Below are 72089 nucleotides of genomic sequence, written 5' to 3' on the forward strand. Positions count from 1 at the left end.
GTTTATACGTTTATTTATGACCAGACTATCATATTTATTATCTGAGATAGCAAGAACATATTTATTCTGTTATCAAATCATATTCCCATATAAATGGGAATTATTTGTATTGAATATAGACATTATGTAAATGCGTGATTGACTCATGCGGTTACCCAAACCTGTCCATGGAATTCCCCTATAAATACTGGGAATGTTGGACAGGAAAAAAAAAGATTATTATCTAATACCCAAACTCTGCCAAAATAGTGAAAGAAATAGTAATAATAGTGACTCGTGGACTAGGTGGATTTTAACCACTGAACCACGTAAAAGTTCTGTGTTCTTGAGTGAATTCTTGTTATTTTCTTTACGGTTTACCATTAAGCACTAATCTGCCCTTATTATTTCTTAATACATTGTTGGCGAAAAACCGAGTGAACAGTTTGGTGCTTTCATTGAGAGGAAATTAGTGCTTTACCAAAATCCCAGTCAATTCCCATCATGGTGTTCACTCGCTCAATGCATGACAATGAGATAGAACAGCTCGGTGGGCAGGAGGCCCATCATACCGCTGTTCCGAACGCACGTGGCCCTGAGAGTCAGCAACGTCCTAGAAAACAACAGGCGGGTCAAGGCAACACTAGGAGTTTGGCGTCATTACCGCCAAACCCAAACCCAGACTACCTAACTGCCGTCGAGATGGAGAACATGCAATTGAGGAGCCATCTCGCTAGGGCAAACAAGCAGTTTGAGGAGGTTTTGGCTCGGTTACCCCCTCTTGCAACTGACGTTAATGTCAAAAAGAGGCAAAGTGGGTCTCATAAGTCCCACAAGAATAATCGATCCAAACCGAGTCGATCAGTCAGAATCGCCACTCCAAGTTCTGTACTTGCGGGGTGAGATTACCAGAATGCTCAACCCAGCGACCGTCATAGGGTTCATCAACAAGTTTGTCGGTCAGTCAGGACTGCAACCCCAAGTTTGGTGCCTTCTTTACAGGTCCCTGGGAATGCCCATGACAGTCCACGAGGAAGGGATGGAACAAGCTCACGAAGTCAAAATGCTCCAATAAATCCTCCTACACCACGATCGAATCACCAGGCACAAAGAACTAGAGACATTGGAGTAGAACAGAGGCAGGTTAATTTAGTCTGTCCTGATGGAACGAGGATAGCCTCACTAATAAGGCATCTCCCGTCACCTATAAGGCATCCAACACGGCCTCGTCCTTAATGGGATATTCCAGCTCATGGAGACAGTAGGAGAAATCCTCCCCTATCGGCCAATACTTATGTCCCACGAACACGTGTCGAGAACCAAGTCCTCGGCCCCAATCGTGAGCTGTAAGCTTCACAAACGGGAGTTACTGGACCGAAAGCCATCGTAGCGGTAGGTCCGAGAGTGACCTAAGGAATCATTTGAGTTTAACACAGAGCCCTTGGTATGATCCACAACCCGATTTGCGCAATCATCTGAACTCGCAGAGAAGGTATCCAGTTTGGGATGGAGATATTAGCTATACTCGACAAGAGGGAGGTCCGTCCATAGTACGTGATAATGGGAGTGCCCCACAAAACAAAGCTCGAACTTGGAGGGAGAATAACCCATCAAACGTGCATGATAGGACGGGAGTTATTGAACAACCCCCCAGCTAACCTAGGGACTAGGGACTAGGGACCAAACCCTCGAGAGACTAGCTTTGATGGAAGGGCAAATGAAAAAACTCTTGTCCGGAAAGGAAAAGGACAATTGAAACTCAGACGAGGAGCTCAAGCTTTTTGCTCCAAATATTGTGGCGGTGACATATCCTGTGGGTTTTAAGATGCCACACCTATTGAAATTTGATGGAGATGGAGATGCGTCAGATCACCTCAGAATGTTTAACACCATGATGATGGCCCACAATGTCGGGCTTGACCTAAGGTGTATTTTGTTCCCTGCAACCCTGGTCGGGTCAGTTAGGCAGTGGTTTAAGTAATACAAGAGACATTCCATAAGCTCGCGGAAGAAGTTTTCCTCTGAGTTCAAAAAAGCATTCCGAGCTTCACAAGCAGCTCGAGTTGAGGTTGATTCATTGGAAAACGTAAAGCAGCAACCTGGCGAAACGTTGAAGGCATATCTGAGTAGATTTGCCAATGTTGCTGCATGAGCTAGGGATGCTGATGACAACTCCAAACTCATGGCAACGAGGACGGGAATTCTCGTTGGGGGCGACCTATGGCAGGAACTCCAAAGAAAAGGAGTTAAGAGCGTAGATGAATTCTTAGCTTGGGCTCAAGAGTGGATAAATCTCAAGGAGGCACGAGCCTTTATTGCAGGAACCAGCCAGCCCCTTATCCAACCCATTGGAGTGGCAACGAATGTGGCAATTACGACCCAAACCGTTACCCAAAATAACAAAGGGGGGAATAACAAAAGAAAAGGGATTGGTGAACCCGACCAGAGCAGGACGAAGCAAAATAAGCCCATAGAGAAGTTCAAGCCTATCTATGCCACGTATATCGACCTAACGGATACACGTGAGCACATTTTTGGCCAATTCTAGTCGCCTTCCATGGAAGAAGCCAGAACCATTGAAGAACCAGAGGGCAAAGAGGGATCCCTCAAAGTTTGTCGGTTCCACAACGACATTGGTCATAACACTAATGATTGCCGACAGCTGAAGGATGAAATTGAAACCCTCATTAGGGTGGAACCTTTGGCCCAGTACGCCCAAAATCAGGTGAATCCGAGTCAGCCCGTTGGGCAGACCCTACTACCTGTTCCGGAAGCTCCAACAAGCCAACCTGGAGCTCAAGCAAATCAGGTCGACCCTCCTCCGACAGTAGGGGGAGATATAACCACCATTTCGGGAGGACCTCATTTGGTGGGCATGAGCAGTGGGGCTCAAAAGAGGTACATTAAAGAACTTAAGTCCCATAACGGGGTGGAGTTCGTCCCAAAACAACGGTTATCGAAACAGCAGCAATTAGAAAAGCAACCAATCATTTTTATAGAAGAAGATGCTAGCCACGTCCAATTTCCACATAACGATCCACTAGTGTTAACTGTTTAGCTCACCAACCGAAGGGTCCAAAGAACACTAGTGGATAACGGAAGTTCTGTGAATCTAAAAATGGGGTTATCTGTAATTGATTTGAAGGCGACCTCGATGACTCTGTACGAGTTTTCTGGTGAAGGGTCGGCAACCATCGGGATAATCAGATTAGTGGGGACATTGGGAGAAGAGTCGAGAAGTGTTTCCAAGTTGCTCGAGTTCGTGGTAATCAATTGTCTAGCTGCATACAATGTGATTTTGGGCTGACCTGCGCTGATGGCATTTGAAGCCATAACCTCTATCTGCCACCTAGCAATGAAATTCCCCTAAGCTGTGGGAATATGCACCATCAGAGGCGATCAGCTCGCTTCTAGGGAATGCTATAGAATTTTTATGAAGGGACAATCACAACCGGGCAGCAAGCGATGGTCTTAAATGATAAAGGTGAGGGGTCCCAGGAAGTAGGAGTTACTCACTGGACGGAAGAACCTCAGCAAAAAAGGGATAGTGAGGTCGCCCAATGCGACAACATTGACCCACGGGTAGGCGAAGACAGATCAGAGTTCCAAGCCATAGAAGAGCTCGAAGAAGTAAACATCGACCCTAAAGAAGTTTCTAGAGTCGTAAAGATTGGAAAGAATCTTGACGGTAAATGGAAGAAGGAGCTGGTTGATTTCTTACAGGAAAACCTGGATGTCTTCGCTTGGTCGCATGAAGATATGGTGGGAATCAGTCTGAATGTAATCATGCACACCTTAAATTTGGACAAGAATGTGCATGTAAAATCCCAAAAACGGATACGTTTGGGAACAGTCCGAGCTGAAGCCCTTGAGGAAGAAGTAGCTCGGTTATTAAAATGCGAGTTTATCCGGGAGGTAAAATACCCGATCTGGGTTGCCAATCTCGTGCTGGCCCCGAAGCCAAACGGGAAGTGGAGGACCTGTATCGACTTCTCCGATCTAAATACAGCTTGTCCCAAGGATTGTTTCCCACTGCCAACGATTGACCAGTTGGTAGATGCCACGGTAAGTCACGAGCTCATGTTTTTCATGGACGCGAATTCTGGATATAATAGAATCGCGATGAATCCTACGGACCAGGAACATACTACGTTAAAGTGAAAGATCTGATCCAACGAAAATCCCGCATATTGAGCGCAACTGATATGCGGCTAGCTTCTTGACCAAACATAACGTATACTGTTATAAAGTTATGCCCTTCGGGCTGAAAAATGCCAGGGCCACATATTAACGCTTGGTCAACAAAATGTTCGCTAGCCAGATTGGGAGAAATATTGAGGTGTATGTTGATGACATGCTTGTCAAAGCAAAAATTTCCAATAAGCATGTGTCCGATCTAGAAGAAAGTTTTGGAATATTACGGAGGTATGACATGAAACTGAATCCCCAGAAATGTACTTTCAGAGTAGCATCAAGAAAATTCCTGGGGTTCATAGTCAACACAAGGGGAATAGAAGCGAATCCTTAGAAAATTAGGTCATTGTTAGAAGTGCCCTCACCCAGGTCGCGTAAAGAAGTTCAAAGCCTAACTGGAAGGGTGGCTGCTTTGAATCGCTTCATTTCAAAATCCATTGACAAGTGTTTGCCATTCTATAACTTGCTCAGAGAAAACAAGAAATTTGAGTGGACCGAGGAGTGCGAACAGGCATTCCACGACCTAAAAACGCACCTGGACGAGCCCCCAATATTATCTAAACCTATGTTTGGAGAATCGTTGTTCCATTATTTGGCTGTGACAGAGAATAGTGCCGTGTGTTAGGAGTGTGTCCTAAAAGCATGTAAAAGACATTTTTTTTTTCTATAAATAAATAAATACAATGGTTTATTATTATTGTTATATTTAGATTGTTAAATTATTTTTTGAATAATTTTGTAAATATCAGAAAAATTCCATATTTATTATTGAGGATGTGATCTTGTATTAGTACGAGAGAATTAAGATCACATGAATGGATAAAAATAGTCAACAACAACAAATTAAAGTTATGGAATTCTTTAATTGGAGTTGCAAGTATGGTTTACTGAGTATCATAATGATACAAATAATCTAGATTCGGATTATTGATGTGGTAAGACATCTCGGTAAATGTGCTTTATATAATATGATTATATATGACAAGGACCGATATGAATTAAAGTCTTTATCCAAAAACCATTTAATAATAAAGACTTGTAATTCATATCATAACTGATGATCATTTATAGATCAACCTAAATCCTGAGTGTTCATGAACTCCTATTCATGTTTATTAAATCTTTTGATTCATTCGTTAAGGTCTCTTCAAAGAATGAGGCTAATGACTTTTATTTTGGAGATTTAATATCATGGATGGTTGGGAACATGTATCAACAATACGGAATCTAATCTTTCCTAACAGATCGTATATTAGTTCCCTTAAGGGTTAATTCTGGAACTGAATGATTTTGAGCTCAAATCTATAATTAGATTATAGATTAATTATTCACTAGTGAATTAATGGTACTTAAGGAATAAGAAGTAAATTAGAAAGGTAAAATGGTAATTCTTCCATTCTAATTTATGAAATAATTAATTAGAGGGTTGAACTATTGAAAGATGGTTATATCAATGGACGACTTAAGAAAAGATTTATGTAAAAGTATATCTATAACATAAAGAGTGCAATTATGAATTTATAGTGGAGAAATATCAGAATTAATAAATTAACTATTATAATTAAAGAGTTTAATTATTTAGTTTCAATTTATTGGAGCTTAATGTTATAGGTCCATGGTCCACGAAATGGCTCAAACAAACACTGACAAAGGTAAATACAAAAATGGGCAAAAAGGACTTATGTGATAAGTAAAATATTTTTCTATGTATCAAACATAATTATTGTATAATTATGTGTAATTAATTAATTATTTGATTTAACAAAAATATAATTAATTTTGAATTAATTTATTTTTGGGATTTTTGGTATTTAAATAATAATAAAAATTGGGAAAAATCACGTGCCATCACTGGCATGTGGTACGCGTGTAGCATAGTGCACAGTCACTGTGCTACACACATAAGAGACTAAGAACCGTTTCTTGGTTCCACAATTTTAGTTATTTATATATTAAATAAATAATGAGATATTGTAATATGATTAAAATATTATTATTTAAACACAAATCTGATAACTGATTAGTGATTTTCAAATTGTTTAAAATAACTAAGATTTTATTTTAATATATTGGATATATTAAATATAGGATATCAGTTTTTCAGAACGTAACTTTTCAGGGATAGAAAAATATCTAGAAATCTTTCTCAGAGAAAGAGAACAGTGATACATACAAAAGTCACTGTTCTTCACAAAACCTAGGTCTGAACTTTATCAGATCTCATGTGTGAGAACATTTGATAAATAGATTTTGCCTATTATTTTGTATAGTGAGCCCACACTCATTCTTTGTGTGCTGAGAACATTTTGGAAGATCTTGGTGTGAGATCTCAAGGATTTTGCCATACAAAAAGATAACAGCAAGGAAGGACCTGAGGTAATTTTTCTATTCATGTCTTTTATTCAATATATATATGCATGTGAAGAAGTAGATCTAGAAATCTTATGGGATTAAATTAACAATTTGATTGTTGTTCCGCTGCGTATAATCTCTGATTTGATCAATAAAAACCAACACCGTGTTAGTTCGAGAAGAAGACCGTGCTCAGAAACCAGTATATTATGTAAGCAAGAGACTTCTCGGAGCCAAGTCACGATATCCACTGATAGAGAAGTTGGCATTCTGTTTGATATTGGCTTCCAGAAAGCTTCGGCCATATTTCCAGTCCCATTCAATCAACGTCTTGACCGACCAACCTTTAAGGCAGGTCTTGCAAAAACCTGAAATGTTGGGATGTCTCTTAAAATGGGCCATCGAACTTAGCCAGTTCGAGATATTGTACATTCCACGGACCTCAATCAAAAGTTAGGCCCTTGCTAATTTTATGGTTGAATGTACCAGTTTTAAAGAGGAGCTCTTGAGAGAGCTGGTGCAGGAATTATGGAAAATAATCATTGACGGATTATCAAACGAGAGTGAATCAGGAGCTAGGATCATCTTAATCTCCTCAGAAGGGCATCGATTTCATACAGCTCTGAGGTTCAGATTTGAGGCGTCTAACAACGAAGCCGAATATGAGGACTTACTAATAGGACTGAGGGTAGCAAGAGAGCTCAAGGCGAAAGCCATCCAATGCTATAGCGATTCCCAACTCATGGTCAATCAGGTATTAGGAGAGTATCAAGCTCGAGGTACCAAGATGGTGGCCTACCTAGCTAAGGTAAAGGGAGAACTGTCTGAATTTGAGTACGACTCTCTTGAATAGATACCCCGTGAGCATAATTCTAATGCTGGTGCTTTGGCACGACTTGCTACCACAAAAGAGGCTGAGACATTGAATGTAGTGCTAGTGGAATTCTTGGAGAGTCCGAGTGTGAAAGGAGAAATGATGGAGGTCGGAATGAGTGACATAAGATCGACCTGGATGACTCCCATAATGGAGTACCTTGCAATAAGAAAGTTACCTGACGACGGAAAAGACGCGAGAAAAATACTCTATCAAGCTCAACGATATGTAATAGTAAATGGAACCCTATATCGGCGTGGTCATTCGTTACCTCTCTTGCGATGTGTTATGCCCGAGGAAGCCAAAACCATTTTCAAGAAATACACGAAGGATTTTGTGGGGATCATGCTGGGGGGCAAAACCTGGCACTAAAGATACTGAGACAGGGCTATTTTTGGCCCACTTTGACGAAAGACTTGATCTCGTATGTTCAAAAGTGTGCTAAATGTCAGCGTTTCGCTATAGTTTCCCGAGTTACTCCAGTCAAGCTAACGATGATTTCTTCCCCGTGGCCATTTGCAACGTGGGAATCAATCTAATAGGTTCCCTACCTATGGGAAAGGGAGGAGTTCGATATGCGGTGGTGGCGATCGATTACTTCACAAAGTGGGTAGAAGCTGAGCCTCTGGTAGCCATCACATCAAAATGAGTCCTGGACTTCATGGTGAAGAATATTGTGTGTCGATTTTGACTACCTAAGAAAATCGTGTCAGACAACGGGACACAATTCTACAGTGATCTCGTCACTACTCCTGTGAAAAATATGGCATCACGAAGAGTTTCTCGTCGGTAGCATACCCACAAGCCAACTGGCAGGTCGAGGCTGTAAACAAAACCCTTAAGGCAAGCCTAAAGAAGAGGTTAGACGAAGCCAAATGACTATGGCCCGAACAGCTCCTGCAAGTACTTTGGGCCTACCGAACTTCTCACAGAACCTCCATGGGGCATACTCCTTTTTCTTTAACTTTTAGAAGTGAGGCCATGCTTCCAGTCAAATCCATGGTAGCTACTCACATGAAAAGGACATTTAATCAAGAACAAAATGACGAGTTACTTAACGCATCTCTCGATCTGATCGAATAACAACGAAAAGAATTGCAGTTACAACTCGCCCATTATCAACAAAAAATCACTCGCTATTTCAATTCTAAAGTTAAGGGGCGCAGATTTGGATTGGGTGACCTAGTTCTCTGGAGGGTATTTTTGGCAAATAAAGACCCCAAGGATGGTGTATTAGGACCGAACTAGGAGGGACCATACCAGGTCATCGAAATCCTGCGTGAAGGAACTTTCAAGTAGTTCGATTGAATGGGAAAGTAGTCCCACGGACCTGGAATGCTCTGCATTTGAAAAAGTATTATCAATAGTACCACCATCAATGTAAGGCATATTTATAAAAGCCATTTTGATTAAATAATAGATGGATTGTTGAATAACTATTTCTTAGTGTTGTTATTGCAAGCTCGTGTTCTCATATTTGTAAAAGCAACCAATAAATTTTATACATTCTTGTTACTTAGGGGGCACATAACCAAGGTTGGCAAAATTAAGCCTGCTCGGATAAGATTAGAAAACTTAGAAGCTTGGAAAAATTGATTATTCAACAACTTCTTAAAGTTTGAGTTTTCAATAAACCTAGTGTGAACAAAGTTTAAATCATCTAAAACCCTGGATATAACCAGGTCCAAAAACTTAGAAGCTTGGAAAAATTGATTATTCAACGACTTCTTAAAGCTCGAGTTTTCAATAAACCTAGCATGAACTAAGTTTAAATAATCTAAAACCCTGGATGTAACCAGGTCTGAAAACTTAGAAGCTTGGAAAAATTGGTTATTCAAAGGTTTTTTAAAAGCTCGAGCTTTCAATAAACCTGGTGCGAACTAAGTTTAAATCATCTAAAACCTTGGATGTAGCCAGGTTCGAAGCCTAATTCTTAATAGGTGTGATGCAAATAAGCGAACAAAAACTTGGACCAAGTTCGATAAAATCTATCTCGATCTAAAAGACGATTCCTAAAATCTCGAATGTACAAGAGTCTAAGGATTCATAAGCATGAGAAGATAATAAAGGAAAGACAAATGGATCAAAAGTTAGATATATATTAAAAATAAGACAAACAAATATAGTCACATTCAGGAGAAATAACCTCGAACTAAGACCAAAGGCAATTGTTTAATATCAAAAGATGGTTAGACAAATAAAAAGAAAATCATTGGGCCTTGTCAGTTCGCCCTGCCGAAGTGACCTCCTCACCATCTCCCTCCGCTGCTCTGGAAGCCTCACCAGTCTCTGGGGTTCTTGCAAGAACCAAGCCTTGAATTTAGCAAGGTACGTATCCCACATCCTGGGCTCCATAAAAGAGAAGTTCCCATCCTGGTTGAAAGCCCATCAATGGTATAACATCTCCTCCATGGATGTTGATGACGCTGCCTTTTCCTCATTGGCTTTAACTTTGGCCTCAAGTAACTTCGCTTTGAGCTCACCAATCTCGACCTGAATCTGTTAAACACGATGGTTCGTTTCTGCAGTCTGAGCTTGGGAGGCGGATAGTACGGTTTTTGCGGCCTGCTCGCTTTCTTGGGAAGAGGTAAGAGTAGCCTTAGCAGCATGCTCATTCTTCTGAGCAGTAGTCAAGGCAACTTTGGTGGTCTACTCACCTTCCTGAGCAGCATTCAGAGCGGCCTTGGCAGTAGCCAGCTCGGCTCAGATCTCTTCATTTTAAGCCTTAGCACGAGCTATGCTTCGGTATTAGGCAAGGACGGACTACATAATAACAAAACAAGCTCAAATAAAAAAAAAAGAAGAGGAAGAACATATTAAACAAAAAGGAAAAAATCAGTTATGGGAGAAGGACTTGTGGTGAAGTTCATCCCCATGGCAGATTCGAGAATGTCCTCCGGGCTGCGCTCCTCTATGGCCCTCAGGTCCCTCACATTGGATTTGTATGCGTGACCCACCATATGAGTTGCAGTCTCATATACTGTACCCCGAAAGACCTCGAGAATCTTTTCCAATTCTTGTGTTTCCACTGGTATTCGGACAATGGGGGCCTCCGTCTGAATGGCTTGGGGAGGTGGAGGCATGTTTCGAGGAGGAGGAGGAGGAATTTGCTCGACGACGACAGTAGTCACTGGAGCTAGCTCCCATGAGGAGCTCATGTCTTTACCCTTGGAGGGGGATTTTGTAGTATCTCCCGTCTTAGGGGCGATCTTCTTCACCACTTTGGGCCTCTTCACGATGGGGCTCGCTCCAGGTTTCTGAGCCTAAAAGGCAGTCCGTAGGTTGGGAGCTCCGATCAATTTCATCTCTTTGCCTAAAAAAAACAAAGGGAGTTAATTCACAAAAGTTATGTTTCAAAGACATGTAAAGAAAAGGGGGAAATATAGACCCTACCCTCCAGGCTGGGAGAGGAGTCTATTATCACTAGCTCAGGTGTATGAGCCGGATTAATGGAGGGGAAGGAGAATCTAAGGATATAATCTCTAAGATCCTAGGAGGCTCAGGTCCTTCCTCGGGGCTGGATTTGTCAACATATTGCCTAAACCCAGGAGAAAATGCTCCCTGGAGCAGAGAAGGCCAGGTCCTAAGGTTGGTTCCGTACTCTTCAAAAATAGAAGACCTAAAGTTCAGTGTGTTGTCAACTACAATTATGTGAGTGGGATAACTGTGGTTGTAACGTACTACTAAATGATCTACACATTGAAGGAGAGTTACATTTAGGTCCGGGTCAGTGGGGTGGCGACTAACTAGCTGGTTGGGGTTAAAATGTATTAACCTAAAGCTAGCAGCAGCTCGGTCTAACTCCCTAAAAGGGTATGGGTTACCTTGGCCGAAGGGGCCGGCTACTGCCCCAGAAGCAGCCCGGTCAAGATCAGGTCACTGATTAGCTTCGGGAGCCTGTCTTTTCAGAATGAGAGGCACCTCGGCCTCCTCTTCATCAGTGTTCTCGGCGATTGGTAGAGCCTCTTGTGAGGAGGGAACCTTGGGGATCATCGGAAGGGGAGCTCGGATCCTCAGGGCTAGTGTTTGACCCTTACCAATCAGCTGACAGGCCAACATCATGACATCATTCACGACCTGGCGATAATCTTTTTTCCCTGGGGGAAAGTCTGGACAATTTCTCGTACTGACCCCCAAGGGTTACCGATTTTTCCGTCCTAACAAATATGGCTACATGAAAAACAAACTCAACCAGGATGTGTTTAAAAATATATATATATTTCAAGGAATAAAAAAATTCACAAGCTGAATTTGCAAAGGTAGAAGACTTACAAGGTCGGTCGAAGTATCGGTGTTCACAATTCTTGAAGCCATTCGACATAAAGAATAAATCTTTATAGTCATTTGTATGGTTGGGAAGATCGATGATGGAGACGGAGCTGGGAAATTGTGTGAGGTAGTAAAACCCATCACCACATCCTCTCTGGTCGGGGCTTGCTTTGAGATAGAAAAAGAACAAAATATCTGCTAGAAAGGGGACCTCCCACTCGTGCCTCAAGAACAGATATTTCAGCCCCCCCAAAAGTCTATATGAATTTTGGGGGAGCTGGAAATGAGCCAGTTTTACGTAGTTTAAAAAGTCTAAGAAATAATGATCCAGTGGAAGGAAGGTCCCGGCCTTCAGATGCTCATTGCTATAGGCCACGTAGTCGTCTTGGAAAGGAGCACAGCTCCATTCCCTTCGAACGCAGGTCAAGCTAGGAGATCGTCATCTCCCATCTCAATGTTGTGACTCAATAGGATTTTATTCACCTTCCCTTGAGTCTTGATTTTCGAGACTATGTGCTCAGCCTCGAAGAATACGTTGGGGTCGACGAGAACTTCTTTCTCCACAACCGGACTGAAGTGCGGAATAGGAGAGTCAGAGGCGATTTGCTTCCCTTTGTCTTTGCGTTGGGTAGATGAGCTCGCGAATTTCTTCTTGGGAGGTGCCATCAGATCGCCTGACGACAAAGCAGCCTAGTTAGTAGGCGACCTAAGATGATCTATAACTATGTCGCGAAGGTACGAAGGATGAAAGGGGTTATTCTCATTATACGAGCTAAAGTTAGCCGAAACCCATCGCGTGGTGCCACGCGATATCCAAAGCTATGCACCTCGGTTTCTTAACAGTCCCCTGATATTTAGGGATCCGTGTGTCAGAAATGTTGGGTCATTACTTTCCTCTATAAGGTGGTTTAGTGCAAAACCACCTAACGAATCGTAACCCTTAAGCTATCTGGTATTTAACCTAGAGACGTTACTATTTCTATGCCCCAAACAGGTATGCTCTAAACCTATTTTTCATTAGAACTACCCCTGATTAACCCAGAAATTTACCCAGTTTTATGGATATTCTTTTTTTATCAAAACATATTCAATTTTACTTATGGAGCATAAAGCCGAAACCTATTCCCTATTGGCATTCATAAAAAGTCTAACAATATCGAACGATGAACATTGCTAAAAGGAAGAAAAAGAAGTTTCTTTGGATCATGAAGAATAAAGAAATTCGTTCAAAGCAAAGGATGAGATACTTACCAAAAGTGTGTTTGATGATCGGAGAATGTATATTCGGATTACGAAAAGCTCCTGGAAAGCTTCTGAATGACTGGGCATGATGAACAGTTTTGGGGAATCTGGGGAAGAAGAAGGGAAGCTTAAGAGTTTAGAAATGGGAAATTTTCAAGTGCAAATGTGGTGAGGTTTTAAATATAATCACCCTATTTATACGTAAACTACATAAATTAATCTGCGCCATCCAATTGGGGTATCTCAAGATCCAAGGGCCAAGATTAAATAGACCACATGGCAGCAAAAAATTGAAAAAACAATTATTGCAGTCCCAAAACCTGAACAGATGACAATTGCAGCAAACCACGTGTCCAGTACTAGAGTAGTAGGCATGCATGGTTTTATGTACCAGAAGTCTAAAAGCCCCTACTGTGTAGGTCAGAAAATGACGACATCATACATGAGCAGGAGCTTGGGGGTAAAATGTTATACCCTACTTTTAGCACGAGTTCATTCATTCAGCTCAGGTACAGCTAGTATATAAATACACGGAAAAATAACCAAGAAGAATATCTGCTTATTATTCATGTGGCCAGCTCGGGATTCATAAATATCAGACATGGTGTTAGGCGTCCTGAGTTTATCATGAACTAAGAACATGATGGTTGTTAAGCACGAGCTCGGAATCAGATAACTGTCGAAGCACGAGTTTGGAGGAGATATCCAGCTCGTGACGATTCAACTATGATGCATATTCTGGGATCCCCAGAGACTCGGGATATGTCTATACGTTTATTAATGATCAGGCTATCATATTTATTATCTGAGATAGTAGGAACATATTTATTCTGTTATCAAACCATATCCCCATATAAATGAGAATTATTTGTATAGAATATAGACATTATGTAAATGTGTGATTACCCAAACCTGTCCATGGAATTCCCTTATAAATACTGGGAATGTTGGACAGGAAAAAAAAAAAGATTATTCTGTAATACCAAAACTCTGCCAAAATAGTAAGAGAAATAGCAATAATAGTGACTCGTGGACTAGGTGGATTTTAACCACTGAACCACGTAAAAGTTCTGTGTTCTTGAGTGAATTCTTGTTATTTTATTTATGGTTTACCATTAAGCACTAATCTGCCCTTATTATTTCTTAATACACTGTAGGCGAAAAACCGCGTCAACAATTTATATATATGAAATTCGAAATTTACATATTTAAATTAATAGATATATTTTAAAAAAATTAATAATTAATTCCAAATTAATTATTCAACCTCTATTATTATAAAGTTGCATACTTGACCAGAAGAATAAAATTCTTCTCAAATTCTCAAATTACAGTTATACCCTTGTATCAACTCTTACCTTGATATGGTGTTGATAGAGCCACCCTGAGGACCTATGGACCTATAATATCAAGCTCCAATAAATATTACATTATTCATCAAAACTCTTTGATTAAATAATTATATTTATTAATCTCATGATTACTCCACTATAAATATGAGATTGAACTCTTGATAATTGTAGACATATATTTACTGAGTACTTTATTTAAGAATAAAGTGTCCATTGATATAATCATTACATACAACTTTAATCCTCTATTAATGGTTCATAATTAAACGTGAATAAAATTCTCATTTTACCCTTTTAACTATATCTTGCTTCTAGAGTACCGTTGACTTTACTAGTGAAGGTTGTGTCACAACAAGTTTGCGACGTGAGTGCTCATAACCTTTTCATTTCCAAAAGTCAACCCAATAGGGAACCCTTATTCAATCTATTAGAAGGTATAGATTCCATATCTGTTAAACTACGTCCCCAGCCATATATATCATTGAGTCTCCAAAATAATTGTATATGATCATCGTTTGATGTGTTTGATTAATACTATGAAACATTGTTTAAACAAGTATTAACAAATCACATCTAGTCTAGTTCTACAAACTCTCAGCATGCAAAGTACCTCCACTAAAATGTCCTACTATACTAGTAACCCGGATCTAGGTCACATGTATTCATAATACTAGTGGACCGTACTAGTAGTAATTAATCTAAAGATTCCATAACTTTATTTTACTGAGAACTGTTTTATGTTTATTATCTTAATCTCGATCCTCTTATACCAAAACGAGATTAAGAACACATAGATAAACCTTGGAATTTTCTAATATTTACTTAATATTATCAATATAATATCGGACATAGGCTATATATAATAATTCAATTCAATTCAATTATTTATTTCATTTAAAACATTTGTCATCTACCATTGCTTTAAGGGCATTATTCCCAATAGTAGATCCATACGAGATGTTGTATGGAAGGAAGTGTAGATCACCCATTCATTGGGATGGGATGAGGGAAAGGAAGTACATAGGAACGGAGAAGGTTCAGATGAATAATGAAGCTATTGAGAAGATCCGAGCTAAAATGCTCGTTTCGTAGAGCAGACAGAAAAGCTACGCTAACCCTAAGCGTAGGGACTGGGAGTTCCAGGTAGGGGACCACGTGTTTTTGTGAGTTTTGACATTGGGAGGGGTAAGCTGACTTTGGGAAAAAGGGCAAGCTGAGCCCTAGATTCGTAGGACCTTTCGAGATCCTAGAGAGGATTGAGTAGGTAGCCTATAGATTGGCTCTACCCCCGTCGTTATCAGAAGTTCATAATGTGTTCCACATCTCAATGCTTAGGAAGTATGTGTCAAATATGACCCATGTATTGGGATATGAGGATCTAGAGCTATAGACAGATCTGTTGTATGAGGAATGAACAGTTCAGATCATAGATAGAAAGGACAAGGTTCTAAGAAAAAGGATGATTCCTTCTAGTCAACCTTCACCTGCTGATAGGTTAAACACTTAGCCACGTATTCAACTATGTCCTTCTTCATCCTAGGCCACCATTATAAATTCCGTAGATCCTGATACATCTTCGTGGTGCCTGGATGGAGTGAGTAAGGTGTAGTATGGGACTCATCAAGTATCTCTCATCTAATCCCTATATCCATCGGAACAAAAATCTGATCCTTATACCGTAGTAAACCCGTCTCTGAAGTGGAATAATCCTTAGCTACTCCAGCTAGGACATTCCCTTTAACTTCCTGCAACTGCGCATCATCCAATTGACCCTCTCTTATCCTTTCTATGAGGGTAGACTGTAAAGTAATATTGGCCAACCAGCCCACAACCAATTCTATTCTTGCTCTAGCTATCTCTTTTGCTAACTCCTTCAATATCTACTTCGAACTAAAAAAACTGTCCTCGGCCCCTCCAGCTCAATGCGTCTGCCACTACATTGGCTTTTCCAGGTCAAAGGATGTCACAGTCATAGTCCTTCACCAAATCCAGCCAACATCTTTGTCTCATGTTTAAGTCCTTCTGGGTGAAGAAATACTTCAAACTCTTATGATCGGTGTATATCTCGCACTTCTCCCCATACAGATAATGTCGCCATACTTTCAATGCAAACACCACCATTGTTAACTCCAAATCATGGGTAAGATATCGCTGCTCATACTCTTTCATTTGCCACGATGCATAGGCGATAACCTTCTCATTCTGCATCAGCACGCATCCCAATCCTAGTCTTGATGCATCATAATACACCACAAATTTCCCTTCCTCCAAAGGAAGACTCAACACAAGAGTGGTAATCAGTTGTCGCTTCAGTTCTAGGAAGCTAACCTCACACTTGTCTAACCAGGTGGACTTCAAATTCTTCCGTGTCAACTCAGCCAACGGTGTGGCAATCTTTGAGAGCCCTTCCACGAACCGTCTGTAATATCCCACTAACCCAAGGAAGCTCCTAACCTCCGAGGTGTTCCTTGGCCTCGGCCAATCCCTAACTGCCTCAACCTTGGTTGGATCTACCTTAATCCCATCTCCACTAACAATGTGTCCAAGGAATGTCACTTTTGGTAGCCAGAACTCACACATCCTAAATTTAGCATATAACCGATGCTTTCTTAATCTCTGTAATACCCGTCGGAGATGCTGCCCATGCTCTGCCTCTGAATTAGAGTAAACTAAGATGTCATCAATGAAGAAAATCACAAATTGACCCAAGAAATCCTTGAACACCGTGTTCATCAGATCCATAAACGCTGTTGGGGCAATGGTCAAATGAAATGACATGACCAAGAACTCATAATGCCATACCTCGTACGGAAGGCCGTCTTTAGAATATCCTCATCCTTGATCCTCAATTGGTGATAACCAGATCGAAGATAAATCTTCGAGAATACCATCTTACACTGCAGCTAATCAAACAGGTCATATATCCTCGGTAAGGGGTACTTATTCTTGTGCTCAACTTGTTCAACTCCTGTATTCTATACACATTCTTGGAGTCCCATCCTTCTTCTTCACAAATAAAACTGGAGCACCCCATGACGAGAAGCTAGGTCTGATAAACCCCAAGTCCAGAAGCTCCAACAATTGTATCTTCAACTCCTTTAGCTCTGCCGAAGCCATCCTATATAATGCCCTCGACACTGGCTCCACACCTAGCGCTAACTCAATAACAAACTGAATCTCCCTGGGCGGCGACAATCTTGGCAAGTCCTTAGGAAACACGTCGAAGAACTCGCATACCAGTCTAGTCTCCCTCAGCTCCACTGGCGTAACTCTAGTGGTATCCACTACACTAGCTAGGAAACCCACACAACCTCCTTGTAATAGGTCCCTAGTCCTCAACGCCGATATCATAGGAATGTGAGGTTCGTGCATAGTACCCACAAAAACAAAGGGGTCCTCATCCTCAGGCTCAAAAGTCACCATCTTCTTCCTACAATCTATTGTGGCCCCGTATCTGACTAGCCAATCCATCCCAAAAATCGTCCATACCCAACTCAATCAAATCTACTGATAGTTCCCTACTATCCACCATCATTGGCAATTCTCTAATCCATCTCCTAGAAACTACCAACTCCGTTGTAGGCAATATATTCCAAAACCCAACAGTATAATACTGACTAGGCCTACACATTCTACCAATCACTTTACCAGAAACAAATGAATGTGTAGCACCAGAATCAATCAATACAGTATGTGAAGAGCCAGTGCTAGAAAGCTGACCTGTCACTACCGAGGGACTAAACTGAGCCTCTTCTTGTGTCAAGGTGAACACTCGAGTTGGAGTCAAGCTGTCCACCTTCCCTGGTTCCTCCCTCTTCAATGTCGGACAATCTTTCTTGAGGTGTCCTACCACCCCACACAAATAACAAGCCTTGGCCTGACATTTGCATAGGTGGCGCTTCATGCATCTAGTGCATTCTGGATAACTCCTCCATGTCTCATCGCCTTATTGGCAGCCACCCTGAGCACCCCGATCCCTCTTATCAGGACCAGCAGTGGTCAAGGTGTCAAGCGTATTCCTCTTCTAATCACTCAGGCCTCCGCCCCTACCAGACCCTGTATATGGAGGCACTACCCTACAAACATCCCATCTCGCAACGTTCTCCCTCCAAATCTTATTCTCCGCCTCCTCATCAGTGAGGGCCTTCTCAACAACCTAGGCATAAGTCGTTCCCCCAAGTGCTGATGTGATCCTCATATCTCAGGTTATCATAGCATTAAGCCGTGGAATTAACCTGTCCTGGCTAGCTGCATCAGTAGGCACTAAATCTCTGAACCCATCCCAACTCATAGTAGAAACATCTCGAGTCTGTGATGCCACCTCCCACAAAATATGAGCATCCTCTCTAAGCATATAGGTGGCACATGCCACCCTGTCATTACTTTTCACCCTCATAAATTCATGGATGGAGGAGATCGTACTCATCCACTACTCAACCTTCAGTGGATCTGGTCCTCCCTCAATGGTTGGAGGTTGATGTCTTCTGAATCTTTCGTAGAGTGGCTCCCTGACAAAGCCTGTTGCCCCAGAAGGAAAATATGTTATTCCTAACTCTGAAGTCTGATTTGCATATTAACAAGCAACTACTGCCAGTTCTCAGGGGCTGGCAGAGGGTTCTGACCCTACTCATCATCTCTTGCCTCGACCCCAGTGTCGGCTAGTCGTATTAACTGCCTTGGATGCATAACTATCCCAGATGATCTGCTATCAACGACTCGGTAGGTCAGGCCATGATAGCAAGTTAACATTCATTCCATTGTCCAACATCGAAACCCAACCAACAGTATGCAATCAAGATGCAAACAAGCATTTAAACATTTATTCACATACAGTAGCAATGCTAAATAGCAAGCCTTATAATAATCACATAGCAGTTAAGGGCCAAGCCCTATCAGTATATCTCATGCTCTCTATTAAACGTGCAATAAAGCATTTATATTCCATTTAAACATTTAAGCATACAATCACATATATGGTTACCAAAACCTGAGTCAAGCTTGCTTTAGCGACAAGTGTACATGCCCAGCCAGTCTTCAGGAACCCTTAAACCTGGATCGCTCTGATACCAAGCTGTAACGCCTTGGATAACCAAGATCGTTACATTGTGTGTTTAAAATTGTGCAAGACTTGCTAACCAAGTCGTTTGAACATAAATGTGATTCTAACGTCAACTATCAGGTTAGGATTAAAAGATTTTGATCATAAATGGTTAATTTTTATTAAAACAAAGGTTTGATATATGGATCCCAAAAATAGTATTTACATGGCGGAAAACAACCCTAAAAAACTGGTACAACAAAAGCCAGTCTAACGGCAAAATACGGTTTAGAGCTCTAATTCTTGTAAAATCCCTCGGTCGTGGTAGCCGAGCAGCTAACGATGTACACTCTTCCCCCAGAGCTCTCTAACTCATTATTGGTCCAATTTTCCTTTACCCTTATCTGCACCACGTAGCACCCGTGAGCCAAGGCCCAGCAAGAAAACCATAATCAACAAGCATAGACAGCAACAAGAGTATATAATAAACTTCAATCCAATTAATTCAATTAAAGAGTAGAGTACAAGTATTAAGCTAAATGATGGTAAACATATATCTTCAAGCATATGTCTCGATCAGTGATACAAATCTTCAGGTGTCAATGCCCTTAGGCTGAGCCCTCTGTTTATCAAGCTGATCCCGACTTGCTTAGTCCGAGATGCGTTCAGTACGCTTATCATCAACCCCAGCACCCTTAGGGTGTTCTTTCATATTATACATAGCAGTCATATAAGTTACAGAACACACATACGTACAATTACATGGAATCTCAGTCCTGTTCACAACAACATGGGTGCATTTTCCTTACCTCGAGTCCCGAGCGATAGATAAAGAGTGGTCCCGAGCATGATCCTCAGTCCTGAGCCTGAACGGTAATCCTATTCACAAGCAATAGTGGATAATTATCAAATTCCAATCTAATAAATAACTTCAAAATATTAATCTAACCTCCGGGACCATGGATTCTACCAATCCGGGTAGTAGGTTCCTTCTTGAGCCTTAACATTTGGGGTTCTCGAGCTTAAAACACTTAAACAACCTTAACTTTTCATTTGAGCCGCGACCATCCCCTTAAGGCCACATCACGCTTAAGTCAGAGGCAAAATCCCTCACTACTGAAGGACACGGGCGAAGACACACTATACCTTGCGCCGCGGCGCACCTAGATAGAACAGAGGCCTTCCTGCCTCCACAAGCACACGGGCCGCGACACCTGAAGAACAGGGCCGTGACTCGAGCCCCCAAACCCAGAAAACTAGCCTTTTTCCCGCCTTTTCCTCGAGACCAAACCTAAAAAATTCAACCCCAATCATTAGCCAAACTCAGAATTATGCTTAGAATCCTTAACCTTATAGCCTAAACATCATAACCAACCTATAAACCATTCCTTACACTTGTCAAATACCCAAAACCAGTCTTGAAATACCTCTTCATGCAAACTCGAAATTCTAACTATAGTACAAAAAAATTCACCAATTAAAACTTGAAACCTTACCTCAACTTGCAGCTTAGATTCTCAGCAAATTCTTGGTTTCCCAGCTTTAGTTTCCCAGTTCCCTTCAGCTCAATTCCCAGCTTGTTTTCTTAAGTTTCTCCTTCAAAACTCAGAGTTTCCCTTAGGTTCTAGATAGAGGAGGACAGAAAACATGTATGTGAGGGAGTGAGAGAGATCAAGCTTGTTCCTACCAACTCTGGTGGTTTCCTAAACCTTAGTTGATCCTCCACCTTAGCCAAAAAGACTAAAGTACCCCTCAAGACAACTCAACCCTCTAATTGTTCTAAGGGTAACATGGTCTTTTTCCCAATTCCCACTATTTCCTTAAGTCATCCTACCATTTTCCAATTAATCCCATCATGCCCAACTAATTACCAAATATTTCTCGTTACTCAATAAACCCCAAAATATATTCTAAGTTCCCAAAATACCCCTAAGCTCACCCCGAGCCGGGTATTATTCCCCGCTGTGACTATTCCGCTATTTAGCTCACTAGGATCGCCTTGATCCATATACTGCAAATTTATCCACATAATAATGTGGTCTCAACCAGTTAACACATATAATCACATTTATGCCCTTAACGAGCCAAAATTACAGATATGCCCTTATAAACATTAAAGGGCCCGAATGCATATCTAATACTCATAAACATACATATAATATGTTCACATCATCATATATGTCATGTCTGCAACATAGTCACACATTTAAATCATATAATCACATACATATCCAATTATGCCCTCCCGGCATGCTAATCAAGGCACTAATGTAACGACCCAAAATCGCTAATAAGGCTTGAGGGCCTTGATTAGTGTGCCAGGAGGGCATGTTGGGATTTATGTGTGATTTTATGAGTTAAATGCATGGTTATGATTTAAAGCATGTTATATGACTAATTGAACATTCGAGATGCATGACTTCGTGGTTAGTATGCATGTTAAGTGAAATAAATATGCATGTGGACCCCGTTTGCATGATAGGGGTAAATTGGTAATTTTAGCCCGCTGAGGGCATATATGTGATAATTGTATTCTGTGAATTGTACCACGTGAGTGTGGTGTTGTTGTTGTGATGCACGTGCCGAGACAGTCCTAGAGAGCAAGTTAACTTAAGAGTCACAACGAGATTTCTATACCCGGCTCGGGAGGAGCCTAGGGGTACCTTGGGAATTTTATGGTTAAGTAGAGAATTGGCGGTTAATGGTTATTGGAGATTTAGTAACCTGGGTAACCATTAGTTACTACTGAGAGTAACAAGTTTAGGTGAAAGAATTGGTAGAATTGCAATATAGGAGAAAGGACTAGAGTGCCCTTGAGGTGTAGTTAGCAAAGGGTTTTGATGAAGGGGTAAAATGGTCATTTGGCTGGGAATTAGATAGGTTGCAGCTGGGTATTAAGGAGTACACGGTTTGGGGCTTGGTCATTTGTTGCTTTGATGAAAATTGAAGAGAAGAAAAAGAAGAAGGAGGAAAAGCTAGGGCATGAAGAAGAAGAAGATGGGTGGAGGAGCTGAAATTGGAGACTTAGGAGATGAAGGAAGCTTAGGGTTGGATTCTTCATTCAAGGTAAGGATTCTATGTAATTTAAGGCTTGTTTCTGTTATGGTTTGACGAATTTAAGCATGGTTTAAGTTTGGTTTTGGGTTTTATATTTTCTGAAGTTGAAAATCAAAGATGTGGATTTTGGGGATTTGATTGTGTGTTTGGGTTTCTTTGATGATGTTTCTGAGTTGTTTAATGGTTTATGTGGGGTTTTGAATTGATTAGTATTAAAGGATGTTTCATGTGTGTTGTGACTAGGTTATTGGAGAGGCTCGTGCTAGAGGACCGTGCTCGCAGCTTTAGTGCATCAAGAAGCTCGGAGTACAGGTAAGAAAACTATAACACCCGTAGGATAGGGCATGGGCCCATAGTGTGATTGCGGGGCACGGCCCTATATTGCATGATGAGATGATTGCCGGGCACGGCCCTATATTTTGCATTACATGTTAGGGTGTATACTTAAATGAATTGATATTTGTTTGAATGTTGTTTGAGTTATACTATATGTGGTTATAGTGGAATGATGCGGCGCGGAGCCGAGAACGGAAATGGAGCCGAGAACGACGTAAGGCCAAGAACAGCAGTGGGGCCGGAAGTAACACTTAGCACATGGGATGCTTATAGTCAGGGTGGGACCCAGTGGATACATGTGAGATCCTACGGTAAGGACCGAAACCCCAGGCTTTGGTAAGGCTTCTGGGGCGGCATGGCCGTGTTTGCTTAGTCTAATGGTTGACTTGTTTATCTGTGGATTATCTGATATGATTAACTGTATAATTTGCATATGTTATGTTCTGCATGAGTTTTCTTGCTGGGCTTCGGCTCACGGGTGCTCTGTGTTGCAGGTAAGGGCATAGATTGAGTCAACCAACCATGAGTACGGAGAGCGTGAAGCGATGCGTACATGTTTGGCCTGCCCGACTGCTTTGGTTGGGGGTTTATTCGAAAAACGGCTGTAATAATCTATGATTCTTATAACTAATCAACTGTAAACTTATTTCAAGATGTAAATAGTTTTCAAACCTTATTTTGGGATCCCAAATGTTTAATACTAGAAGTTTTAATGAAACAACGCATTTTCAAGGATTACAGCCTTCACTTTTTAATTAGTCACAGTTTTGTTTTAAAAACCTCGGTTAGCGAGTTCATTGCACATTGTTTTGTCTTAAACTCACTTAGTAACGGCTCTAAGGAAGTAGGGCGTTACAACTAAACCCTATTAGAATTTTTGGGTCGTTACAACAATCCCTTTCTACTGAGAATTTTGTCCTCAAAATTTACCTGAATAACTCGGGATACTGATCTCGCATAGTTGACTCAAGCTCCCAGGTTGCTTTCTCGGCCTTTCTATTCCTCCATAATACTTTGACTAAAGGAATTTTCTTATTCCTCATAACCTTATCTTTTCTATAGAGGATCTGAACTGGTCGCTCCTCGTACGATAAATCGGTCTGTAACTCTAGACCCTCATATCCCAATACATGAATCGTATCTGAGACGTACTTCCGAATAGAGATGTGGAATACGTCGTGAACTCTTGGCAATGATGGTGGCAGAGCCAATCCATAGGCTACCTGCCCGATCCTTTCCAAGATCTCATAAGGTCCTATGAATCTAGGGCTCAACTTGCCCTTTTTCCCAAACCTCCTCAACCCTTGTAATTGTGAAACTTGCAGAAACATGTGGTCTCATACCTGGAACTCCATGTCCCTATGATTAATATCAGTGTATCTTTTCTGTCTATTCTGCGAAGCGAGCATTCAAGCTCGGATCTTCTCAATAGCTTCATTAATCTTCTGAACCATCTCCAGTCCCAAATACTTCCTCTCCCCCATCTCATCCCAATGAATGGGCGATCTACATTTTCTTTCGTATAACATCTCGCATGGAGCTACTCCAATCGTTGATTGATAACTGCTGTTGTACAAAAACTCAATCCATGGGAGGTACTTACTCCAAGACCCCTTGAAGTCTAACACACACGCTCTAAGCATATCTTCCAATACATGAATTGTCCTCTCAGACTGTCCGTCTGTTTGAGGATGAAAGACTGTACTAAAATTTGATTGAGTCCCCACAGCTTTCGGTAAATCACCCCAAAATTTAGAGGTAAATATGGGATCCTAGTCAGATACTACAGATTTAGGAACCCCATGGAGATGCACAATCTCCCTGAAATATAAGTCTGCATACTGATCAACAGTAAAGGTCATCCTCACTGGTAAAAAGTGAGCTGACTTTGTGTATCAGTCTACTATCACCCACACCGAGTCGTGTAGCCCCACCGTCCTTGGTAAACCTCCCACAAAATCCATGGTGATGTCTTCCCACTTCCACTCGAAAATACCCAAAGGCTGTAACATTCTCGCTCGTCGCTGATGCTCAGCCTTCACCTGCTCACAGGTTAAACACTTAGCCACGTATTCAACTACGTATTTCTTCATCCTAGGCCACCAACATAAAGTCCGTAGATCATGATACATCTTCGTGGTGCCTGGATGGAGTGAGTACGGTGTAGTATGGGACTCATCAAGTATCTCTCATCTAATCCCCATATCCATCTGATCATAGATCTGATCCTTATACCGAAGTAAACCCATCTTTGAAATGGAATAATCCTTAGCCACTCCAGGTAGGACATTCCCTCTAACTTTCTGCAACTGCGCATCATCCAACTAACCCTCTCTTATTCTCTCTAGGAGGGTAGAATGTAAAGTAATATTGGCCAATCGGCCCACAACCAGTTCTATTCCTGCTCTAGCCATCTCTTTTGCAAACTCCTTTGATATATGCTTCAAACTAAACAACTATCCTGGGCCACTCTGGCTCAACACAGGAGCAGTAATCAGTCATCCCTTCAGTTCTTAGAAGCTACCCTCACACTTGTTTGACCAAGAGAACTCCAGATTCTTTCGTGTCAACTCAGTCAATGATGTGGCAATCTTTGAGAACCCTTCCATGAACCGTCTGTAATGTCCCGCTAACCCTAGGAAGTTCCTAACCTCCGAGGTGTTCCTTGGTCACGGCCAATCCCTAACTGCCTCAACCTTGGTTGGATCTACCTTAATCCCATCTCCACTAACAATGTGTCCAAGGAATGTCACTTCCGGTAGCCAAAACTCACACTTCTTAAATTTAGCATATAACCGATGCTTTCTCAATCTCTGTAATACCCGTCAGAGATGCTGCTCATGCTCTGCCTCTGAATTGGAGTAAACTAAGATGTCGTCAATGAAGACAATCACAAACTTCCAAGAAATCCTTGAACACCATGTTCATCGGATCCATAAATGCTATTGGGGCATTGGTTAAACCAAACGACATGACCAAGAACTCATATAGCCCATACCTCGTACGGAAGGTCATCTTAGGAATATCCACGTCCTTGATCATCAACTGGTGATAACTAGATCGAAGATCAATCATCGAGAATACCGTCTTACCCTACAACTAATCGAAGAGGTCATCTATCCTTGGTAAAGGGAACTTATTCTTGATGGTAAACTTGTTCAACTCCTGTAGTCTATACACATTCTCAGAGTACTATCCTTCTTCTTCATAAATAAAAATGGAGCACCTCATGGCGAGAAGCCAGGTCTGATAATCCCCAAATCTAGAAGCTCCTGCAACTATATCTTCAACACATTTAGCTCTGTTGGAGCCATCCTATATGGTGCCCTCGACACTGGCTTCGTACATGGCGCTAACTCAATAACAAACTGAAGCTCCCTGTGCATCAACACTCTCGGCAAGTCCTCTAGAAACACATCCAAGAACTCGCATACTAGTCTAGTCTCTCCCGACCCCACTGGCGTAACTCTAGTGGTATCCACCACTCTAGCTAGGAAACCTACACAACCTCCTTGTAATAGGTCCCTAGCCCTCAACGCTAATATCATAGGAATGTGGGGTCCGTGCATAGTACCCACAAAAATAAAGGGGTCCTCACCCTCAAGCTCAAAAGTCACCATCTTCTTTCTGCAATCTATTGTGGCCTTGTATCTGACTACCCAATCCATCCCCAAAATCATATCAAAATCGTCCATACCAAACTCAATCAAATCTTCTGATAGTTCCCTATTATCCACCATCACTGGCAATGCTCTAATCCATCTCCAAGAAACTACAAGCTCCCTTGTATGCAATATAGTCCCAAACCCTGCAGTATAATACAGACTAGGCCTGCATAATCTATCTATCACTTTACTAGAAACAAGTGAATGTGCAGCACCAGAGTCAATCAATATAGTATATGAAGAACTAGCGTTAGAAAGTTGACCCCTCACTACCGAGGGCTAGCATTAGCCTCAGCCTCTGCTTGTGTCAAGGTGAACACTCGAGGTAGAGTCAAGCTATCCACCTTCCCTGGTTCCTCCCTCTTCAATGTCGTACAATATTTCTTGAGGTGTCCAACCACCCCGCACAAATAACAAGCCTTGGCCCAACATTTGCCCAGATAGCGCCTTCTGCATCTAGTGCATTCTAGATAACTCCTCCATGTCTCACCACCTCCCTGGCAGCCACCCTGAGCACCCTGTCCCCTTCTATCAGGACCAGCAGTGGTTGAGGTGTCAGGGTCTTCCTCTTCTGATCTTTGGGGCCTCCTCCCCTGCCAGACCCTGTATATGGAGGCACTACCCTGCGAACATCCCGTCTTGTAATGTTCTCCCTCCAAATCTTGTTCTCTGCCTCCTCAGCAGTGAGGGCCTTCTCAATCGCCTGAGCATAAGTCGTTCCCCCAGGTACTGATGTGATCCTCACATCTCGGCCTATCATAGCATTGAACTTATCCTGCCTAGTTGCATCAGTAGACACTAAATCTGGTGTGAACTTTGCTAGCATGTCAAACTTCTGGGCATACTCAATAACCGTCATGCTGCCCTGCACTAACCTAATACACTCATTCGCCTTTTCTGCCCTGAAGGCAACGTTATAATACATCTAGTTGAACAAATCTCTTAACCCATCCCAGCTCATAGTAGAAACATCTCGAGTCTGTGATGCCACCTCCCACCAAATACGAGCATCCTCTCTAAGCCTATAGGTGGCACAGGCCACCCTGTCATTACCTTCCACCATTATAAAGTCTAGGATGGAGGTGATCATACTCATCCACTACTCTTCCCTCAAAGGTTGGAGGGTGCTGTCTCCTGAATCTTTCGTAGAGTGGCTCCCACCTTTTTCCAATCTCATGTGGCTGTATAGTTGGTGCCACAACAGGTGGCAAGTTAGTTTCAACACTCCCTGACGGAGCATGTTGCCTCATAAGGAAAATCTGCTCTTCATGACTCTGAAGTCTGGCTTGCATATCAGCAAGATACTACTACCAGTTTTCAAAGGCTGACGGAAGGTTCTGACCCTGCTCATCATCTCTTGCCTCGACCCCAGTGCCGACTAGTCGTATTGATTGCCTTGGACGCATATGTTAGGAATGTGTTTCCTAATGCGAAGCGGAATAGTGATGGGTTGGCCTTGTATACAACAAACAATTTGTAACATATTTAAACTACCTTTAAATATGCGGTTCCACTAATATACATACATTAATCATAAACAAGAAAAGAATAAAGAGCATACCTCTTGATGCCTATCAAGTGTCCTTGCTATCTTTTCGTAAAATAAACGATCTTCCAATCCAAGCTGCTCCCAAGTACTCACACCAAGATCTTCCACAACATTCTCTACACCTCAAGAAGTGTGTGGGCATTTAAAGAATAAAGGATGATATACATTTGATTCCACTTGATGTACTCAACACATGAGATCAAGAGAATATATCTGAGATTGGTTTTGTATCTTTTTCAGGAAAAGATAGAAAAATATTGTTCGTTTTTTAGAGCGAATAATTTAGTATCTTTTATTATCTAATAAGTCTAACTTAAATAGAAAATATTTAAATTTATAAAATAAATATGTAACAAATTTACAATTTATCTTTTAATTAATTAAATATCTTATAAATGAAAATATCAAAAACTAACTTTGAATTTTCTATTAATTAATTAAATAAATAAATAAAAGTGAAAAATCTATCCTCAATTTTTCATGTAGCTCACACCACACACAGTCTAGGGATTGTGTGTGTCATGTAGCTCCCTATATATTAGGGATATGAGATTTTTCCACAATTATTTAATTATTTATTCAAACTACCTTATCATATAAAATCCAACAACGGGATAATTAATTCAAATTTGAATCTATTATCTTTTTAACTAATTATCACATATAATTAATTATTTGAATAAATATCAATCGGTTAAATTCAAATCCAATTTGAACTTATCAGATTATTATCTCCCACTCAAATAAAGATATCTAATTAATTCTATCAATTAATTAAAACAATTTTAATTAAGTACTAATTTTGAAAATTAAATATTTATTATATTATAATTTCAAAAAATATAATAAATTAATTATTTATATAATTTTGAAAATTATATAATAATTAATTTTGATAATTACAACTAATTTATAATTAATTAATCACTATTATCACATAATTTCATATTTGGCCTGAAGAACGAATTTCTTCTTAAATATATCTTTTTACCATTTTACCCTTTATATCAACTCTTGCCTTGAATAGTGTTGATAGAGCCGCTGTGGGGAGTCAAACCTCTAATAAATTTGAGATTATTAATTAAACTCTTTAATTAAATAATCTTAATTTATTAATCTCATGATTACTCCACTATAAATATGCACTCTTGTAATTATAGACATTTCATTTACTGAGTACTTTATAACAATAAAGTGTCCATTGATATAATCATTGCATACAAATTAACCCTCTAATAATTGTTCATAATTAATCGAGAATAAAATTATTTTTTTACCCTTTTAATTATATATTGTCTCCTTAAGTACCATTGACTTTACTAGTGAAGGTTAATTCATAACTAAATTATGAATTTGAGCTTAATAACATTTCAGTCCCAAAAGTCAGCCCTTAAGAGAACCATTATTCAATCTCTTACAAAAAGGTATAGATTCCATATATGTATACTATGTCCCCAGCCATTTACATTAATGAGTTCCCAAAGCAAAAGTTTTTAGCCTAATCATTCTGACGGACCCTAACGAGTGAATCAAAGAATTCATATAACATAAAAAGGAGTTCATAGTAACTTAAGGATTAAGATCTATTTGTGTATGATCATCAATTGATATATTTAATTAATACTTCAAAATAGTATTTAACTACGTATTAATAAACATATCTGGTCCAGTTCTATATACTCTCTAATATATAAAGTACCTCCACTAAAGTGTCCTACTATACTAGTAATCCGGATCTAGATCACATGTATTCATAATACTAGTGGACCATACTTGCAGTAATTAATCTAAAGATTCCATAACTTTATTTTACTGCGAACTATTCAAGTTCATTTATCTCAAACACAATCCTCCTGTACCAATATGTGGTTGAGATCACATACATGAACTTAGGAATTTTTATGATATTTACTTAATATTATCACAGAATAATATAGTCTATAAAATATATATACATAACAAATTCAATTTATTTATAAATTTCTTAAAACAATGTCTACTACATATGCTTTCAGGGCACAATTCCCAACAATCTCCCACTTTCCCTAAAGCAAATAAGGCATCTCTCTAATTCCCATGTTTCTTACATGCTCCTTAAAAGATTTTATGGATAAAGTCTTTGTGAAAGGATCTGCAAGATTATGCTCTGAAGCTATCTTCATAACTGCAACATCTCCTCGATGAACTATCTCTCTTACCAAGTGATACTTCCTATAGATGTGCTTTCCCCTCTTGTGACTCCTTGGTTCCTTTGAGTTAGCTACTTCCTCACTGTTGTCACAGTATAGGACTAGTGGCTTATCCACACCTGGCACTACTTCCAGATCATAATAGAACTTCTTGAGCCACACAAACTTGTTAGCTGCTTCACAAGCTACTATATACTAGGCTTCCATGGTTGGTCTGCAATGCTGGTTTGTTTAATACTTTTCCAAACTACTGCTCCTCCTCCAAGAGTAAACACTGATCCAGAAGTTGATTTCTGACTATCTCTGTCTGATTGAAAATCAGAAGCAGTGTAACCAGTGGGGTTCAGGTCTCCACTTGAATATACAAGAATATAATCTCTAGTATTTCTAAGATACTTGAAATATTCTTCACTGCAATCAAATGATTCAATCTAGGATTGGATTGATAACGAATGGCTATCCTTACTGCATAACAAATGTCAGGTCTTGTACACAACATGGCTTACATTAGACTGCCTACCGCTGAGGCATAGGGATATTGTCTCATGTCTTCCTCTTCCTGAGGTGTTTTGGGACACTGCTCCTTGGAAAGGATTTCTCCAGAATGGGTTGGCATATCACCATTTTTGGAGTTTTGCATATTAAAGCATTCTAGCACCTTATCAATATAAGTTGCTTGAGACAGTGCCAAAGTCTTGTTCTGTCTATCTCTAAGAATTTTAATGGCTAGAACATACTTGGCTTCTCCCAAATCTTTCATTTGGAATTGTTCAGCTAACCAGTTCTTTTTCTTTGACAATGATGTTACGTCATTGCCAATCAGTAATATATCATCAACGTAAAGAACGAGGAATACTACCACACCATCTTTAATTTGTTTATAGACACAAGGTTCGTCAACGTTTTGTTCAAAACCAAAAGTTTTAATTGTTTCATCAAATCTAAGATTCCAAGATCTAGAAGCTTGTTTGAGTCCATAGATGGAACTAAGAAGCTTGAAAACTTTTGCTCTTGTCCTTTTACTTCGAACCCTTCTGGTTGAGACATGTAAATGGTTTTGTCAAGGTAGCCATTCAGAAAAGTTGTTTTGACATCCATTTTCCAAATCTCATAATCCATGCACACAACAATGGATAAGAGTATATGAATGGATTTTAGCATGGCTACAGGAGAAAAAGTTTCTTCATAATCAACCCCTTCTTTCAATGTGTAGCCTTTGGCTACAAGCCTTGCTTTGAGAGTATCTACTTTTCCATCCGCTCCTCTTTTCTTCTTGAATATCCACTTGCAACCAATGGGTTTGTTATTCTCAGGTGGATCTTCAAGAACCCAGACAGAATTGGAATACATCGATTCCATTTCTTGGTTCATGGCGTCTTGCCATTTGTCCTTGTCAGAATCATTCATTGCATCTTTAAATGTCAATGGATCGTCTTTGTTTGTGTCAGACACAAGCATTTTAACTTCGTGTTCATAGCGTATGGGTTGCTTACTAACCCCCCCACTACGACGAGGGTCTCTACTATTCTAACTAGAACTAGTAGTTTCCTCTTGCTGTTTTTCATTGGTTGTTGCTGGTGACCTTGCAACTTCATTGGAGACCATCTCCTCCAGTACAACCTTACTGCGAGGTTTGTGCTTATTAACATAGTCATGTTCAAGAAAAGCTGCATTTGTCGATACAAATGTTTTATTTTCTTTTGGACTATAGAAATTCCACCTCTAGTCTCTTTGGAATATCCCACAAACATGCACACTTCAGAACACGATTCCAGCTTCCCGGACTTTCCTTTAAGCACATGTGTAGGACACCCCCAAATGCGAAAATGGTGTAAACTAGGTTTACAACCATTCCATAATTCCATGGGTGTCTTCTAGATAGAATTAGATGGAACAACGTTCAATATGTATAGAGCACATTGAATCGCATAGCCCCATAATGATAGTGGTAATGATGAGAAGCTCATCATTGATCTTCTCATCATTGATCTAACCATATCTAGTAATGTTCTGTTCCGCTAATCTGAAACGCTATTTTGCTATGGCATTCCAGGCGCTGTGAGTTGGGATTGAATACCATGCTCATGCAGATGGTCACACTGCACCAAATACCCACTTCCATAACACATCAATATAATACTAATAGAAAAGTATTATGGTAGAGTATTATATTGGGCAACTTTTTATGTAAAAATGGCGGTAATATTTTGCACATCCCGCCACTTACAAATTTTTTTTTTCATTTCTGAGATTGAGAATCCCGAGACACCCATCTCCTTCTCTTCCCCATTTTTGAGACCTGAGACACCCATTTCTGCCCATTTCCTTCAACATATCGATACATCACACAAATTTCTGAGCTTTCCTTCAACATATCTGCCCATTTCCTTCAACATATCGACACAAAGAAGAGACCCATTTCTTCGGCTTGGTCGTAGGTCTCCGAACTCCTCATCAGCTCTCATTGAGCCCTAAGATACCCGAAACCAAACCAGAGCCGTCGCCCCCTCCGCCTCTCTCTCTATCACGCACTTCGAACTCAACTTTCTCCTCCTCACGCCCTAAGGCCTTCTGTTGAGCTACTGAACCACACCATAACCTTGCAATCGTCGTCGTTGTTGTTCTCCCTCTCTGTATCTATTATGCCGGCTAGAAGAAAGAACCCAGGCAAGGGCACTCTGTGAGTTGTATATATATATATTTCAGATTTCAATTCAGTATCATATAATCAATGTATATATATATATATATTTGTAAGTTTTATATTCTGTGTGAGTTATTCCACTGTGTAGCTATATATATATATCATATGGTCTCATTCATTTAGATGTAACACGTTTTTAGTAGAGGGATTTTGTGAGAAGATGGATTTTGTATGGAGTAAACACAACTGTTTGGGGAAAGTGTTTAGCTCAGTTGTGAGACTGAGAGAATTTGTAAGATTGTGCTTCCACTCTACTGTTCTATACTCATTGTGTGACTTTAAGCAAACATTTTACAGATTCAGTCATTAGCCTCCCAATAAGCAAGTGAATTGTTAATCTTTGACTATATTTGGATAACTCATGTTAATTCTGTTTCGTATTTTGCAACTTCATGGTTTCAGTTCATTGGGATTAACCTTTTATAATCTTTGTTTTCTCCAATCACAGTCCTTTCGCGCCAGAACAGGAAAGGCCTTGGCTCTGAATCAAGAAGATGCTGATTCCAAAGTGGTTATCAAGTAAGTATATGGGTAGCTATTCTTTTATTGGTAGTATTTTTTTTTCACCATTGATTGTTTTTATACTTGGGTAGCTAGTATGAATGGAATCTATTTATATATATATATATGTATGTATATAAATGAGGTTTTATTTTTTCAAATATATTTTTTTATTGCTCTAAATTTTTGCTGAATTTCTGTAAATTTTTGTTTTTCCCTTCTGATTATCCCAGTCCAGTCCACCTTCTCCAGAGTCATTAATATGTAACTATTGGTAAATGCTCTACAGGTGTTCGATTAAATAATTCTAAGAAAATATAGAATCTACAATGCTTTGTTTTATTCTTTATAAGCCTTAAAATCTTCCAGATTGTTTTGATAACCAAAGAATCAACTTGTTTCTTAAATTGAATTTATTGTTTCTACACCTTATAGAATCTATTTTGGTAGCTAGGTTGTACTACTCTAGACCAATTATATGCGGGAACAACAATCAGACCTCTATTCATGATATTCCTTTTATTATTCATCCTCATTATTGTTTACAAGGTTTATCTTCAATTCCCATTTATCTTATCATATATTTTTTTAAAAAGAAAAATTAAATTAGTACTTGCATCATGGAATCATTTTCTTAAGCTTTGCTAAATTTGATCTCTAAGCTTGGCATGATGAGCATTAGCAAATGAAAAGTTCCAATAACTCTTATTGATCTTGATTTTGTTAACACTTTTTTAGAGTTATCAGAAAGTTTTTTTTTTTTGAAGTATACAATCACAGGTGAAAATAATTAGAGGCGCAATCTCAGTAGAATGTAAGAATGAGCAATATGAATGTATGCTACTTCATGGAAACTTGGAGTAAACTTATTACTTTTTATTTCTATTTTCATTTTGCTCTTTATTTTTATTATAGTTATTGGTTCGGTGCCTTGGCTCACAAACAGATGAACTCTATGTTGTGGTAGTTTTTACTTCAGTTGTTTTTCAGGTAGTCTAGATTAAAGGTGCTTTGTTAATAAGCCTTCTCAGTTTTTTCCAGGTAGTCAGGTTTAGGTCATCTGGTTTTCTAGTTTTTTCCAGCTTGGTTTCAGTTTATTGTCTTGCCAGTTTTCTAGTATTTTAGCGGTTTTAGGTTCAGGCAAGACTTGGTGTACTTGTCATCACCTTTCAGTTCACAAGGCTACAATCTTGGATTTGATACGGTAAGAGCTCTGTTTTAGTTTAATGGGATTGTTGTTACTGGGAAAATGCATCAATTAAAGGCAATGATAAAATTAAGGCATGGGTTTATCTTTTTTCTTCATAATTTGAAATTAGAAAGCTTTTATGTTAATTACTCTGCTGTTAGAGATCACATGTTGCTAGAGTTTCTTGACCAAAATTTATTGTTCGAGACTGTTTTATAAAATAGATTCAAAGAACTTCTATTCTTGTTTTGATGCATTTATAACAAATGAATACTTTGTTCCGTGGCTATGTATTGCAATTGAAATTTTTCTCAGTTTTTTGTTTTGTATGCAAATGTTGATGATTATTTATTTTATTAATACTTTAATGGTATTCTCTCTAGTATTCTCATATTGTAAAACCTGTAAAAAAAATTTCAATTCTATTCTCATAATTATAAATATACAAACTTAAGGATATTAATTGGCATTTACAATATATATATATATATATATATATATGAGTCACCACTTTTATTGCCAACCAACAAGATGATTTGCTTCTGCGAATAACTTTTTTTTTTTAACGATCTGCTAAGATAAATTATGAGCAATTTGCAACAGGTATTTAATGTTTGGCTCTTACTATTATTGCTATTATTATTAATATTTTCTTTAAAAATGTTTTTAAGTAGAACTCAAATTAAGAAAATATGATATTTGTGATCTTTCTCTTTCTGCATTCTTTAGTTTAATATGTTAGCCTTCCAATATATGGATATGGTGATAGTTGGTGCTCCATTTCTAGAGACATGGAGAGTTGTTTGTTATTAGTATTAAAATTGTTTATTTAGTTGTGTATTTGGCCTCGTTCTTTTGTCAGAGCAAGCGCTTTCGACTATTACAAGGTACTAATTCTTTTCTTCATTAATAATTTTATATATTTCATTTTACAGTTCCCAAAGTTTGTATTTGTCAACTTGGTCAATTTTGTAAGGACGTAGAATCTACATTGTAGATTGTATAATATTTTTATGTTATATATGTTTGGAATCTGATCACTCCTCTCTCATTAAGTTAGTTTCATGGGCTTGTACACATATGACTTAAATAGTTTAATATCTTCTTGTAAAAGGATATTGGAAATGCTAGTTGTAGTTTGTGATAATAGTTAAGATTTTTTTTATTCACACAGGCAAGGTTCAGGCAGTGCTTGTCGAAGCTTATATGGTGGATTTGTGAAGTTGATGATCATGGGAAAAGTATGTTTGATTTCTCACACTAACCTTTTATTCTCAATTACTGTAAACCGATTCACACTTCTGAATATTTATAGTGATTTTTTTTCAATATTTAAGGAAGAGAATGGAAGTGACAGTGTTGCAGTTCAGCTAGCAGATGAGAAACATTGGGATGATCTAGTCATAATCGTTGCATTGGTACACATCTTCTCCTTTTAAGTGTTTCTATTATTTGATTCAGTTTTGTGTTTTTCCAATTGTGGTTTTTATTACTGTGTTGCTCATGGCATGACTATGAACTGGTTACTTTTGACATTAGTTGTTAGGGTAAACTATCTCATTAGTGTCCTGGAATTCTTGTTGAGAGTTACTTGGTATCTTCTGCTTTGATCCTAGGTGCTGATATTACTTACAATTTCCATCAAAAGTGCACCCATGTACTTGTTGATGAGCTGACTCCTCTTAGAGAAGAGTTACTAGATGTTATTGTGGCAAAGAAAGCTTGTGTTCAGATTAGCTGGGTTGAGGTAAACAAATATTTTTTTATATTCAGTTTGAAATGTTATTTAACTACATAAGTTTATAAGTACATTAAAAAATGTTACTATAGTTTATTTAACTTTTTCTTATTTTTGTATTGATTTTTCTGTAGAGAGTTGCAGAAGAAAAGATTTGCAATGAAATCCCTAGCTGCAGCAAGTAAGTTTTTATTATAGATATTGACTATTCTGTGTAGATTTGCAATGATCACTCTAATCAAAGTATCACTTCGGGTCTTTATCAGCCATACTCCAACTCTCTCAGCGGAAGGTGTATCAGTCAAACTTGCAGACCAGGGAACTCGTGAAAACTGTATGGAAGGATACACGTTTGTGTTGGACTCGATAAACAGTGTAAACTTTTGGCCCTCCCTTTAATCTCTAAGAAGACTATATATATAATGTGCATACATTATAACTTTTGTGTTAATAACAGGAATCAAAGCATGAAGAGAACAGTTATGTTGTTTGTGTCATCCCTGGAGGGTCACCCTACAAATTTGATTGCTTCAATAAACTCAAAGTATCTAGTGTGAAGGAAATAGACTTGATGCGTGTCGTTTTAACTGGGACATTGGATCGATCCATTTTGATATCACCTTGTGGTGAGTTTGTTTTGCTTGTGTTTATATAAATTACAGCTTTGCATATTGTCTCTCTTTCCAACAATATTCTGTTTCTTACAAAAAGTAAATTCTCTGCTCATTTGGTTAATTGTTGCCCAAATTATTGCTGTAGCTGATCAAATGCTTCCAAAATTCAATGGCCTGGGGTTTCTTGTTGGTAGAGAGTAGAATGCTCTCAAACTAAGCTAAATCTGATGTGTCTAATTTAATGCGGTATAGAAAGTGGTAAAATTAGAATAAACTGTTCTCTGATGTGTCTAATATTGTTCTCTGATGTGTCTAATTTAATGTCTATGAAAAGGTTAGAATAAACTGGTAAAATTAGTATAATTGCAGTTACATATAGGCACTGTTGTTGATACCCAAATCTGCCACCCAACTGAGTTTGACTTCTACCTTAACAGCTGGAATTTAGGTTCAATTTTTTTGCTTTGGTCATGTTTAATGTCTTTATTAATTAATATAGAGTATTAATGAAAGTTATGTCTTGTAATATATACTCTTGCAGGGAACCAGTCGGCTTACTCACTACCATGTCTTGTTTGATGAGAACAATTTCCCTGGTGATGCCTTGCAAGTTCTCACCAACAATCTCTGCTACACGTAAATACTATTCATTTTCATTTTTTGTTCTCCGATTCCAACATTCTATTGTGAACTACTTTTGTTGTTCCTGTTCTTGACCTGATACAGGCATTTAAGAGGCATAATGTTATGTTTTTTTTTTTTTTTTGTAGGATGGAAGGAGCAATGTGCCAAGTACTCTACTTACTCCACATACTTTGAGGGCAGACTCAGCTCTGCCATGCCCAACTCTGTGTACAACCAAAGTAACAACTCAGAAAATTGAAACCATTCGGTAGTTGGACAAACTACAAAATCTCTTGCATCAAACGGTAAGCTCGAGGCATTTAAAGATCTTACCATTTGACTATGATGTTGAGGTTGGTGTGATTATATGCTGAATTTCATTCCTTGTATTTCTCCTGTGTGAATTGATTTTTTTATTAATTTTTAAATTCTATACAAGTGTAACTTAAATAAGTATGTGAATATTTCAGCATGATCTAGAATATGATATTTTAGTCATAAATTTACGAATTTGATATTGTTGTTAGAAAGTTACTTAGTAGACTTTGTCTGTTTTCAATTGGTGAACACAGGAAAGGAAAAGGCAAAAGTCAGCCTTCTTTTTACATGGGCGGTAAGCATCTCTTTTCCTAACATAATTGTGTATAATTACTCCTAGATGTTGAAATTCTTGATTTCAGGTATTGACTTGCACGAAACTTATATAAATTTTTCTTCATTTTGTTTGAGACAACTGTGACAAAGTTCAAAGTGGGGTTTTCCTGATTATCACATATATGGCTGTCATGAAACATCTAATATCTAACAATATTTGAACTAAATGTATGCTCTGGTGTATTGAGCAAAACTCATATTGCAGTTTTGAGAGCAAAATATGGTTCTTTTGTTTTCTAGTTATTTTTAGTTTTCTGGTTTTGCCTTGTGGTGTTCATTCCATATGTATTGTGATGTGATTGGTTTGAATAGATGCTTTGAAATATACACAAGTTAGCTAATCTCTGCCTCTATTTTGGGCAGTGAATGCTTTTTCTTATGAGACTAAATTTTTTTTGTTGTATTTTAAGTTGTGGATAACAATTGGTTTTTATTTTTTAAGATAACAATTTGTTTTTGTGCTGTGGATCATTAGATCTGTTTTATTAACATAAGGATGTAATATTTGCTTCTACATTTACTATCATTCTAGTCATAGAAATTTAGTATAGTTTAGTTACAAGTAATTTAGTTGCTGCTGTTGACAATTTGTGGTATCTAAAAGATGGAATACATACTGTAGTCTTGAAAAAACTTTCAGAAAATGGTAAGAGCTATGTGGGTTTTACAGTTTTATTTTTGTATGATACTTCAAGCACTGATCTGTAGACTTATCTCAGTTTTTGGTGGATCCTACTCCATTTTCTAGGATCTTGCAGGCAAAGGACACCAAGTGAATTAGATAGAGAGGTTAAGAACTTGAGGGTGGCATTTACTGACCTGTTTTTGAAGCATAACACTTTCAAAGAAACTGCAAAGCCATCGAGATATTGATGCAAAGAATGGAAGAATGTATTTCACTAATTTTTGTATATATTTCTTGTTTTGTATTTAGTGATAAAGGAATTTGAATTGGGCATTTATGTTGTAATATGATTTCTTAAGCCTAGACTAGTAGACTAAATATTGTAATTACATTTGAGTAATTAATAAAAATCTATTTATGTTACCTTATTTGGCTTCAACGTTCATATTTGTTTTCCTAGTTTTGTGTAAGTAAAAAAAGATTATGTTTCTCTAAGCTAATATAACACATGTGTTATACTAAAGTGTAGTATAACACAAAAAAAGTGTTATATAATCGACTATAAATAACATAATTCAACACTTATCTATATATTAAAATAACACAGAAATTGTGTTATCGTTGACAATACAATAACACATCTGTATAACACTGATAAAGTGTTATGTAAAGTACCCTGACCTACGATAACATAGTCGGTCTTAACACATCAGAAAGTGTTATCGTATGTTTTGATAACACATTTTCGGTGTTATTAAAAGCATTTTTTCTTGTAGTGTCATTGAATTAAAAATCCAAGTACTCTCCTCCTCGATCAAATCGAAGAACTTTTAGTGATTTACCTAATTGCTTTTCAGCCTCTACTTGAAATTCTTTGAACTTTCCAAAAGTTTCAGATTTTCTTTGTATTAAGTATAGGTAACCATATCTTGAATAATCGTCAACGAAAGTGACAAAGTATTCATAACCTCCTCTTGCTTGTACATTAAGTGGACCACAAACATCCGTATGTACCAGCTGAAGTGGTTCTGTAGCTCTTGAACCTTTAGCAGGGAAAGGTCTCTTGGTCATCTTGCCTTCTAGACACGATTCACAAACAGGGAGAGATCCAATAGATAGGTCTTTTAAATGACCATCCTTTACAAGCCTATTAATTCTATCTAGACCAATATGGCCCAATCTCAAGTGCCACAGATATGTTTCACTATCAGAATCAGTCTTTTCTCGTTTAATAGATCTAGGATTAGCTGTTTTAAATAATTCAGAATTATAAGCAGATTTCTCTTTAGCTTGCAATTTAGAAAGCCCATCAATATATTTTGCAGAACATATCTTAAAACCATATCTCAAAATAATAATCAAATTATCATTAAAAGAAATTTTAAAACCTTGTTCATGCAACATGGAAACAGAAATTAAGTTTCTAGAAAATCCAGGAATATAATAAACGTTCTCTAAAATAAGAAATTTATTCTTCTCAAATTCCAGACGGGTTGTTCCAACTGCTGCTGCAGAGACAATCTAACCACTGCCTACCCTCATAGTCACCTCTCCATCAGCAAGCTTCCTCGTCGAACTAAGAATCTGTAGAGAAAAACAAACATGATTAGTGGCTTCTAAATCTACAATCCAAGATGAGGAATTGTCTTCCACTAAAAAAGCTTCTAACACAAGTAAATCAAATTTATATTTCTTTTTCTCTTTCAGGTCAGTGAGATACTTTGGACAGTTTCTCTTCCAGTGAACATCTACTCCACAGTGAAAACAAGTCCCTTTAAGAGTCTTCTTTTTGGAGCTCTTGGTGTTCTTATTCTCTTTGCTTTTAGATGACTTGTTAGGCTTCTTTGAATTCTTGTCTTTTTCTTTCTCCTTGTCCTTTCCATATTCATTTTTCCTTTCTTTGCTTTTAGCCTTTGAAGAGGATGGGTTAGAATCATCAACATTTGTTTCTCTTTCTTTATTAGAACCTTAGTTAAGAGATTCATAAGTTTGCAACTCATTCAACAACTGTGTTATGTTATATGTTAATTTGTTCATGACATAGTTGGTTGTGAAACCTTTAAAACTTGGAGAAAGTGATTCAAGTATAATGCTCACTTGAGTCCTTTCATCAATGATTGCCCCATGGATAATGGCATTGTGCATTATATTGATCATGTCTAATACATGTTCTCTGACATAAACTCCTTTCTTCATTTTCTTGGTCATGTAGGATCTGGTGGCCTCATGCCTGCACTGATCTGACTGCTGCCCAAACATATCTTGAAGGGTATCCCAGATCTCATAAGCAGTCTCAGTGTTCTCTAACTTCTTTCTGAGCACATCGCTCATACTTGCAAGCATATAACACTTCGCGTTGTTGTTTGATAAGATCCAATTATCAAACTTTTCCCTTGCAGTTTTGGCAGCAGTAGCGGGAGGGACTTCAGGACATTCCTCAGTCAAGAAAAATTTGTGGTTCCACATATTAATACAATGTTCAAGTTTTATTTCCATTTCATGTAGTTTTCACCAGTCAACTTTTCATTTGCAAGTAAAGAAGATACAGGATTTGAGCTAGACATGATTGCTGAAAATAAATAAATAAACAAAAATGAATTTATGCATATAGTAAATATCAATAATTTTCATAATAGTAAACGTGATGCATGAATGCAACAATTAAAGAACACATAAAAAATAATTACAAATTCCACGATTAATTAATTTGAACATTAATGGACCAGCCTTAGGGTAGGTCAGACTAATTCAAAATTAATTTTGAGACAAATTCTCAAATTTATAAGTGAAAACTCAAATCAACATTTCTCTTTTGACTTATAAACAACCGCTTGTTTGGTTAAGGATACACTAGTCCGCTCGAAAGCCTAATGCACATTGTGCGTGTAATCCATTATTTTAGATCAATGACTTAACTCAAGAGTGTGCCTTAGGGTCAGTCAAACTTGAAATACATCATTAAATCATATTCTTAAAAAAGAAGTTTGCCTTGAGAATAACACAGTGGGAAGCCTTCCTTAGGGGGACACAAGCAATGGTGTTGCGAGGCCCTCTCCATGTCACCTCGGTGCCAACTAATAATGGAGACCATGGGACTTACTGTCATAACTCCTCCCACTCACTATTTTAAAATATATGTTTTCTCAAAACATCCTATGCTTTTTAATTAGTTTGAAAAAAATAAAGTGATCTATTTTTACCAAATGATATTCTAATAATTACTAATCCAATTAAGCAAAATTAAAATTATAGAACTATGCCCTAATTAGTTCAATTTTAATTTGCTATAATTACTAGGAATATCATTTATTATTTAATAAAATAATTTTATTAAATACTAGAAATTAAAAACTTTTAAAAATCTATTTCCGCTCTTGAACTAGTTAAAACTAGATTTATTATTATATAGTCCATCACATAAAGCATATAATCACAAAGAACAATCCTAAGGCATTTTTCTACTCATATGAGATGCATGCTAATTTTAAATAATGTGTGGGTAATATGTATGGCATGTCAAATATGCATGGTAAAGTATTAAATAATTTAATCACATTCAAATATTTAAATAAATAAGTACTAATTAAATAAATAAATAAATGCAGGCCGAGTGTCTTGGGTATTTCTAGAAAAATTACAACACTTGCAAAATTATACACAAAAATGTAAGAAACTAAATAAAACCTAAAGAGAACTATATCTTCAACTTTGGGCCTTCACAAGTAGTCTTGATCCATTAAGCCACTTATCCATTTAATTTTGAATTAAAATAACTTTTAATTATCTTAAACAAATTTTAAGAATAATTAACTTGGGCTTTAATGCCTAGCAAGTTATTAGGCCCACCTTTGAATTTGGGCTTAAACAATTAATTCAAAACAAAATAATTTTTAATTATTGGCTAAAATTAATTAGGCCCACAATTTAAATAGATAACAATTTGCAAGGAGGAATGGCGGCACAAGGAGGCTCACCGTGGGGCACGGTAGCAGCTAGGTGGCTCGGCGGTGTGGGCGGCTGCAACCGCAGGGGCACGCATGTGAGGCAGGCATAGGGGTGCTTTGTGCGTGCGGCAGGCAGCGTAGAGGCTCGCGTGCATGGGAGCCTTAGGCCACGGAGCCGTAGGCAGCCTTGGGCTCTGGCTTCAGGGCATGGAACTAGGGTCTCGGGCCTTACAGAATTTTTTCAAATAATGTAATGCAGAAAATTAAATTACAAAAACTTTCTATGCCCCAAAATGACTTACATTTTTCATCTAGAAATTTAAGAACAATTCCTAAACTCAATACACCATATAATTAACGACCCTAAAGATTAATTTTTAAACATGCATACATCCATCCATTCACACATATTACGATAATATAAGAATGCATATTATGCCCACACAGCAATTCAAGTATGTAGAGATTAATGACCGCTCTGGTACCAATGGTTAGGAATGAGTTTCCTAATGCGCAGCAGAATAGTGATGGGTTGGCCCAGTGTACAACAAAATTTTTGTAACATATTTAAACTACATTTAAATATGTGGATCCATTAATATACATACATTAATCATAAACAAGAAAAGAATAAAGAACATACCTCTTGATGCATATCAAGTGTCCTTGCTATCTTTTCGTAAAATAAACGATCTTCCAATCCAAGCTGCTCCCATGTACTCGTACCAAGATCTTCCTCAACGTTCTCTACACCTCAAGAAGTGTGTGGGCATTTAAAGAATAAAGGATGGTATATATATGATTCTACTTGATGTACTCAAAACATGAGATCAATAGAATAGGTCTGAGATTGGTTCTGTATCTTTCTCAAGGAAAGATAGAAAAGTATCGTTCTTTTTTTAGAGCGAATAATTCAGTATCTTTTATTTTCTGATAAGTCTAACTTAAATAGAAAATATTTAAATTTAAAAAATAAATATGAAACCAATTTACAATTTATCTTTTAATTAATTAATTATCTTATTAATGAAAAATATCAAAAACTAACTTTTGAATTTTCCATTAATTAATTAAATAAATAAATAAAAGTGAAAAATCTATCCTTGATTTTTCATGTAGCTCACCCCACACATAGTCCAAGGACTGTGTGTCGTGTAGCTCCCTATAAATTAATGATATGAGATTTTTCCACAATTATTTAATTATTTATTCAAACTACCTTATCAAATGAAATCCAACAACCTGATAATTAATTCAAATTTGAATCTATTATCTTTTTAACTAATTATCACATATAATTAATTATTTAAAAAAATATCAATCTTTTAAATTCAAATCCAATTTAAACTTATCATATTATTATCTCCCACTCAAATAAAGATATTTAATTAATTCTATCAATTAATTAAAACCAATTTTAATTAAATACTAATTTTGAAAATTAAATATTTATTTCATTACAATTTCGAAAATTATAATAAATCAATTATTTATATAATTTCGAAAATTATATAATAATTAGTTTTGATAATTACAACTAATTTGTAATTAATTAATTAATCACCATTATCACATAATTGTATATTTGGCCCGAAGAACGAATTTCTTCTTAAATATGTCTTTTTTCCATTTTACCTTTTATATCAACTCTTGCCTTGAATAGTGTTGATAGAGCCGCTGTGGGGACCTATATTCAAAGCTCTAATAAATTTGAGATTATTAATTAAACTCTTTAATTAAATAATCTTAATTTAATAATCTCATGATTACTCCACTATAAATATGAGAATGCACTCTTGTAATTATAGACATTTCATTTATTGAGTACTTTATAACAATAAAGTGTCCATCGATATAATCATTACATTCAAATTAACCCTCTAATAATGGTTCATAATTAATCGGGAATAAAATTACCATTTTACCCTTTTAATTATATATTGTTTCCTTAAGTACCATTGACTTTACTAGTGAAGGATAATTGAAAACTAAATTATGAATTTGAGCTCAATAACCTTTCAGTCCCAAAAGTCAACCCTTAAGAGAACCATTATTCAATCTCTTACGAGAAGGTATAGATTCCATATATGTATACTATGTCCCTAGCCATTTTTATTAATGAGTTCCCAAAACAAAAGTTTCTAGCCTGATCATTCTGACAGACCCTAACGAGTGAATCAAATAACTCATATAACATAAACAGGAGTTCATAGTAACTTTAGGATTAAGATCTTTTTGTATATGATCATTAGTTGATATATTTCATTAATACTTCGAAATGGTATTTAACTAAGTATTGATAAACATATCTAGTCTAGTTCTATATATTCTCTAATATATAAAATACTTCTACTAAAGTGTCCTACTACACTAGTAATTCGGATATAGATCACATGTATTCATAATACTAGTGGACCATACTTGCAGTAATTAATCTGAAGATTCCATAACTTTATTTCACTGCGAACTATTCAAGTTCATTTATCTCAAAAACAATCATCTCGTACCAATACGTGGTTGAGATCACAAATATGAACTTAGGAATTTTTTTGATATTTACTTAATATTATCATAGAATAATATAATTCATAATATATATATACATAACAAATTCAATTTATTTATTGATTTCTTAAAACAATGTCTACAACATATGCTTTCAGGGCACAATTCCCAACACCATAACTATCCAAGTTTATATGCAATCAACGACTCAGCAGATCAGGCCATGATAGCAGGTTAACATTCATTCCATGGTCCAACATCGAAACTTAACCAACAATATGCAATCAAGATGCAAACAAGCATTTAAACATTTATTCACATACAGTAGGAATGCTAATAAGCAAGCATTATCATAATCACATTACAGTCAAGCGCCAAGCTCTATCAGTATATCTCATGCTCCCTATTAAATGTGCAAATAAAGCATTTATATTCTATTTAAACATTTAAGCATATAATCACATATATGGTTACCAAACCCTTAGTCAAGCTTGTCTTTAGCGGCCAGTGTACATGCCCAGCTAGTCTTCTGGAACCCTTAAACCGACACCACTCTGATTCCAAGCTGTAATGCCATGGATAACCAAGACCATTACACTGTGTGTTTAAAATAGTGCAAGACTTGCTAACCAAGTTGTTTGAACATAAATGTGATTCTAATGTCAACTGTCAGGTTAGGATTAAAAGTTTATGATCATAAATGGTTAATTTTCATTGAAACAAGTGTTGATACATGGGATCCCAAAAATAATATTTCCATGGCGGAAAACATCCCTACAAAACTGGTACAACAAAAGCCAGTCTAACGGAAAAATACGGTTTAGAGCTATAATTCCTGTAATATCCCTCGGCTGTGGCGGTCAAGCAACTGACGATGTACACTTCGCCCCCAGTTTTCCTTTGCCTTTACCTGCACCACGTAGCACCCTGAGCCAAGGCCCAACTAGAAAACTATAATCAACAAGCATAGATAGCAACAAGAGTATATAATAAACTTTAATCCAATTAATTCAATTAATTAGTAGAGTACAAGTATTAATCTAAACGACAGTAAACATATATTTTCAAGCATACGTCTCAACCAGTGATACAAATGTTCAAGTGTCGGTGCTCTTAGGCCGAGCCCTCTATTTATCTAGCTGATCCTGGCTCGCTTAGGCCGAGCTGCGTTTAGTACACTTATCATCAGCCCCGACACCCTTAGGTCGTTCTTCCATATTACACATAACAGTCATATAAGTTACTGAACACACATACATTCAATTACAGGGAATCTCAGTCCCATTCACAACCACATAGGTGCAATTTTCTTACCTCAAGTCCCCAGCGATAGATAAAGAGTGGTCTCGAGCACGATCCTCGGTCCTGTGCCTTAACGGTAATCCTAGTCACAAGCAATAGTGGATAACTATCAAATTCCAATCCAATAAATAACATCAGAATATTAATATAGCCTCCGAGACCTTGGACTCTACCAATCCGGATAGTAGGATCCTTCCCGAGCCTTAACATTTGGGTTCCCAAGCTTGAAACCCTCAAACAACCTGAACTTTTCATTTAAGCAGTGCCCAGCCCCTTAAGGGCCGCGACATGCTCAAGTCAGAGGAAAAATGCCTCACTGCTGAAGGACATGGGCGGCTGCACACTATACCTTGCGCCGCGACACACCTAGACAGAACATAGGCCTTCCAGCCTCCTCAAGCATATGGGTTGCGACGCCTGAAGAACAGGGTTGTGACCTGAGCCCCCAAACCCAGAAAACTAGCCTTTTTCCTAAATTTTTCCTCAAGCCAAAACCTCAAAATTCAACCCCAATCATCAGCCAAACTCATAACTAAGCTTAGAATCCTTAACCTTATAGCTTAAACATCATAAAAAACTTATAAACCATTCCTTACACTTGTCAAATACCCAAAACCAGTCTTGAAATCCCTCTTCATGAAAACTCTAAATTCTAACTATAGTACAACAGAATTCAACAATTAAAACTTGAAACCTTACCTCAGCTTGCAGCTTAGATTCTCAGCAAATTCTTGGTTTCCCTACCTTTAATTTCCCAGTTCCCTTCAGCTCAATTCCCAGCTTGTTTTCTTAAGTTTCTCCTTCAAAACTCAGAGTTTCCCTTAGGTTCTAGATAGAGAAGGATAGAAAACATGTATGTGAGGGAGTGAGAGAGATCAAGCTTGTTCCTACAACCTCCGGTGGTTTCCTAAACCTCAGCTGATCCTCCACCTTAGCCAAAAAGACTAAAGTACCCCTCAAGACAACTCAACCCTCTAATTGTTCTAAGGGTAACATGGTCTTTTTCCCAATTCCCACTAATTCCTCAAGTCATCCTACCATTTTCCAATTAATCCCATCATGCCCAACTAATTACCAAATATTTCTCGTTACTCAATAAACCCCAAAATATATTCTAAGTTCCCAAAATACCCCTAAGCTCACCCCGAGCCGGGTATTATTCCCCGCTGTGACTATTCCGCTATTTAGCTCACTAGGATCGCCTCGAGCCATATACTGCAAATATATCCACATAATAATGTGGTCTCAACCATTTAACACATATAATCACATTTATGCCCTTAACGAGCCAAAATTACAGATATGCCCTTATAAACAATAGGGCCCACATGCATATCTAATACTCATAAACATGCATATAATATATTCACATCATCATATATGTCATGCATGCCACATAGTCACGCATTTAAATCACGTAATCACATACATATCCAATTATGCTCTCCTGGCATGCTAATCAAGGCACTAAACCTTATTAGTATTTTTGGGTCGTTACAGGAAGAGCTTGGGAATTTGTGGATTCCAGCTTTGAATTGGAGCTAGGACTACTTGGGGATGAGTTCAAGGTCGAAATCACTCTTGAGGTAAGCTTCGTGACCTTATTTCTTTGTGAAATTTTACGTTAGGATAGGTTTTGGCTGGGTTTTAAGGTTAGCTTTAATTGCTAAATTGGGGTGAGATTTGTGGTTGGTTTTTGGGTAGTTATAATATCGAGGTTGTGTTGTTAAGAGTCCTAGACTCAATTTTTGTTTTAGTTCAAGGTTACAAGGAATTTTGCTGAATTTGGTTTGGGGAAAACGTAGTGAAAATATGCAGGTATTTATGGGTTTTAGGCTCGAGTCACGACCTTGTTCTTCAGGCATCGCGACACGTGTGTGCGAAGAGGCTGGGAGCCTCTAAATTTTGTCGAGGTGCGCCGCGACCCACGTCCCTTAGAAGAGAGCCTCGGGGCTCTCTGACTTGTAGCTCGCTGCGACCCTAGGGGGCTGGACCGTGGCTCAAGTAGGGGATATTTTCCAATTAAGGGTTTTTAGGCTTGGGAACTCAATCCTAAGTGCTCGGGAAGGATTCTACTATCTGGATTAGTAGAATTTGAGGTTCCAGAGGCTAGTATGTTATTATGGGGTTTTTAATTGGTTTAAGTTTTAATGGTTATCCATTATCGCCTTGTGACTATGATTACCGCTAAGGCTCGGGGTGTAGGATCGTGCTCGGGACTGTCTCTCACTTGCAGCTTAGGGCTCGAGGTAAGAAAACTGCACCCGGGTTGTGGATGGGGCTTAGACCCATGTTAATGAACATATTATGATTGTGTATATATCTGTATCTGATAATATCTGGATAGGCATGCTTGTATAGGCTGCCTTCGACTGCTTGTTGTGCATTGTGTATTTGTGATTATATTTGTTTAAAGGCTAGCCTATGGGTGCTGGGGGCCGACAACAAGCGTGAGGAACGCAGCCCGGCCTAAGGGTGCCGGGGTCAGCTATAAGACTAGAGGACTTGGCCTAAGGGCGTTGGGCTTGAAAATTATACAATAAACATAAGCGTTGTTTGCACTTAACTAATTGTATTGACTGACGTGATTTATTTATGTGTTTGCTGAGCTGAATATTATTGTTAAGCTTATTACTCATATCTTGCTGTTGATTGAGCTTATTGACCTAAGTTTTACTATGCATTTACTTTTGCTTATTTGTGCTTTTTGAATTAAGTTTTCTTGTTGAGCCTTGGCTCACAGGTGCTATGTGGTGTAGGTAAGGGAAAAGGAAAGTTGGACCACTCGTGAGTTGGAGAGCTTTAGGGGTGGTGTGTACATTAGCAGCTGCTCCACCACCACAGTCAAGGTTTACACGGGAACTAGAACCAAATTATATTTTTCCACTTAGGTTGGCTTCTGTTGTAATCACTTTGAGGGTTGTAATTTCCTTGTAAATACCATTTTTGGGATCCCATGTACCAACTCTTATTTTTAATGAAAGTCAACTATTTTTTTATCAAAATATTTTAACCCTAATCTGAAAATTACCTTAGTAACATGTTTATGTCCAAACCACTTGATTAGCAAGTCCCACACTATTTAAAATACACTGTGTAATGGTCTTGGCTATCCAAGGCATTACATGCACGATCTCTCTCTCTCTCTCTCTCTCTCACTCACTCTTTCTTTCTTCCTCACCCGCCTCTCTTTCTCTCTCTAACTCAGTAGCCACAATATGTCCAAGACTCATCTCTTTTCCTTTTTATCTCCTTTAGTGCCAAGCCCTAGCCTCCTAGTGATAATGGGAAACTTTCCCAAATCCAATCCCTTGCTTTTTGCCTAAAAATCACCCTATAATTAAAGTGATTTGTTAATTATAAAAAAAATAGAAAAACACTCATCAATTTCTCTCCTTCTCTCTCTATTACACGAGTAGCTCTCTCTCTCTCTCTCTCTCTCTCTCTTGCTCTTCTTTTCTCCTACACGACCAACTATGGCCAAGGCACACTCTTGAAGCCAAAGTCTTACTTACCCATAATAGAGAGACAACTAATGAACACATCCATCAATATTTACTCACCCCTAATTTCCATCAATTAATAGAATAAACAAGTGCTCAAGTGCATCTCTACTAACCATGAACCTTAGTGCACCCAATCGAAACTCAAGAAAGCTCTTAAAAATAAAATAATTTACAAAAATTAAATTCACATTATTCCTACCAAACTATTCCAACAATTAAAAATAATTTTCTAACACTTAATAATTAATAATAAAATAAAGCACACAAATTAATAAAATAAAATAAAAATTTGGTGATCTACAACCACAATGAATATGATGAAGAGTGCTTTGAAGTTGCTTCATGCAAAATGATCAGTTGGTGCTCGTTCGAAAGAATCGTGAGGATAGTGGATACATTATCGGATGAGAAGAAGGCAATTGCACGAGGGGCCGTATTTGGTGCATATTTGAGGGCGGATTACACCTATATACTGTGAGCTGGTTAAATGGCTCTTTGACTGTGTGGATGTTGGTGACAACTGCATTAATATATATGGGAAGAAGGTGCTAATGTCTCTGAAGATTTTCCAACATGTTATGGAGCTTCTTGATGGGAATATATTGATTGACATTTAAGCAAAGGTTGACGAGACTGAGTTGAAGAATAAATTAATGGGGGGTGGGGGGGAGGGAGGGTAAAACCATAATCAACTTGACAACTTTGGAGAAGCAGCTGATAGATTATAGTGAGGCTGATACCTTTTTCTTGGCAAGTTTTCTCCTTGTCATCCTTGGGAGCATCTTGGTTCCAGGAACTGGGAACACAATGCGTTCTATTTACATCAGCGTTGTCATTGAAACGGACAAGATCAAGTCCCATAACTGGGCAACTCATGAATACAGTGAATTTATGAAATCTGTGGGGAAGTACCAAGTTCGCCGTTTAATTCATGCAAAATGATGCACAACATTTTTGCAGGTATTTAATATATTTTCTCTATAATTCTTGGTCATGTATTCTGGTATTTGGGCTAAATTTTAAAATGTTGATTTACCTATTTAATTTTTTTGCAGTTACTTTACATCAATCACATTGATATTCCAAATATGGCTGTCGAACATAATGTTTCTCCGATAAGATTTTGGACAGATAAGGCAACCAAGCGAGTGAAGACTTATGTTTGTCACAAGGGGGTTATAGTGGCTGCAAAATAGTAAGTGGTCTCCTTTTTTTCATGAAGTGTTAATGATTAAATGTTGAATCTGATTCAATTTTTTATTTACAGGCTCGTGTTGTTGACAAACTTCATGAACCCCCTAAAATGGATCCAAGTGAGGATTGTACAATGAAAGAGGTTGTTAGTTTTTTAAGTAAGAAGGTTATGAAAATGTCTTATCAAATGGATTCATCGATGGTCGTGATTGGTGGATTACATCAGAAAATCAGGGATATGATTGCAAGTGAGGTTAAGCGCCTCAATTTCAACACTACAGTGGCAGATGCCCCTACAAAGGAGGGTGTTATGGGTGCGAAAGAGAATGTTGGAAATGTTAGGCCTGAAGTAGGAGTAGAACATATAATGGATTTGACCAATCTTTATGATGATGTCAATGTTTTGGGCAATCATATTAAACAACCAAAAGAATGACATATGTGGTGTAGCGCACCAAAAAAAAATTTAGTTATTAAATTTTGTGCTTTGGTTTATTTAATTGTTAAGTGTTGTGAATTATTTTATTATATGTTTAAATTAATTGTTAGAATTGTTTGGTATAATTTTTGTGAATTTAATTGTTAATTGTTTATTTATTTATTTTAATATGTGAATAATTGAGCTTTTGATTGAATGTGGCAAGGTGTGGTAGGTAGTGATGCACCCTAGTGATTAAGTGTATGCATGTGCATGGTTGCATGATGCACTTGCATAGAATTTTCTACACACATTTTTTTCCTTTTATTTGAATTATTATATTTAATTAAAATAATTTAAAAAAAAAAAGAAAATAAGAGAAATGGAAAGAAGAGAGGGGGTGTGTGAAGCATTGTGGGAAAGCAAAGGAATTGTTTCCTATTTTATGTCAAAATTGATGATGGCTAGATAAAATGGTATATTTTCCTTCTTTTAGTTTAATTGAAAAATCCATTTATTTAATAAATTAGAATAAACAAAATTAATGGGAAATTAGGAATAGAAAACTTGCCCATTTATTCCTTTAGGCTATTATTTTTCTGGGTTAGAATAAAAGGGAAGAAAAAAGAAGAGAGCCATTTTGCATGGTGGCTGTTGAACCTTAGAGGGAGAGAGAGAGTGAACGTGAGAAGAGAGAGAGAAGGTGAAATAAAGGAAGAAAAGAAAGGAGGAAGAAGAAGAAGGTCTTGGAAAGTCATAGGTATGGTTTCTAGTATTGTTGATCTTTTGTTAATTTCTAAGTCTAAGGTTTCTCTCCCCCACAATCCTAAGATTTTATTGTTCTTCTTTTCTTGTTATGGGTTTCGAAAACCCTAGGGTATTCAAGAGTGATTGCCATTTGGATCTTGGTTCTATCAAGGAGGTAGTTGATCCCTAAACCTCATACTTAATTTTGTTGTTTTATTGAAAGGATATTGAAGTTTTGATGTCTATTTGAATCCTTGCCATGTGTTGATTTGGTTTGTTTTGAGATACTTGATTATGATACATAATGATTTATGATTGTTATTATTTTGTTATTTAAGGAGGATGTATGATTAGGCTTGACAAGGGTTTTGGATTTGACCTATTAAAATATGATGATTGTTGATATTTTATGTTTGTGTATATGTGGGTTTCGGCCTATGCATGTCTAGGGATCCCCTTTATATTTTGTTATTTTTATTGTGTTTTTATGTTAGATCCATGTTCTAGGACCCTATATAATTTTTTTATAATAAATAATTTGGACTTTTGTTATTGAATCCATGAAATTTGATGAATGTGTTTATGAGATTATGATATATCAATAGGTTATTGTATGCATGAATGATGATAGAAACATGCTAGGATGCATGTGAATGTGAATGAGAATTTTGGTTTTATATCTATGTTTAATTCATGAGGGTTTTGGCTTAGGGTTATTGTCTCATAGATGTGTATGGTTGACCTTGAAGCATGCCTATGATTTGAATGTCTATGTGATGTTAGGGATTTTTCTTAGATTGACAATATGATAATAGGTGCATGCTAGGGTTTGTGTTAATTAAACATGTTTGATTATTGTATGAGTTTTGTGAGGCATGATGAAAAGAATGAATTTCATGACTTTATATACTTGCTGATTTTTGTGTATAAATGGTGTTAAATATGATGAGAATAATGCTTTGCATGCATAAATGTTTTGGCAAGTACTATGATGATTTTATGAAATTAAGAGAGTATTTTAATTTGCATTACATGATATTTTACTCAAATAAATACCTACAGTTTTTTTTTCTTTCTATTTTTAGAGAAAATATGAGTTTTTAAAATCAAGATGGTGATTTTTGAGAATATATATTGTTGCTGGAATTTTTGGTAAAATGAGAAGTTGTCTTTTAAATGAAAGGAATTTTGTGTGTATGTTGAAATAAATTGATACCCTAAACTATGTGAATATTAAAAATAGTATTTTTAAATGTAACCATGAGTGTTCATTTTAATAGATATAATTTTTCTTTATTTCAATTAAAGAAAAATGTTGAGATTAATTCACTTGTGATTTTTTAAATAAATTAAATGGTGGCTGAAAGTTTAGTTTAATAATTTAAAAATAATTATTTGATCATCACTTATGAAGTTACTCTACTTAAAGTTTAGTCTTAAAATAATATAAATAAAATATATTTTTCCCACACCCAAAGTTTATATTTTTCTCACATGGGTTTGTAATTTTATTAATTTAAATAAAATTGTTATTTTCTAAGCCAACATGATAATTGTAAGTACTTTAAATAATATCAAGCCTGTAATGCCCCGAAATCCCTAATGTGGTTTAATGGCTAGATTAGTAGGCCGGGAGGGACATAGTTGTTTAATTATGCCATTAAATGAGTATATGCATGCTTATGTGAATTATATTATAATATAATGTTAAGTGCATGCATGTGGGTCCACATTTCTTTACAGGGGTGTTTTGGTAATTTGGCCCGTTGAGGGCGTAATTGTATATTTGTATGCATGTCGGTGACCTATTGTTGAGACCACATTATAATGTGGATTTGTCCGAGCTATTCGGCATGAGACGATCTTTGAATATTAAATAGCGGTTTAGTCATAACAGGTTTAAGTTCGGGGCTCAGTTTGAGTCTTGGGGTGATTTTAATGATTAGAACATTGCTGGGAATTAAAGGGTAATGGGATATGAATTATTGGTGTTTGAGTATTTTGAGAATAGCGGGGATTGGAGAGCGTTAATTATGATTAACGAAATAGGTGGAAAATGTCAATTTTTCCCTTGGGAGCCTTTAGAAATGTTTATTTGACCTAGGGGTATTTTGGTCTTTTCACCCCTAGGATAGATTTAAGCCATTGAAGGCTGTAGAAGGAAAAGAAAACAGAGCATAGAACAAATCTTCTCCCGTACCTATTTTTCCTCATTTTCTTTTTGGATTTTTGAGCCTAACTTGAGGATTCAAGCTTGGGAAGTAAGTCTTGGGAGCTTGGAAGTGTGTTCCACCATTGAAGAGCATCATAATCTGAGCTTGAGGTAAGTTTCTTGCCATTAAAATTCCTGGTTTGCTCTGTTTTAGCTTTGGTTTTCAGTTGAGATTTCTAGGTTGGATGATTGGTTTTGTTGGGAGTTTTTGGCTAGGGTTCTTGTGGCTGTGATGCTTAGTGCTTGTGGGGATGATTTTTAAGTTCATTTGGCACCAAAAATGAGGTTTAGAAGCATTGGAATCGATTTGGAATTGAAGGAGTCGAAGGAAAAGATTTCAGGGGAGTATCTAGCTGGGTGTAATGCTACAGCGCCCACCAGAGGGCGCTATAGCACTACCCAGTGTTCTGTTGGGCGGTTTGGGGTTCTGAGAATAGCGCTGGGGCGCTAGTGAGCAGCGCTGTAGTGCTACTCTGTTCCTTCATAATCCCGTTTTGAGTGTTTTTAAGGGTTTTTGGCTCGGGGTTTCAATCCTTAAGACCCGGGATCGAATCTACTCACCGTGTGGGTACGTTTCGAGGTCTCGGGAGTGGGGTTTAGGTCAAGACCCTTTCATTGTTGATTTTCATTAATGGAGGTTATAATTGGTTATGATTAGGTAACCGCTAAGGAATCAAAAATTTTGATCGTTCTCAAGGGTCGTTCTTGTTCTATTTCTCGCTTGAACCAGAGGTAAGAAAACTGCACCCCATATGTGACATGCATGATTATTCATGAGGCATGTTGAATGTGTAAATGTGGACAGGGATTGATTATTGAATGCTTAGCGAATCTTGCTCACTTGTGCATGGTACTGACTGAATAGTCAGAATTGGCAAAGGTGTCAGTATCAATTGTGAAGCTGTGACTCATTAGTCAAGTTCGGCAGTGGTACTGGGCACTGGTCACACAGTGCTGACTCATAAGTCAGGAATGGCCTTAGCGTGTTCAACGCAAGCCAATAAAGATTAGATCTAATCGATATCTGCATTGAATGACTCAAAAGACCATTAATTTCGGACCGACCTTAAGTTTGATGAATACTATAAGCGCTTGTCTAGCGAAAGGCTAGTCACTTAGAGCCACAATGACTATTTGGTCACATGGTTGTGGGTGTTGAGCCTGTGAGACTTACCCATCAGTCTCTCATCTGTTAAGCTGGTGACTTACCCATCAGTCACTTATTTGTTTAAGCTAGTGACTTGCTCGTCAGTCACTCATTATGGTTTACGATAACCTCAAGTGTTAAATCACTCATCATTTTAGAGCTATAAGCTCTTTCACGGTTATTGTAAACACATAGTGATATTCACTCATCTGTTCAGAGCTATAAGTTTTGTATGATTATTATGATCATCATTTGATATTATATGTTTGCTATATTGTGTTTTCTTGCTGGGCTTTGGCTCATGGGTGCTATGTGGTGCAGGTAAAGGGAAAGAAAAGCTCACCCAGCCTTGAGTGGAGCGCTTAGGTGGTGCTGTGTACATATGCGGTCGCTTGACCACCATGGCCAAGGAGTTCTCAGAGGAACTAGGGGGTTTACCTTATTTTTGCCGCTTAGGTCGGCGGGTTGTAAATTTAAACAGTAATGACCACTTTGAGTTGTAAATAACTTATGAATGTTTTGATGGGCCCATGAACAATTTTTTGTTCTAAATAAAATATATCATTTCCTTGTGATTGGTTTTCCACCTTAGCTTGTTAATAATACCTAGAAGCACGTTTTTAACCAAAGGACTCGGGTAACGAGTTAAATTTCCGGTTCATCGTTCACCGTAACTGATCTGGGGTAACCAGGGCATTATAACTTGGTATCAGAGCGTGCCAAGGTTAGAGTTCCTGTAGACTGGCTGAGCATGTACACTCACCACTGAAGTCAAGCTCGACTCATGGTTTGGTAACTATTTATGTTGTTATATGTATAACTGCTTAAATATAGTATAAATGCTTTACATGTATGCATGAGACACCATGTTAAACCTATGCCCTGAAATATTATTTCCTTAGAAACTGTGTGCTAAACAGTACTGAGATTGTTGGAACATACTTATTAGTATTGTTGATTGTGAATTATTATGTGATACATGCTAAGTGCTAAATGCTATAATCATGTATCCAATTGTATATTTGTGTGACTGTGGAATATGATAATTGTCTGCTTGTTCTTGGACTGTAAGACGACAAGAGGTTTAGTTATTACTTCCTGACTGGTCGTATTGACTATTGTTTCAGCAAGGTATAAGAGATAAGAATGAATCCAGGGCAGACAGATGCTTCAGCTGGCCAGAGTGATCAAGGGCAGAATAATAACTGTCAGGGTCAAGAGAATGACCAAGGACAGATTCCACAGCTAGCTCCTGCAAACTGGCAGCAGTTGTTTAATGATCTGCAAGCTATAGTGTTGAGACAGGGAGAGGAACTTCGTCTCCTATGATAACAGCAAGCACCTACAGTGGCCAGTGTATCAGAGGCACCTCCTGTGTTGGTGCCAGCAGCAGAGCAGCTGTCTGAGGTTGAAAATAAATGGGAGCCTCTTTATGAAAGGTTCAGGAAGCAACAACCTCCAGTTTTTTAGGGTAGTGCGGATCCTGCCAAGGCAGAGCAGTGTATGAGTATGATTACCACCATCCTAGACTTCATGAGGGTGACTGGTAACGAGAGGGTGGCTTGTGCCACTTATATGTTTCGGGAGGATGCCTGAATTTGGTGGGAGGTTAATACCCAGACAAAAAATGTTAATGCCCTGAGTTGGGAAGAGTTTCAGACTTTGTTCAAAGAGAAATATTATAATGATGCCATCAGGGCGGCAAAGGCTGAGGAATTCATTAGGCTACTTCAGGGAAGTTTGTTAGTCACTGAGTATGCCTTAAAGTTTGATCATTTGGCGAAATTTTCCATGGAGCTGGTGCCCACCGATGGGACCAGAAGAGAGAGATTTCTTCAGGGGCTACAGCCCAGATTAGCCCGTGATGTACGTATTACCACTGTGGTTGGGGTTACTACCTATGCACAGGTGGTTGAGAAGGCACTCACAGCTGAGAGTGCAGAGAACAAGATCTGGCGAGATAGTGCAGCCAGAAAGGAGTTTAGGAGGACAAGTTCTCCATTTGTGGGTTCTGGTAGGGGTGTAGGCCCCAGTGAGTAGAAAAGGAAGGTTCCTGACACCTTTCCAGTTCCAAGTCCTGATAGGTGGCCCCGTGGTATTTCAATGGGTCGTCCAGGTGGTAGTGAAGCCTGGAAGACTCATCCTGAATGCCCTAGATTCAAGAGGCATCATTTGGGAGAGTGTAGGTCAAATGCCTGCTACTTGTGTGGAGCAGTAGGTCATTTTAAAAAGGATTGCCCTATGGCCAGAAGAGAAGAACCCAGAAAAGTGGACAGCTCGGCCCCAGCTCGAGTGTTCGCATTGACACAAGCAGAAGCTGAGGCTTCTCCCTCAGTTGTTACAGGTCAGCTTCTTAGTGCTGGAACCCCTTATAATGTTTTGATTGATTCTGGTGCTACACATTCTTTTGTTGCTAGTAGTATTATTGATAGATTGTGTAGACCCTTTGATTTTTATGTTGTGGGGTTTAGAACTTTGCTACCCACTGGAGAGTTAGTGGTATCTAGGAGATGGGTCAGATCTTTGCCAGTGACAGTGGAGGGCAGAGAGTTGTCAGTGGATTTGATAGAGTTTGTTATGACTGACTTCGATATGATATTGGGTATGGATTGGTTGGCAAAGTATGGGGCAACTATTGATTACAGAAGGAATATGGTCTCCTTTGAGCCTGAAGGTGAGGATCCTTTTGTGTTTTTTGGTACTGTGCATGGACCTCGTATATCTATGATTTTTGTTTCGAGGGCTAGGGATCTTTTGCAAGGAGGTTGCATTGGATTCTTGGGCAGTGTGTTTGATACCACTCAAGTCGTGCCAGTGAGACTAGAAGAGACCAGACATGTTTGTGAATTCCTGGATGTGTTTCCATAAGATTTGCCAGGGTTGCCACCGCACAGAGAAATAGAGTTCGTGATAGAACTGACACCAGGGACGAAGCCAGTGTCTAGAGCACCTTACAGAATGGCCCTAACTGAGTTGAAATAATTGAAAGTACAGTTGTAGGAACTATTGGACTTAGGTTTTATCAGACCTAGTTTTTCACCTTGGGGTGCGCCAGTTCTGTTTGTGAAAAAGAAGGATAGTTCTCTGAGGATGTGTATTGATTACAGAGAACTGAATATGCTGACAATTAAGAACAAGTATCCTTTGCCAAGGATAGATGATCTGTTTGATTAGTTGCAAGGTAAGAAGGTATTCTCAAAGACCGACCTTCATTCTGGTTATCATCAGTTGAGGGTCAGGGAGGGAGATATACCGAAGACTGCCTTTCGTACCTGGTATGGGCATTATGAGTTCTTAGTCATGTCTTTTGGATTGACTAATGCCCCTGCTGCTTTTATGGATCTGATGAACAAAGTGTTCAAGGATTATCTGGACTAGTTTGTGATTGTCTTCATCGATGATATTATGGTATATTCTCAGTCTGAGTCAGAGCATGAGCAACATCTAAGGTTGGTTCTATAGAGACTAAGGGAGCACAGGCTGTTTGCAAAGTTCAAGAAATGTGAGTTCTGGTTATCTCAGGTATCCTTTCTTGGGAACATTGTCAATAAAGAGGGGATTAAGGTAGATCCAGTGAAGATTGAGGCAGTCAAAGATTGGCCAAGGCCAAAGAATGCTTCTAAGGCTAGAAGTTTCCTTGGATTGGCAGGTTATTATAGGCGTTTCGTGGAAGGGCTCTCAAAGATTGCTACTGCATTGACTGAGCTGACACGCAAGAATCAAATATTTGTGTGGTCAGATAAATGTGAGAACAGCTTCGAGGAACTGAAGCAGAGATTGATTACAGCTCCAATTCTGAGCCTTCCAACAGATCAGGAGAAGTTTGTGATTTACTGTGATGCTTCTCATCAAGGTTTGGGTTGTGTTCTGATGCAGTCAGAGAAGGTAATTGCTTATGCCTCTCGTCAGTTGAAGGAGTATGAAAAGAGATATCCCACTCATGATTTGGAGTTGGCGGCTGCTTATGCCTCTCGTCAGTTGAAGGAGTATGAAAAGAGATATCCCACTCATGATTTGGAGTTGGCGGCTGTGGTCTTTGCTTTAAAGATATGGAGACATTATCTTTATGGGGAGAAGTGTGAGATCTATATAGACCACAAGAGCTTGAAATACTTCTACACCCAGAAAGACTTGAATATGAGACAAAGGCATTGCCTGGAGTTAGTAAAAGATTATGACTGTGAGATTTTGTATCATCCAGGAAAAGCCAACGTGGTAGCTGATGCTTTAAGCCGGAAGGGTCCGGGACAGATTTATGGTATGAGGCTGATAGCCAGAGAGTTAGCAGATGATATGACCAGAGCTGGTATAGAGTTGTTGGTGGGCCAGTTGGCTAATATTACGCTACAGTCTACACTGTTGGAGAGAATCAAGGAGGGTCAGTTGGGTGATCCACAACTGATCAAGATCAGAAAGGATGTTTTGACTGGAGCATCCAGAGATTATACAGTATCTGAGTTAGGCTTGTTGAGATACAAGGGGCGGATATGTGTTCCGTTAGACACTGCTTTGAGGCGAGAGATTCTAGATGAATCTCATACTACACCTTACTCTTTGCATCCAGGCACCACGAAGATGTATCAGGATGTGAGATCGTTGTATTGGTGGCCGAGGATGAAGAGGGATGTAGTAGAGTATGTAGCTAAGTGCTTGACATGTCAATAGATCAAGGCTGAGCATCAGAGGTCGGCAGGGTTATTGCAGCCTCTGGATATTCCAGAGTGGAAGTGGGAGGACATCACGATGGATTTCGTGGTGGGCTTACCCATGACTGTTTGTCAACATGATTGTATTTGGGTGATAGTGGATCGCTACACCAAGTCAGCTCACTTCTTACTAGTGAGGACTACATATACAGTTGATCAGTGTGCATATCTCCATGTGAGAGAGATCGTGCGCCTCCATGGAGTGCCTAGGTCAATCGTGTCAGATCGGGACCCTACTTTTACTTCCAAGTTCTTGGGGAGTTTACAGAAGGTCATGGGTACACAATTGAAGTTTAGTACTGCTTATCATCCTCAGATAGATGGGCAATATGAGAGGACGATCCAGATATTGGAAGACATGCTGCGGGCATGTGTGCTGGACTTTGGTGGATCTTGGAGTAAGTATCTACCTTTGATAGAGTTCTCCTACAACAACAGTTATCAGTCTACCATTGGAGGTGCACCTTATGAGATGTTGTATGGTAGGAAGTGTAGGTCTCCCATTCATTGGGATGAGATAGGTGAAATGAGATACTTGGGTCCTGAGGCAGTTCAGAGGACTAGTGAGGCTATTGAAAAGATTAGAGCTCGAATGCTCGCTTCTCAGAGTAGGCAGAAAAGTTAAGAAGATCCCATGCACAGGAATGTGGAGTTCCAAGTGGGAGACTATGTCTTCCTTAGAGTCTAGCCATGGAAAGGGGTGAGAAGGTTTGGGAAAAAGGGCAAGATGAGCCCTAGATTTGTACGTCCATTTGAGATCCTGGAGAGGATTGGTCAAGTGGCTTACAGGTTGGCCTTGCCGCCGGTGTTGTCAGCCGTGCATAACGTGTTTCATGTTTCAGCTCTTCTGAGGTATATATCTGATGTGAATCATATTTTGAGCTATGAAGATCTGGAGCTTGAGGCAGATCTCTCCTTTGAGGAGCAGCCAGTCCAGATACTTGACAGAAAGGATAAGATCCTCAGGAATAAGACGATACCTTTGTTTAAGGTATTGTGGAGGAACAGCAAGGTCGAGGAAGTGACCTGGGAGCTGGAGTCAGATATGTAGAGTCAGTATCCCGAGTTGTACAGGTAAATTTTGAGGACGAAATTTTTGTAAGGAGGGGATAGTTGTAATGCCCCGAAATCCCTAATGTGGTTTAATGGCTGGATTAGTAGGCCGGAAGGGCCATAGTTGTTTAATTATGCCATTAAATGATTATATGCATGCTTATGTGAATTATATTATAATATAATGTTAAATGCATGCATGTGGGTCCACATTTCTTTAAAGGGTGTTTTGGTAATTTGGCCCATTGAGGGCGTAATTGTATATTTGTATGCATGTCGGTGACCTATTGTTGAGACCACATTATAATGTGGATTTGTTTGAGCTATTCGACATGAGACGATCTTTGAATATTAAATAGCAGTTTAGTCATAACAGGTCTAAGTTCGAGGCTCGGGTTGAGTCTCGTGGTGATTTTAATGATTAGAGTGTTGTCAGGAATTAAAGGGTAACGGGATATGAATTATTGGTGTTTGAGTATTTTGAGAATAGCGGGGATTGGAGAGTGTTAATTATGATTAACGAAATAGGTGGAAAATGTCAATTTTTCCCTTGGGATCTTTTAGAAATGTTTATTTGACCTAGGGGTATTTTGGTATTTTCACCCCTATGATAGATTTAAGCCATTGAAAGCTGTAGAAGGAAGAGAAAACTGAGCATAGAACAAAGCTTCTCCCGTACCTGTTTTTCCTCATTTTCTTTTTGGATTTTTGAGCCTAACTTGAGGATTCAAGCTTGGGAAGTAAGTCTTGGAAGCTTGGGAGTGTATTCCACCATTGAAGAGCATTATAATCTGATCTTGAGGTAAGTTTCTAGCCATTAGAATACCAGGTTTGCTCTATTTTAGCTTTGGTTTTCAGTTGAGATTTCTAGGGTGGATGATTGGTTTTGTTTGGAGTTTTTGGCTAGGGTTCTTGTGGTTGTGATGCTTAGGGCTTGTGGGGATGATTTTTAGGTTCGTTTGGCACCAAAAATGAGGATTGGAATCGAGTTGGAATTGAAGGAGTCAAAGGAAGAGGTTTCAGTGGAGGATTTGGCTGGGTGTAGCGCTACAGCGCCCACCAGAGGGGGCTATAGCGCTACCCAGTGCTCTGTTGGGCAGTTTGGGGTTCTGAGAATAGCGCTGGGGTGCTAGTGAGCAGTGCTGTAGCGCTACTCTATTCCTTCAAAATCCCATTTTGAGTGTTTTTAAGGGTTTTTGGCTTGGGGTTTCAATCCTTAAGTCCCGGGATCGAATCTACTCACCGGGTGGGTACGTTTCAAGTTCCCGGGAGTGGGGTTTAGGTCAAGACCCTTTCATTGTTGATTTTCATTAATGGAGGTTATAATTGGTTATGATTAGGTAACCGCTAAGGAATCAAAAAGTCAGATCGTTCTCAAGGGTCGTTCTTGTTCTATTTCTCGCTTGAACCAGAGGTAAGAAAACTGCACCCCATATGTGACATGCATGATTATTCATGAGGCATGTTGAATGTGTAAATGTGGACATGGATTGATTATTGAATGCTTAGCGAATCTTGCTCACTTATGCATGGTACTGACTGAATAGTCAGAATTGGCAAAGGTGTCAGTATCAACTGTGAAGCTGTGACTCATTAGTCAAGTTCGGCAGTGGTACTGGTCAGTGGTCACACAGTGCTGACTCATAAGTCAGGAATAGCCTTAGCGTGTTCAACGCAAGCCAATAAAGATTAGATCTAATCGACATCTGCATTGAATGACTCAAAAGGGCATTAATTTCGGACCGACCTTAAGTTCGATGAATACTATAAGCGCTTGTCTAGCGAAAGGCTAGTCACTTAGAGCCACAATGACTATTTGGTCACATGGCTGTGGGTGTTGAGCTCATGAGACTTACCCATCAGTCTCTCATCGGTTACGCTGGTGACTTACCCATCAGTCACTCATTTGTTTAAGCTAGTGACTTGCTCGTCAATCACTCATTGTGGTTTACCAGAACCTCAAGTGTTAAATCACTCATCTGTTTAGAGCTATAAGCTCTTTCACGGTTATTGTAAACACAAAGTGATATTAACTCATCTGTTCAGAGCTACAAGTTTTGTATGATTATTATGATCATCATTTGATATTATATGTTTGCTATATTGTGTTTTCTTGCTGGGCTTTGGTTCATGGGTGCTATGTGGTGCATGTAAAGGGAAAGAAAAGCTCACCCAGCCTTGAGTGGAGCGCTTAGGTGGTGTTGTGTACATATGCGGCCGCTTGACCCCCACGGCCAAGGAGTTCTCAGAGGAACTAGGGGGTTTACCCTATTTTTGCCGCTTAGGTCGGTGGGTTGTAAATTTAAACAGTAATGACCATTTTGAGTTGTAAATAACTTGTGAATGTTTTGATGGGCCCATGCACAGTTTTATGTTCTAAATAAAATATATCCTTTCCTTTTGATTGGTTTTCCACCCTAGCATGTTAATAATACCTAGAAGCACGTTTTTAACCAAAGGACTCGGGTAGTGAGTTAAATTTCCGGTTCATCGTTCACCGTAACTGATCTGGGGTAACCAGGGCGTTACAACTTGGTATCAGAGCGTGCCAAGGTTAGGGTTCCTGTAGACTGGCTGGGCATGTACACTCACTACTGAAGTCAAGCTCGACTCATGGTAGTTCAAGCTGAAAGGAGGTAGTTCACTCCTTGAACTCTATAAATAGGACCTAGTGCCCAACCATTTCTCTAATTCTTCAAGCTATGTTCAGAACCTTCAAGCTGCTAGGGTTACTATAGAGTGTTCATCTTAAGCTTTATAAACACTTGAGAAGTAAGATAAATAGTGTGTTTTTCAATATCGAGGTGTAGTTCAATTCTAATACATCCAAAGGTATTTCTAATCTTAAGTTCATTTCTATATGTTTCTTTAGTTCTCTTTGGTATCATTCAGATCCTAACTCGTTGTTAAATTCTTGGTTAGGTATTCAAGTTCTTTGAACTTAAGGTTTCTTTTCGGTAAGTCTCCTCTTGGTGGTTTAGTTCATTTCTTTGTCATCTATTTCTTTAGAAATACTCACTATTCTTGTTGATTTTAGGAGTGTTCCAAATCTCTTCCTTGTTCTCATATCCCGGTTTTGGTAAGGAAAATAGAATAGAATTTTATATGTTTATATGATATGTTATGCTTATGTTATGTTATCTTATGTTTACATTATGTATAGTATATAGTCCTTGGGCATATGACTTGTCTAGCTAGCAAGCCCCAATAATTTATGGGCATATGACTTGCTTGGCTAGCAAGCCCCACAAATCTATGGGCATATGACTTGCTTAGTTAACAAGCCCCAAGTAGTATAATGGCCATTGTAGTATATGATATATGTTTATAGTATATGTTTATGATATAGTTTATGTATATATTTTATGTTATTGGTATATTTTCCTTGCTGGGCATTAGGTTCATTCCTTTATTTTTATGTATGCAGGAAAATAGATATGGCGGCGGAAGGATTCGTGGTAGCTTGGCTTGTGTATTGAGGGAGAATGGATTCGATGGACTGCGTAAACGATTCAAGGACGATGTTATTTTAGTTATTTTATTATGTTTTCTTTATGTATTTTCCGCATTTAGCTTTGTAAACAATTTCATTTAAGTTTAAAGTTATGTTTTATTTTTAAACAATGGGATCCCATACCCAGAATTTATGTATTTCAACATTTACTTTAGAGTTTTTAATAAAGTTTGTGAATGTTTCTTATGTATGTTTTCTTGAAAATAGTGTCTATGTATAGTAGTTTTAATGGTCCAAAGTCTTAGAATTAGTTGGGTCATTACAGTGAGTTCCAACGTCAGGGTGTGTGTGGTATGGGGGCATCCTATGGACGAGAAAACGATCAGTTTAACACCAATTTCTAAAGAATAATGTTATGTTTATTTTAAACTTTCAGAACTTATCAATGGGACTTGAACTTTAACTTTTTTAAAAACGTTGCATAAAAACTATTATTTTCTTTTTAAACTATTGGGTCCAACTTGCATGTTTTATCAATGCCCCACTGAGATTTTTTTATAATAAGTGGCTTTTCTTCTATAAACTTATGAGCATGCAAATATTTTACAAAATATTAGATTAGGGCGTTTTACATGTGGGGGTCATTGGTTATGACAATTTTCGGTCACACGAAGGGATTGTGGTTGGCATTTTCAAGCTTTCCATGGCCATATCAATGCAGATGTTCAAATTGGCTGAGTACGTCTAAAACCCGGACCTTCAAGACTTGTAAGTGTCGATTTGTTATACTTTCTGTCCTTTTATGTTAGTTAACTATATTTTCAATTATTATTTCTTCTTCTTCTTCTTCTTCTTGTTAAATCTAACAGATTTTGTCTTATGTTTACAATTTTTCCAACTTCACGTGTGGCAACTATGTAGTGTGTGATTAGGGGGATCTTCTATTGGATCGTGTTTGTATGAGGTCACTTAAGCCTAAGAAAATGGTGTGGGAGAGGCAAGTGTTAAGACTCATATTTTTGGTGTTCAAGTTTTTTTTTTTTTATTCATTGATCATATGTGTTGCTTATAGTGTTTTATAAACTTAGATGTTTGTTATATTTCATCTCAGATAATATCAGTCTTTACTAGAATCATGACTTATAAGGAGCGGCTCAAATACCCAAACAGTACACCTTTGGTGTGGTTCATGCCAGCTAACATTTCAGTAATGAAATAATTTTTTTGGTCATGTTATTTTTTATTTTTTGGATAGTAGATTGGCTCATTTAAAATCAAGTGTAGTGGCCTTACATTCTAATATTGTAATCCTTTTTTTGGCCAGCAAAAATATCTTGGTGAGGATTTCCCAGTTCGTCGGGCAGCTTATGAAAACAAATGGAAGCCGCATCATTATGGTGATTTTTGTAGATATCACGAGATGAGTAATTTCTTATATTGTTTTCTTTGAGATTTCATTTGATCTCATAATTTTCAATAATTTCTTATTTAATTAGATCTCTACTTAAAATTTAAAGTAAATTATTGTGCAGATGTTGATCCCCATTTTTATTAAAGAGGGTCCAAATGTGGTATATTGGTTCATGACAAGAGTTGATAAGGCCAACCAAAAAACTACAATTTGGGACTCCAAGCAATCTGAATCTGGGAGGGAAGTCATACTGGAAAATACCAAAGAATTGGTCATTTTAAAAATTTATGAAACTGATTAGGCAATAATATTTTTATACATGTATTGATTGTATTGCATTTTTGTGTTAAATTGATGATTTTTTTCACCTGGCCACACTGGACGTGTTGTTCAAATTTGATATTTGTGGGACTAAATCCAGTGGTTTTACATTCACAACCTTTACGATTTGTTTTGAAAGTGGCTTGCCCCAATAAGAAAACGACTTCGACTCTGGGATTGCTGTTTTAAAGTACATGGAAGTGTTGGGGGATGGGAATGGCATTCTGTATGAGGTAAGAGACTCAACCAATTATAATAATTCAATTCCTTTTATGAAATTTAAAATTTTTGTTTGCTAAGTGAGTTTATTTGTATTCACAGTTTGATGCTGTAAGTGAGCGATATCATTTTGGTAACGAAATAGTCTTACACGTGCTGAATAAAAGTAGGGAGCAAGTTGTGAGCTAAAGCGAGGACCATTTTCAGTTTGCATTTGGTTCTTCAAGTGAGGCAACTGGGGTCTATTCAATGGTAAAAGATGTTGCTGAACAGGAATCAATTCGCAGTCCAAGCAAGACAACCCTCTCAAGCAGTCTCAACAAAGAAAGCAAAGCGAGCCAACATGACACCCGTTGTTTCATCTCAGACAAGAAGTTTTACAAAATACGACATTGCACATAAGTATAATATTGGGGATACTAGGCCTGAAGAGTTTTCTTTTATGAACTTTTGTTCCATGGATTTTAAGACATGGATTGGATGTGGCGATTCCAAGCTAGTGAAGATACTTATTTTAGTTTTCCTTTTTTTTTGCTGAATGCCACTGGTTGACCTTATTGGTGGTAGCCTACCTCTTTTGGGATAGTGTTTGTAATGCCTTACTACCCTAAATTCGTTACCATGTGCTTTTAAAATGTGACATTAGCTCGCTAATCAAGGTATTAGACCAAAAGTGTGGTTAATTTAAAAATGAAGACTTGGTTAATGAAAATTAAGTATAAAACGAATGGTCATTCATTAAAATTATAAAAGTGTTACATTGGGATCCCAAAATACTGTTTAGAAACATATTTACAAATCAAAACGTTACTTTATAGTCGAACAAGGTGACAAAATCAAACATCTATATCCACTCCTCAAAACACCCCAGCCGTGGCAGCCAAGTAGGCCAAACATGTACACACCACTCCATGCCCTCCAACTCATGGTTGTTCGACCCTTTTCCTTGCCCTTACCTGCACCAAAGAGCACTCGTGAGCCGAGACCCAGCAAGAGAACTTCACAGCAGAGCATACAATAATTCAGTTCAACAAATACATACTTAATCAAAGACATCAAGTAATTATACGTTTCTATTAGAATGCACAAAATTATAGTAGTATAACAACATAATAGCATACTGGTATAACAACATAATAGTACAGCAACACAACGATACAGTAACGCAATAGTATAATAACACAGTAGTCTAATAACACGTCAGTACAATAACACAATACCACAGCAGCGGCCTCCGTCGATCGGGAAGCATTATCAGACACCAAGTCTGCGGTCCTAGCCGAATGGGTGTGTATAGCACCCTTGAGGGTCTTGCCTTGGTGGCCTGCATTCAACATCTTAATGCCGATCTCGGCCTGCATTCAACATCACATGTATGACATAACAACTATAAACAATACATACAATGCTATACATCACATAACTCTACGGGCACAAATAGTTGTCTTACCTAGTGTCCTGAGCTGACAACCCAAAGCGATCCCGAGCCTGAGCAGTAAGACCTAGTTACAACGTATTAATAAATATCCATCATGATTTAAATCAATCAAAAGCCTTTGTAATAACATACTAGCCTTCGGAACCTCGAATTCTACGAAACCAGGTAGTAGAATCCTTCTCGAGCCTTAACATTTGGGTTCCCGAGCCTAAAACCTTCATTTGGCCAGCATTGCCTATTTGAGCCGCAGCCCTTAAGGGCTACAGCGCGCTCAAGTCAGAGAGCCATGGGCTCTTAGCATGCGCCGCGGCACCTAGGAAAGGTCAGAGGCTCCCAATCCTTTTTGTTCATAAGGGTCGCATTGCCTGAAGAATAGGGTCGCAACTCAAGCCTACAAACCCAGAAATCCCCTGCATTTTCTTAAGATAACATCACCAAATTCCTACCTAAACTTGCCCTAAACTCAGATTCACATCCCAAACTTATAACAACACAACATAACCAACAAAACCACCCTAAATTTTCAACTCATAACTCGTAAAAATTCAATCAATCAAACCAAAGCATAAACCTTATAACACTTAGAATAAACCATAGAATTCAGTAAGAAAACCTGTTTTGAATCTTACCTCAGTGAAAATTTTGACCTTAGACTAGTTCCCTAGTAATTCCAGCTTGTTTTCCCCACATCCCCAGCCTCAACTTCAACTTCTGGGCAGTTTTTCTTTCAAATTCTCAAAGCTCCTCGAAGACCAAGAGGAGGAGAGAGAGGTGTGAGAGAGAGGAAGAGAGAGAGAGATAGGCTAAGAGTTTTCCTATATGTTCTAAGTGTTCCTCTGTAATGTCCTGGATAACCAAGACCGTTACACTGTGTGTTTAAAATGGTGCTTAACCTGCTAAGCAAGTCATTTTAACTTAAATGTGTAATTGAAGACTAAGTCAAGGTCAAGTAATAAAAGTTTTGGTAAAAAAAATTGATTATTTTTCATTAAAATATTAAGTTCGTACACAAGATCCCAAAAATCAGTTTATAGATTGGTAAAAGATAAACAGATACAACTTAGCCGTCCTAAGCGGCAAAATAGGGTTCAACCCTAGTTCCTCCCAAGCTACCCCGATCGTGGAGATCAAGCAGGCTGCATATGTACACACCACCCCTGAAGCTCTCCAACTCATGGCTGGTCCAGCTATCAACTCCCTTACCTGCACCACATATCACCCGTGAGCCAAAGGCCAGCAAGAAAACTTAAAACAACATGCACAAATAGGCAACAATATAAAGACAGTAAATATAATCCACCAGATAAAACTGTCAATAGATTATGGTAACAATCCCAATATAAGAGCAACAGTAGCATCTAATCGACATTGACCCAACCAGTCCAATTATGCAACAGAGTACAAGCATTAATCTAAACAATGACAAACATATAATCTCAATCATACATTTCAATCAGTAGTACAAGTGATTAGGTGTCGGCACCCTTAGGCCGAGCCCTCTATTTATTCAGCATACTCGGCTCGCTTAGGCCGAGTCACTTAGGCCAAGTCCTCTTATTATTTAGCTGACCCTGACTCACATTGCCCAAGCTGCATCCAATGTGCTTATTAGCAGCCCCGACACCCTTAGGTCGTACTTTCATATAAAGCATATCGTCAATACAGTTACACATTGCATATATTTAGATATTAGGAACCTTAGTCCCAAACACAACCACATGGGTACAGTTTTCTTACCTCGGATCTCGAGCAGCGAGCATATATTAGCCCCAAGCACAATACTTATTTCTTCAGTCCTTGTGGTAAAACCTAGCCACATTGCGATAATGAATAACCATAATATCCTAAACCATTTAAAAACTTTGGATTCAAATGCTAGTCTTTGGGACCTCGAATTCTACTAAACCAGGTAGTAGAAATCGTCCTGAGCACTTAAGTTCTAATCCTCGAGCCTCCCCAAGCCTTAAGACAAACCTAGGCCAAAACTATCTAGGCGGTCAAATCAGAGGCACAACCTCTGCATCTGGGGGAAGGCGGGTCGCGAATTGCCCCCAAGGGTTGTGGTGCGCCTAAAAATCAACAACACTCCCAAGGCATCTGGGGCATGCGGGTCGCGGGGCCCATGAACTGGGTCACGGCGCGCCCTCGCGAACCCAAAATTCCCTGGGTTTTCCAACAATTTCACTAACCCAAACTCAACAGAATTCACCTCAAGTATGTGCTAAAGCTAGAACTGAGCCTAAATCTCTCAATAACACATCATAAACATCACATGTGACTTATCACATCAGCTCTAACAACCTAAAATCCCTAAACCAGAAGTTAACTCAAGCAACTCTTAACATATCCAACCCAACCAAAATTCAGTATAAGAAGGCTTAGAACCTTACCTCAGTTATGGCTTGAATTTTCCCCAGCTGATCCTTGTCTACTCCTAGCCTCAACTCTCCAAACTTCCCAGCTTAAATCCAAGCTTTTCTTCAAAGTTCTCCTTCAGGCTCAAGGCACAAGAGAGGAAGGGAGAGAGAGTACTTGAGAGATTTCTAACCTATTGTACCAAGTTCTGATCATCCTTTAGTTTCCACTAACTATAACCCTTAACTAAAATTGACTAAAATGCCCCTGAATCAACTCAACCTCCTATTGCCCATAAGGCCAGTGTGGTAATTATCCCTAAATCTCGTTAATTCTTCAAGTCGTCCTACAAATTGGCAATTAATCCTGTCATGCCCAACTAATTACCAAATATTTACCCATTGCTCAATAAACCCCAAATATACATTAAACTTCCCAAAATACCCCTAGGCTCACCCCAAGCCGGGTATTGGACCCCATTGTGACTATTCCGGTAAACTGCTCACAGGGATCGTCTCGAGTCGTATACTGCAAATATATCCACATAATAATGTGGTATTAATCATTTACTCACATATATTAACATTTATGCCCGCAACGGGCCAATATTACAAATATGCCCCGATTATCAATAATGAGCCCACATGCATATTTAATACTCATAAACATGCATATAATCATACTCATATTATCATATATATATATCATGCATGCCACATAGTCACACATTTATTCAGTTAATCACACATGTATCCAATTATGTCCTCCCGACACGCTAATCCAGGCACTAAACCCTATTAGCATTTTTGGGACATTACAACTATCCTCTCCTTATTGAAATTTCATCCTCGAAATTTATTCAAATACTTCAGAACATAAATCCCGTAAACCTGACTGTAACCACCGAGTCCAGTCTTTTACCCTTTTATCCTTCAGTAGCACTCTTATTAGAGTGACAGTCTTAATCCATAAAACCTTATCTCATTTATCATAATTCCATTAACTTTTCCTTGTGCAGTAACTCTCGCTAGAGTCCTACGGTCTCCTTACCTCATCAGCGGTGATATCATACATTTCTTTCATTGACATTGGCACCAGTAACATTCATAAGCCACCACCTATACTAGGGTAAGGCTAACTTGCAGGCCCCCAGGCTAGTCCTTAGTATGATCTCAGAACCCTTATTAAATCAGGAGTCAAAACTCCTCTTTCTTTACCAAAATATCATATTCTTTCTTGTCTGCAATATTCAGAAAAGATACAAGTCTCCCCATACTTGAAACTTGTGAACTCTTATGTCCTTTCAGATAGGCAGACACTTCTGCCCTAATAATCATAATAGCTTCATTGGTTTCCTCGAACCAATACTGAATCAGAATATTCTCTGTCTTTCATTTCATTATTTAGAACAA

General features: G+C 38.3%; 1 long non-coding RNA gene across 3 annotated transcripts; it reads left to right on the top strand.

Moving 5' to 3' along the window:
- Window positions 1-32266: 32266 nt before the first annotated feature.
- Window positions 32267-39173, top strand: LOC133777782 (uncharacterized). Of its 3 annotated transcripts, none has more exons than XR_009868830.1 (12): window positions 32267-32776; window positions 33249-35377; window positions 35665-35731; window positions 35828-35908; window positions 36107-36237; window positions 36363-36409; window positions 36495-36603; window positions 36686-36854; window positions 37384-37478; window positions 37613-37771; window positions 38039-38079; window positions 38869-39173. It is a non-coding gene; the product is annotated as an uncharacterized LOC133777782 (long non-coding RNA). The 3 variants fall into 3 exon arrangements; XR_009868831.1 differs by having other exon boundaries at window positions 32294-32776; window positions 33249-33319; XR_009868829.1 differs by having other exon boundaries at window positions 32269-32776; window positions 33249-35731.
- The last annotated feature ends 32916 nt before the right edge of the window (window positions 39174-72089 follow it).

The sequence above is a fragment of the Humulus lupulus genome, chromosome 5, assembly GCF_963169125.1.
Source record: "Humulus lupulus chromosome 5, drHumLupu1.1, whole genome shotgun sequence".
Classification (NCBI taxonomy): domain Eukaryota; kingdom Viridiplantae; phylum Streptophyta; class Magnoliopsida; order Rosales; family Cannabaceae; genus Humulus; species Humulus lupulus.